The sequence below is a fragment of the Labrus mixtus genome, chromosome 21 (assembly GCF_963584025.1).
Source record: "Labrus mixtus chromosome 21, fLabMix1.1, whole genome shotgun sequence".
NCBI lineage: Eukaryota > Metazoa > Chordata > Actinopteri > Labriformes > Labridae > Labrus > Labrus mixtus.
The window spans coordinates 20,914,195-20,985,519 of NC_083632.1; the positions used below are offsets into that span (position 1 = coordinate 20,914,195).

The 71,325-nt window shown below is 40.3% G+C and overlaps 5 protein-coding genes across 8 annotated transcripts; 1 reads left to right on the top strand and 4 right to left on the bottom strand.

Annotated features, from left to right (window-relative positions):
* Positions 1-7,368: 7,368 nt before the first annotated feature.
* Positions 7,369-10,234, bottom strand: msrb1b (methionine sulfoxide reductase B1b). Its single transcript, XM_061028750.1, has 4 exons — positions 10,062-10,234; positions 9,281-9,423; positions 9,010-9,127; positions 7,369-8,180 (listed from the first exon to the last, which is right to left on the bottom strand). The coding sequence occupies exons 1-4, from the start codon at positions 10,114-10,116 to the stop codon at positions 8,164-8,166; spliced, it is 333 nt and encodes a 110-aa protein (XP_060884733.1). The 5' UTR covers positions 10,117-10,234; the 3' UTR covers positions 7,369-8,163.
* Positions 10,235-11,269: 1,035 nt separating this feature from the next.
* neurl2 (neuralized E3 ubiquitin protein ligase 2) lies at positions 11,270-14,021 on the bottom strand. The gene is made up of 2 exons (XM_061028937.1): positions 12,967-14,021; positions 11,270-11,587 (listed from the first exon to the last, which is right to left on the bottom strand). The coding sequence occupies exons 1-2, from the start codon at positions 13,754-13,756 to the stop codon at positions 11,472-11,474; spliced, it is 906 nt and encodes a 301-aa protein (XP_060884920.1). The 5' UTR covers positions 13,757-14,021; the 3' UTR covers positions 11,270-11,471.
* Positions 14,022-17,612: 3,591 nt separating this feature from the next.
* tex2l (testis expressed 2, like) lies at positions 17,613-37,611 on the top strand. 2 transcript variants are annotated; one of them, XM_061028762.1, is made up of 12 exons: positions 17,613-17,764; positions 25,285-26,704; positions 30,101-30,301; positions 31,330-31,660; positions 32,136-32,413; positions 32,601-32,750; positions 32,841-32,940; positions 33,521-33,653; positions 36,302-36,439; positions 36,797-37,006; positions 37,158-37,278; positions 37,368-37,611. In XM_061028762.1, exons 2-12 carry the CDS (start codon positions 25,316-25,318, stop codon positions 37,539-37,541), a joined length of 3,225 nt encoding a protein of 1,074 aa, XP_060884745.1. In that variant the 5' UTR covers positions 17,613-17,764; positions 25,285-25,315; the 3' UTR covers positions 37,542-37,611. The 2 variants fall into 2 exon arrangements, with proteins under 2 accessions (XP_060884745.1, XP_060884746.1); XM_061028763.1 differs by having other exon boundaries at positions 32,136-32,374.
* Positions 37,612-54,526: 16,915 nt separating this feature from the next.
* LOC132955409 (NADPH oxidase organizer 1-like) lies at positions 54,527-58,468 on the bottom strand. Of its 2 annotated transcripts, XR_009665927.1 has the most exons (9): positions 58,295-58,468; positions 58,102-58,182; positions 57,921-57,993; positions 57,402-57,582; positions 57,122-57,312; positions 56,904-57,011; positions 56,362-56,479; positions 55,305-56,019; positions 54,527-55,271 (listed from the first exon to the last, which is right to left on the bottom strand). XR_009665927.1 is itself a non-coding variant. In XM_061028259.1 (8 exons), exons 1-8 carry the CDS (start codon positions 58,367-58,369, stop codon positions 55,386-55,388), a joined length of 1,461 nt encoding a protein of 486 aa, XP_060884242.1. In that variant the 5' UTR covers positions 58,370-58,468; the 3' UTR covers positions 54,527-55,385. The 2 variants fall into 2 exon arrangements, 1 of the variants encoding a protein (XP_060884242.1); XM_061028259.1 differs by having other exon boundaries at positions 54,527-56,019.
* Positions 58,469-65,259: 6,791 nt separating this feature from the next.
* Positions 65,260-69,093, bottom strand: LOC132955404 (NADPH oxidase organizer 1-like). Of its 2 annotated transcripts, XR_009665926.1 has the most exons (9): positions 68,919-69,093; positions 68,726-68,806; positions 68,545-68,617; positions 68,026-68,206; positions 67,745-67,935; positions 67,527-67,634; positions 66,987-67,104; positions 65,945-66,659; positions 65,260-65,911 (listed from the first exon to the last, which is right to left on the bottom strand). XR_009665926.1 is itself a non-coding variant. In XM_061028255.1 (8 exons), the coding sequence occupies exons 1-8, from the start codon at positions 68,991-68,993 to the stop codon at positions 66,026-66,028; spliced, it is 1,461 nt and encodes a 486-aa protein (XP_060884238.1). In that variant the 5' UTR covers positions 68,994-69,093; the 3' UTR covers positions 65,260-66,025. The 2 variants fall into 2 exon arrangements, 1 of the variants encoding a protein (XP_060884238.1); XM_061028255.1 differs by having other exon boundaries at positions 65,260-66,659.
* Between the last annotated feature and the right edge of the window lie 2,232 nt (positions 69,094-71,325).

Consider the following 71,325-nt stretch of genomic DNA (forward strand, 5'->3'; position numbering starts at 1 on the left):
TTGAACGTTTTAACTCCATCAACATGCCTGAGAATCAACTATTTGATTATTTGACAATTTAAACGTCAGAACTTAATGGACTGCAGCACAGGGGGGGGGGGGGGGGGGGGCTCAGGAAAACTTTGAAAACTAGTCAGATCCTCAGAAGCCTTACCACAAAATTATACCCCTATGAGCTCTAGGCTGACCCGCTGAGAGAGACAGGCAGCCTAAACAAACATGACCCCCTTAACCACTTCAACCACACACACACACACACACACACACACACACGCGCGCACACACACACACACACACACACACACACAGAGTCACGTCGAGCTGCTTTCAGTGTGTATCACAGTTCCAGGTCTGCAGCAGAGGCCAAGAGAAAAGCTCCTGATTAAATAGTTTCAGAGCGTGCCTTGCTCCGGCGCAAGGAGCTTAGAGGCTTTGAAGGCAGAGTTGCGGCGTTATCTGCTCTCGGGACTGAAGATAACAAAGTAAGACAGCGCTCAGAGACCGTGTTTACAAACAGTCCGCCCTGCTGTCAGGAGGAATTTATCCTGAAACAGAAATGTGCCGAATGAGACGGTGATAATTGTGCAAATGTAGCTTGAAACCTGGATGGGCTTCTATACCTACTGCTGCTATAGACATGCCAGAAAGCTCCGAGTGTAAACTATGAAACAGCTTGTAGCTGTGGTCTAATTTTCCATTTTTAAGGGTTTGATGAGGTCAGGTCATCAAAATAACAAAGCAACACCCTCTCTTTTTTACGGTTTCTCTGGAATAATATGATATAAAGAATGTTTTTTATTTTTTCAGTAAACTGTTTAAAAATCTTTATATTGAGCATTTGAATGAACATTTAATGTATCTGTATTTTAATTCTGCTATTCTGCAAAGTCAGAATAGTAAATAAAAAGCTGCCATGGGTCAGGGATTCAACATAAAACAGTTAAATATGAGGGGATCAGTCTGTTTAAATGAAGTCCATTTCCATTCTGCCAGTTCAAGGTGGGATATTTAAGCCCCTGTTGCACCTCATCTGCATTGTATAACACGGAGGCCAAGTGGCGGGGCCAAGTTGTTCAGCTCCTGATCTGTTGAGGTAGTAACAGAGGCGTAATGGAGCATAAGGTGTGACGCACAGCAGGACGGAACAGCGCTGTGTGTGTGTGTGTGCATGCCTCAGTGTATGTGTATGTGAAGCTCCTGCTGTGTGTTTACATGCAATATATCTCACACTCACACATCACCATAATGCATTTTGAAGTCACTCACTGGGACAGCAATAATACATTGTTGCGGATCAAATGTGTATTTACGACGCTGTTGTAGAATCGGAATGTGTAAAGGGCTTCTGTCTGCATTGAGACCCCTCCCCCTGATTGGAGGGTTTAGTCAAATTATTTTTATAACTTTGCTGTAATTTAACATTTGTGTGTTCTTACACGTCAGTCTATTACAACAAGTTAAGCAATTTATAAATATGTGCAGAACAAATCTATAAATTGTATTAGGTCACAAACTCAAATGACTTCAAGTAGTGACCTCATAAGCCCTTTTCATGGGTGATTTCTGGACACTTTCCAGATAGCCAGGTCTCAACATTCTCCAGACTTGCCCTTTAGCACAAAGTTGGAGATTTTCTCTAATTTACTGGGCTCTTAACTACTGGAGACCCTGGGCCCTATGTAGGCTACTTGTATGCAAAAATACAAAAGGTAAATACATTTTCTGGGCAACACAGCTTGACATTAAATTCAAATAGACACATTTATGACAAAACCACATTCGTACCAACACTGATTCACAGCCTTTGTGAGACATTTATGAAGAAAGACAATAAGTCAGTCAGGTCCCAAGTTGATTTCTGACTCAAATCCCTCCTGAGCCCCAAAGGTGTCGATACCTCTGTGTCCGCGCTGCCTGTTTCCTGACTTATTGAGCAGCGGCTCAATGCTCTGGCTCTTCCAGTATGATGCATGGCGTTACATTTGGGGGTCTGCAGGGACCTGAGCGATGACATTGGCGTCACACGCGGGGACTCGGGGAGCTGGTGGCAGGCACCACATGTCAAGACATCAAGATGGATGGTGGAGATTCTCTCTGTGTCCAGGGGATGGAGAGTAATCCAGCCCAGATGCTGAATGTCGCTTGTCCCACTGATGGACTGGTTAACTGCCTGTACTGGGTAATGGTTGCAGCCAGTTTACTATTGAACTTTGACAACATACCCTGCTCACAGTAAAAGGGTCAGTATTACATTTCAGGTAAATTTAGAGCTTTTCAGTTACATATGTTTCTGAACTAAAGACCTGAGCATTGAAAATACATAGATATTATTGAGTGGCGTTACAAGTTACTTTATTGGGTAGTTGTTAGAAGTATCAGGGATCATCAGAGATTGCAGAGGGTTGTTATTTGTCAAAAACATCACAAGTTTTGTCATCAGAATTCATATTCCAAATCAACACTGGATTTGGTGGTCAGTTTTCTTGCAAGTCAGCACGAGAAAAAAGCTGCAAAGTCATAAGGACCATCGCTGAGTTGGCATGATTTTCCTTTCTGAATATCCTGGGTAACTGACTTAAGGTGAGGAGCCAACAGGACATGGACGTTTAGGTATAAACATAAAGAAAAGTGCCATTACGTTACATAAAGGTAACAGAGCTTCGTCAGTGCTCTGCACCATTACTACCCTACCATGTCACATTGAGGTCGGTCGTGCAGCCACAGTTTTACATTTCATCACTTTGATTGGCAACAATGTTCAACTTTCATACAAGTTGAACATCACTGACATCACAGACGCACGTCAAAGTTTAACGACTGGTTGACTGCCAGCAGCAATAGAGCGGAACACAATTACTTTTATGCAAAATGACATCACACAGCTTTGATAACAGAGCAAGCTGAGTCCTGATCTCTGGAGCATTTAGCAAAATATGATCGAGAAGAAGAACTTTGAGAGGCAGAGGATGTAACACTCTTGTTCTTCTTTTTATGCATGTGTCTGTGTGTCTGATTGGAGGAGAACGGCATTTTGCTCCCATGTATGCTGAGAGTATTTTATGGAAGTGACAAACTGAATCTTGAAGTCATTGTGTAGTAGCTGCTCTTATGAGTCAAAGGCATTTTAAAAAATGTTTAATAGTTGAGTCTTACTCTTATCTGCATCTCGACAATAATGCTTTTTGCTGGGTGTGCACGTTTTGCTGTTGTGTGTGTTTTGGCACGACGGGCTGCTCTAATATGCGCCCCAATAACTGTGATGTCATCCACCTGTTTTTTTGGCCTGGGGTAAGCGATGACTGATGGGGTAATTTTGAATAATCATCTTATCTGATCTGGAGCTCATGAGCTGAAACCCAAATATATTGAAAGACGTCTATTAGGACACACTTATCCACTTTTTTTCACCTTCGTTTCTCTAAGATAATGTTTATGAAGTCTGAATAAGAATAGTCTTTGTAGAAGAAAACATTTTTGCTTTATTAAATAAACTCATTGGGTTTCATTTACCCTTTCAATCATTGTGTGGTAGGGGACTTCTACCTAAGCTGTTTATATTTAATGGAAGATTCAACAGTAGAGCCCAGCGAACACCCGAGAGGGTCTTTGAATGCAATTGAACTGCTCTAAAAATGACCTCATTGCAGATGCAGCTGTCCTCTTAATCCACTCATCTTTTATCATATTAATTAGGTTTCTTTTCATTCCTACACAAGTCCATTTTCTCCCAGTGCAATAAACATTTACTCCAAGTCTTTTAAAGTTCACAGGGCAGCAGGTTAATTCAGTGTAAGGGCCCTTTAAGGGAAGTCACCATTAACTTCAAGTTTATGATAAAAATAACAATGGAATAGACTTTTATAGCTTTTCTGAGTACTCAAAGATGCTAAACACAGAATAACAACCAAACGAGACAGTGACTTAGGCTAAGTTGAGCATGTGAAAAAGGGTTTCCTGAGTTCAAACTGCTTCCCTTATTAAGATTTATTCACTTCTCATGCTCAAAAAATGAGAAAACCAGAATACAGCATGGATCTGAAGATAAATATGACTCACAGGTGCTGGGTAACATCAGTCATAGGAGGATAATGTATTGCTGATTTATCTGTCTCATAGTTTTGCACAAAATGCTAAATTTGTAAACCGCATTGCTGTTCAAACCAGTTTGGTACTTAACGTATTTGCGGGCCAGACACATACCTTTCATCCGTGCCAAAACACTCCTTTGAATGCTGGTTTTCCAGAGAATTGGAAGTGTAAAGCACTGACTGCATGCTTACTATCATTTCTCTGATCCACCCTGAAGGCAAACAACCAGCTAAAAACAACAATAAAGCACTGTGTGGCATGGTGTCTTTTCATTTTCCAAAAGATAATGTTGCGTCATTAGAAATGTTGTTATCGTCTAAACAGACAAAGAAAATAGGGAACATTTTAAACGTTGGGTTGTAGGACAGAGAGGTAAAGTTACTTTGAAAAACTATAGAAATCATAAACTGAAGTACATTGACAACATTAATTTAAGCTCTAACAACGTGGAGTTGATGAATAAACTTCATAAAATAACAGAGTTAAAAGAAAGATTAGAGAGAAAAGACTGAAAAACAAAAACAAACAAACTTTAAAGCGAACACATCCAGTGTCAACACACTGCTAGCAAGCTTACTAGCTAACTTCACTCTGCACACTCAGTGCTTGTTACGTTGGCTGTCTGGGACAAATAAGCTAACTTTACAGCAGTTAAGTTTTATTCTTGTGGTTTTATATTCACTGTCACGCTCTTTACATTTCAACAGAATCATATCTATCTTTGACTGACTGTAAGATATCCTAGCATCAGCTCATTTGTGTGTACTCAACCTCAACATCCAATGTCTATAAGCTGAAACTTCCACATGCTTAAGCTAGCTAGCTAGTAACACATAAATTCCAGAGAAATCTAGCTTTGAACAAAAGCCCTTTTTTAGGGTTACTCTGTGTGTCTGTACTCTTTGCAGTTTCTCTAAAATTGCTAACCATAGCATACATTTGAACAAAACTGTGGTAATTCTAATCAGTGGGCGAGGTTACGCTAACGTCAGCTCAGTAGCATCCTTTGAGAAAGAACGTCCCGAACAGTAAGCAAACACAGACAGGTGATCATTCAGGCATGAGCTTTCTGTCAAGCATAAGGACAGTATTTTCACCTGCTTGAGTAAAACGACGAGAACATAGCTAGTTGTAGTCTGAGGGCAGGAAGGGGAGAAAGAGTAACTTGTAAATGTAACCGCTAATATGGTCCCACATTTCTAGGACATTTTCAAAATTAGGTCTTGTGTTCCTACATTTCCCTTCAATTTAAGCCCTATCCTCCCACAAGATTTTTTGGAAGCACTTTATAGTAAATGAATGAATGAGTAATTTTATTTCGATCAGCAGCAGCAGAAATCGTCACAATCACAATCATTACAAGAATCGAAAAGGGTTTCGGCTGAAGCAGAGCTTATAGATGCCGAACCCTTGTTTTCATTTCCTTAAGTCAGACAAACAAAACCAGATAAGTACAAATATACATACGGTATACAAGTAATACAATCACATGCTACACATATGCATATACATACCTACATACACATACATACATATGTGGGAACATGCTCCCACATAAAGAGCAGGTCTAGTATATCACAAGGCACATTAATGACCATAATGCACAAACTGTTTCAAACAAAAAGAATAATATGGTTTGTTTGATTTTCTAGAAGAGTTAGCATCAGCTATCAAATGTAACAATTGCATTCTCCCTTCTTCTCCCTGATTTTGCTTTATGTTAATCTGTCAAAGCCACTGGTTTCAGACTTTGGCGGGCGGAGCCAAACGCACGTCCTGCCAAGGTTGTGGGTTCCATTACCAGTGGACCACCTTTGCTAAAAATGCACACTCTCTCACACACTGTTAAAAAGAATAAGCTGCTGAACGTTTGCCTGCCAGGACGACACAAGAGGACATTTACTCAGCCATGACAACCTCAACGCAAGGTCAGGCCTCTCTGCCACTCTGAAGGGCTCAGACTCATTTCAACACTTTTGGCAGCGTGTGGAAGTAAAGTTGGACGGATGCTGAGCGGCGCTCCAGAATATTGAAATTTTGATGCTGCTGAGAGTTCAACAACTTCTATGAATGTTATGATGACCTCCTGTAATTGCATGCTACAAGACGTGATGTTTTCAAAGAAAATATGATTCAAACTTAACTTGTCTGTGGTCGGACCAATAAAATGGAGTACAGTGTGGGTGTTTTTGTGTGTATTTTGGCTTAATGGTGTAAGACATTAATGCATGTGCTAAGATCATTTGAAGATAGATGTGAGAGATACTTTATATGCGACATTCAATAGGAGTATGGCAGTGTGTTGATTAGAAGATGTTTTCCTGGGGTGGTGTGTGTGTATGTGTGTGTGCGTGAGTGCACTTCCTTTGTAATGATAGCCCACGGTCTCTTTCCAGGCGGCCCGGCTACTCATGTAAACCTCAGGGTCTCTGCCAACCCTCGGAGCCCAGAGAATATGGCCTGCAGCTGGGCCACAGAGGGAGCTGGAGACCCTGTACTTCAGAAACCACCAGCATCCATAATTAACCAGATGCAAGACAACAAACATATACACAAAAAAATGTGTTCATGGAGGGCAGACTTGCTAGTAAAGTGGGATCTGAAGCAGGCGCTACACTCCCCCTGAAAAAACAAAAAGTATCACATACTGTCTGCATCAAACGTTCCAATAAAAATGGTAAAGCTGTTGACCCTGTACTTCTATGGAGGAGTGGATGTCTTGGAAAGGGATAAGGTTGCCATCTACAGGTCAGTTTTGGAAGTGTCCGTTTAGAAGTTTGACACAAATGAAAGTACTCAGCAGAGGTGGGCATAGTTCTTTGAATAAAATTCACATCTTTAACAGTTAATCTGGGATCCATTTAACCTTATAATTGGACATTTACGGAAAGGGCAATTTACTAAAAGTTCAAGGTTTCAATCATCACAAATTGATGTCTATGTTAAATATTAATAAAAACAATTACTGTCCACAATTTCCGATATATGAACGTGTGCCCAGCTTCGGTTCTCAGACGCTTTACTTATGTCACACTGAATATTCATTTAATTTCTAAATGCTACATTGATTTTAGTATTTTTAAGAATATTTTACTGCAGCATTGATGTTAATTAATGTTTGTATTAGTACAGTAGCTAAAATAGGATTTTAACTGTTTAAGATGCTGATGTGTTACATTGCATCACATTTCACATGTTCTGAGTGTGAGGTCTTTAAAGTGTCATATCCCTCCACAGTGTATTGATGTATGAATGTAAAATTGTACAACAGGAAAACCAAAAATCTACTAAACTATTTGTTTTATTTGTTTTGTCTTCTAAAGTTGTATCTGTACAGTTACAATGGACAATAAATCAAAATCCTTTTTTTTTTTTTTTTTACCACAATAAGCTCTACACTCAGAAATGACAAATACACAAAAGTCCTCAGAGACACAGTCAAAAAGCATCCATTCAAGTAATTTGGCTAACAGTACATGACATACAGGAAGTTAAATAAACACTTTTTTTGTGTTATTGCATACTCATGAATATACATTTGTATAAATCCAAAAATAGCAGGCAGTCCTATTCAGTGCATAGATAACATGGTTACAATAACTCTTAGGAATTTGATGGGAGTGAAAGATACTGACAAGTCAATGTAATTATTGTAATCATTAGGAAAAAGACAGCAGCAATAAATGGTAAGTGAACACTGAAAGAAAACGTTGATGCATCTTTTAAGATCTAATAAATGTACTGATATTCTTTGTTGAGAGAAATTTTGCAGGAGAAGTTCATATAAATCTAAATATGAGGTATTTAGGAATGTAACTTGTTTCTGGTGAAGGATTTGCAGAGAGAGAGAGAGAGAGAGAGAAAGAGATAGAGAGAGAGCGAGAGAGAGAGAGAGAGAGAGAGTGTGGTGTGGTCCTTTCACTGTGTCACAGGCTGGTCAAAGATCCTTCAGCAGACAGGATATCCCTCTCAGGCCTTTTCTCCTGTCCACGTCACACACTGACCTGACCTGTGCACTCATCCTGGACCGAGCAGCAGATACTGGAGCAGCAGAAAAACTCAAGACCTCGCTCTTTACTGCTTGTCCTTGCCTGAGACGAAGACACAAAACAAACACATTTACTGCGACTGCATCTCTGCATCTCTGCATGACGCATGGAAACATGGTGATCTAATCAAGTCATCATGTTTGAAGAAAATGGCAGTGGTGGAAAGTTAAAAAAAACAACAACAAAAACTAGAATTGTAAGTAACCTCTCTTCAATATTTTTCTGTCTATCTTACAGCTTACAATTTAAGAGAATAATATAATTGAAGGAACAGGAGGGAAATCTAATAAAGGAGGAATATTTCAAAAACATCAATTTGATGCAATCCCCTATTCCAATAACTTAAAACTTTTCTTTAAAAAAACTGGGAAACTGTACATGTTGCTCACACTTGACAAACTGCAAGATGAATATTGATCTCACATTAGAGCTTTAGTGCTCCAGTGTATAACACAAGGGGATGTTATGCATAATGAGAGTGTTTACTTCTGTAACTCAAGGCACATTATGATCCTGATTCTTTGATGACAGGATATAAATACTTTTGTCCATCTCTCACACAAAAATCCACTTTTCCACAACCTCTCAGCTTTATTTAGCCACATCCATAATCCATTTTAGGACTTGTTTTTAAGCTATTTAAGCCTCGGCTGCTTTGTTGTTGCAACTTGAAAACAATGGGGATGAATGCGATTTTTTTGGTGCACACTGGATCATAAAAAGAAATACATCCTCACAGCGTCCTACTAAGTCCTACTTACTTTCTTTTTCTTCCCTCACTAAGTCAGAGCAGAGGTTTGGGGAAGGTTGGTTGGTATTGTTTTTTACATTTGAGGCTTATATCTGTGGCTTATATCTGTGGTCATCTTACCTTTGGTGGGGACAAACTTGAGCGAGTTGCTGAATATTCAAAAGCGCGACACTCCTTCCTCCGGGCCGTCGTTTACAAACTCATGTCCCAGCCCGTTGCCACATTTCCCACACAGAACCTGCACACATGAAGCACAGACACATTCATCTCCTTTTGTCTCATCCTGATGGGGAAATATTATGTATCTATGTAAATGATGCTGCAGCAGTAATGCTTCAGACGATTTACAGAAAGAGACAAAAAACTGCAGAAATCGAGTTGAGACAGTGACCTTGAATGCAGTGAGCGTCTCCATCATCTTGGTGACGCTGTCCTCTCTGATGGTGTCAGTGAAAGCCGGCCAGGGAGACGAGTGGGCGAACTTTGATCGACTGGAGAACAGGGGATGGTTACACTTGGAGCACACATACATACCTGAGGGGGAACAATTATTTTATAAACATGGTCCAGATGGTACAATTCTTCCCTTAGATTCATTAGAATATTCAAGACACCGAGTGTATATTGATCTGTTTTGAATAAGCATCATGTCTGTTGGTGTTTTGAACATGGGTCCTAGGACAATCTGAGTTATTTTCAACCTACAGTATATCTTTAATTTATACTTTCTTCACACACGTGACACCTTTAATACGACAAATTAAATGACAGGCTGTGGAGAAAGTCAAAATCTGAAAACTTAAGTGACTTTATTCACAGGGGTGACTTGGCAAAAAAATAAAAAATCGTTGACAATACCATAACAAGTTCTATTGGTTTATTTATACCATAACTTCATGGCTTAACGTATGAATTAAATCTACATTAAAGCGATATTTTACCAATTTAAGTGAACATTTTTTCATTATTGTTATTTATTCATATTAGAAAACTACAAGTCATTCTAATTTGAAGAGCTCACAGTAACGGAATACTAGTCGTTTTCAATCAAAACATTAAAACAACACAAAGAAGATGAAAAAAGGTGATGCTGTCCTTTATAATCCAGACTACATGGAGGTGAGGTTACATCACATCACCGCTATCTGAAACAACAGCCACAGTCCGCTCACCTGGTTTGAAATGATCCTTGTAGACCTCTCCGCCGAAAAACTGACAGAAAGACATGCTGTGGTTTGTGTTCAGATAACGTGAAGGCAGTATGGACCTTATTCTGCTTTAATTCTTTCCTTCAAACGGCGCTGACAGATGACCGTGTCTCCCTCCTCTCGTGTGGATTTAACGCAAGCTCCGCCCAGGTGCTGTTCCCTGTTTTACCGCTGGATGTCGCTGTTTGACAACAGGAGGAAAGGAGGACGTGAGCTCTACATCAAGAAATCACTGCCTGATAGAAGCACTGAATTTATGTTGTTTATCCGAAACACGAATGAGCTAAATCAGGGATGGGAAACTTTGGTCACAGCAAGGGCCGAAGGCATTCATTTAATTCTCACTGCCAGAGGGCCAAATAGTAGTAAACAAAAACGATTACAGTCAATTATGTCTCAAATTAACTCAACATGTTGGCCTACCAGTGATCGAATATTATCATGGACATATTTCTGATTTTCAGTATTTCATGGCATATTTGTCATGTTTTCTTCATGTTTCCAATTAATTGATATGTAAAACTTGACCTGAGGGCCACGTTGGGGGTGGATGGGGGCCACCAGTTGCCCACCCCTGAGCTAAATGATACTCCTTTGATTTTTAAACAAATACCAGAGCATCTTTTATTCACATAGCACCATGTCATGACAAACACTTATGGTCCATTACATAGAGTTGAGTGTAGACTTGACTCTTTGTTATATTATTCAAAGGAACCAATCATTAATCCACTCTAAGCAGGTATACCTAATTGGTACCAGCAGAAACCTCAATCAGAACCAGACTCATTGGTGAACAGATGCCTGCTGCAACATGCTGGTGAAATGATATCATTTTATTTGGATATGTTCAATTTTAAGATAAGGATTACAAAGTCATGGATTATGTCAAACACAAAAAGATTAAACTGATGCATTATTTGATATGAGACAATATCCAATAACCTATACAACTTTATTTAAAAAATAAAACACATTACCAAAAATCCAACAAGACCATGAATGCTCAATGTTTTTGTTGTTGTTGGATTTTTGGGTTTATTACATGAAAATAAACATAATCCGTCACCTAAAGTGAGCTATGTTTACCCTTGAAGATTCAAGAAAAAGATAAAATAATCTATCTGCATACATTGTGAGTAGAAAGCAGAATCACACAGACACCAAAAATAACTGTGAATTTATTTTATTTGGCAAATGTCACCTCAAAATAATGGTGTCAGTGTTATCACAGTCTGGCAAGTTTCAAGAGCATTTGTCTTCTAGCTTTACTCTATAAATAAATAAATAAATAGAGTTCCATCATAAAAATAAATGTATTTTTCTTGAGACAAATCAGAGATCATATTTCTGTCCATGGAAGGGCTGCGTCCATCATTCATATTTGCAGTAGTGCTTCAGAGCCTCCGGCAGCTCAAGCCAGTCAATGGCCATCCTGTGGACGATGTGCTTCTGGATCGCCTTCCTGCACAATGTCTGCAAGGACGAGACTGGACCAGAAAGAGAGAGAGAGGGGGGGACAGTGGGTTAGCAGAATAAAGGAATGGAGAGAAACTCTGAAGAAGTAATGAGGAAAAAAGTATTACAGTAAAAGTGTTGATTGATAACTGAACGGATCTACAGCCTATCATTTGTATGTCTTGTTTTAAAAGTCAATCACCCAAAACAACAACACACAAAGTTACTGAAAACAAAATGTAAAATGACAATAAGGGGCCCACAAGGGTGGAAAATACCTACAAAGGGACGCAACACAACTACAAAGAGACACAAAGTGACAAAAAAGACATGCCAAATGACAAAAAGAAGAAGAATGCAAGATGACCCCGCCCCCCTAATGGCTACAAAAACAGCCAAAATGACGACAAGGTTCCACAAAGAGATGAAAGATGACCACAAAGACTTACAATGACAACAAAGAGAAGCTTCATTTTCTACTTTTCTACAACGAGCAGACACATAGATAAAAACAACAAACTTACCCCGAAGAGATGCAAAACGACCACACAGACACATCTATACAGAGATGGAAGCTGAGTTCACAAAGACTCCATAAGTCTATGTCATTTATCTGCACTTAGTTACACAACACGTCAACAAAGAGACACACAAAGGGAACAGGAATAAATGTAAAATTACCACATGGACCCAAAACAACCACAAGATAAGTCAAAGATGCTAATTTACAATAAAGAGATGAAAAACAACCATAAAGTAATACATTAGAACTACAAAGAGACACAAAGCAACTACAAACAACATGTCTGACAGGTTGTTGTGTCTCTGACAGTCGACAACATTTATATGTTTTCAGCAAAACATATAAACTGTCAGTGCAAAGGCAGCTATTCTTTGAAAATTAATCAATGATTAAAGGGGACATATTATGAAAAATCCTCTTCTACAGTGAATTAAACCCATCCAGTCTTTTTTTTTTGGTCTGCATAAGTCTTACAACACAGAGAAAAATGCTCCGTTTCAAATCTGCTCTCCTTGTGATGTCACAGTGGGATTCTGGTGAAAAAAAAATCCCCCCCCCTCCCCTGATATCTCCACCCATAGACTCCACCCCCAGCCTAGAGCAAAACTTTTGCACAGGTCCGCCATTTTTATTCTCGCTACTGAGGAGTTATGTCTACCAGGAAAACTCAGGGGTCTCATTGCATTTAAAGAGACACACACACCAAAACGGAGCGTTCTGAGAGAGCTGGTTTATACAGGGTCACAAACCTCCTCTGGTGCTTGATTCATGTTATATTTTGACCAAAGCACAGCTCAGATGTTTCATTTAGACCCCTGGGGACTGTTTGATGGAGAAGGGGGATCATATGTCCTCTTTAAAAAAAAAAAGCACCATGGTGAAACTCACATCCATACTCCACCTGGACGATTCGGACACACTTAGTAGCAGCAAAGACGTCCACCACAGCATAGAGAGGTTGGACGGCTGGGATCCCCTTTGCAGAAGCTCCCATGTCCTCTCCATTGATGACTATGTGCATATCAGCCAGGTCTCTCCCCTTTTGAACGTACAGAACTCCTATCCTGCTGCGTCTGGCTGTGGGAGGCAAAGCGTTGGTTTTATACAAGTCGTCCAAAATGTGACTGAAGCGTCCGGGCCTGCTCCGTCCGACCAGCTTGTCTCTGGGGATCCGAATATTCTCAATGTACAAGTGAGAGTCAGTGAAGAAGGTCTTTGGTTTGCTGTTGTTGCCCCCTCGTTGATTAACATCTCCTTCAACTCCAAGTAAACCTTCCACCTCCCCTCGTCCGAGCCTGTGTCCTCCAGCCAGTCCTCCCTCTCCAGCTTCCTCACCCTCTGCTCCTGGGTCCTCTATGACCTTGTTGTGGTTGCGAGTAATGGCGAAAACCCAGCTGTCCCCTACATCCGTCAGGTCCGGGATGGAGTATTCAGGTACCACATCTAGGCCCCCCGGGTCCCTGGCTGTCAGGCCGACCCGGAGGTGTCCGCACCAGCCCAGCTCCTTATCCTCGATCTCGATGAGAAAAATCTCCCCAGGCTTCAGGGGGTGTTTGCTGAAACACACTCCGTTAGCAAAGCTCTCCACGCGGGTGGCCTGGGTTCCTGAGCGGTCCAGTATGACGTTGGTGCCATGGATTGGGTGGAATTCCGTGAATTGGTCGGGAAAAGGCTCCATTTTTTGAGTTGTGTTTGCACCGATTCAAGCAGCCTCTCTGGTTCGGGGACAAGAATTGTACATCGACAAAAATTTGCTGCTGGAGAGCCAAAAAAATGTAACAAACAAAGCCCAACTTAGGAAAAAGTTTCCGTTCAAATTGACTTGAAGTGGCTTCCAAAGGCTGCTGGCCAACACATGGTGGATTGAGGAAACGCGACAACTTGCAAAGACACACAACAAGATCCCTGTTCTGCTTATCTGCAGCCAACTCTGGGAAGGTTCTGGTAGGGGGCTATTTTTGAACAGTTGCACATGTCAACAGATGGCAAGGTATGTGTGTGTGTGTGTGTGTGTGTGTGTGTGTGTGTGAGTGAGAGAGTGAGCTGATGGGGGGTGGCCAACATGCACATGCCCACAGTCACTCTTGTGCACCAGACATGCAAAGATATTGAGGTAGGGTGAGCAGGAGCAACAAAGCCCCCCCTGGGCTCTGAGGCTCATTCAATTTGCATGTACAGAAGTAACAGCAGCGTAATAATCACAATGCACCATATGCCAGAGAGATATGTTAAACAGCAGGCCTTTCAGAGCAGCACTCTATATATAGTCATGCCACCACCACAATACAGTCTGGATTGTATTATTATGTAAAGCAGCAATTAAAGTAATTCACCAGGATAGAGAGGTCTGTAGAGATTTGCTATGATAATAATGAAGAGGTATTAGGTTTAAAAGGGGGAGATATTTCTTGTATTAATTTTATGTGCTTCACACGGTGTCCCTTAAATTTCACTATATCAAAAAGGGGGAAAAGGTATTTTCACTCTATGTAGGCCTATATTAATAAAACGTGTAAAATGTATAAAGTGGGATTAACCATAAACATACTCAAAATTATTTGTTTGAAATTGTACAAAAAAAACATAACATCATTTTGTCTGAATCTTTTTTTTTTTGTAACTTAAGTTTTTATTAACTTTTAACAGTTTTTAAAACAATGCAGCACATCTTATACCAAAAAAAAGTACAGAGCACTTAGGCAGAGCATGCAAGTCATCTCCTAGCATGAGATAACAAAAATAACAAAATAATGCCACAGACATAAAACAGGTACAGCAAATTTTGTCTGAATGTTATCACTGGGGGAGGTTGAGTGGAGGGGTTGTTGCATTTTCTTAACAATACCTTCTCTTCTCTGTTTGTAATATGTCACTCAGATGATCAAAATCTGGGCCTAATTTATCTCCTATTTTGAGTATAGGGGTGTGGATGCAGAGTAACTCACAACACAATACAACAGGAAACCTGGCCATCAATAAAGACAATATCATAAATAAAATCATTGGGATCCGTTTCACCTATTACCTTGAAACCCTTGAATCTTCTCAAACCTTTCTATTCCCTGATGTACAGTAGTGTCCCGCTTGTTTCATTCAAGTTACCCCTCATACAGTGTTGACCTGGTGAGTCAGGGGCAATCTGTTTCCATATTTGGAACCAGTGATTCAATAAGGGTTTGGCAGTGCCCAGTTTCTATACAAAACAAATGTAGTTCAGTGTGTTTAGTGTGTACAGTGTATTCAGCTGGGTTGAAATGGTTCGACCTATCGGACACCGCCGCCCTCTTCAATGTCACTTCTCCCTCACTGACCAATCAAAACAAAGGAGAGGCAGGACTCGTCATACCAGCTTTATCAGAATCGATGGTGGTTGAGAAACTAATCTGACTCGTCTTTTCGAGGTTAAAGTTTCCACTTCTAGAGCTGCTGCTAATGCTAGGACAGGAGTCCTTAGTTTTATTGGGGATATTTTTGAGTGTAAACGCAAATACTAAGTACATGGAGCTGTTTCACAGACTTAATGGTCACTACATGGGGATTAGATGTGCTGCAATCCAGTTTTTGTAACCTTACAATTGTAGCCAAAGCACCAGTGAAAATCGCTCTGATATTAACGTTGTCAGTGTTACCTGACACAGGACGTAATTGTATCATGCAAGACAGGACTACAGTATATTGGTGTATTTTGTCCCACCCCTAATCCTGAGTTAAAAACCTGTATCCAAACTGCTCTAGGGCTCAAATTCTCCAGGGCTCTAGGCTGTTTTGCTGTCTGCGGTATTAATAATCTGTACCATTTACATGGTTTCCGCACAAAGTCTGCAGTCTGGCCCTGATTATGATGATGATGCACTCTACGTCATAGTCCAATCTCTCTGTGGTAGAGTGGGTACACCCAGCAGCCAGCTCTGCAGCAACCAGGTCAAGAGACGTAAGAAAGAAATTGCCTCATTAAATGAAATATGTAGCAGGATTTGTGATGCCCTGCACCAGATGGTCTGCCAAAGACACCAGGGTGAACATATAAAACAATGGACATGCCGGCCCAAATGTAGTAATCCTCACTTTGAGTGGCTTCTGCTGGCAGTCCGTGAGCACTGAGATTGTAAAGGTTGGAGGTCTGCATGTGCATTTGCCATGGACATCATGTGGGAGTGGGCCGTGGCCAATTGATGCTTAGTTGGTCACAGCTCTATCATGGGATGGCCCTGTTTGTTTTTTTGTCATTTATAGCATACATACTCTTTTCAAAAGTAGAAGACAAATGTGCTCCTTATTGGAGAGAGATCAATTCAATCTCCCAGTATTACAAATATCTGTATTTAGACATTGTAGCTACATCAGGATGGCAAACCTCTTGTCCCAGTCAAACCATTTCAGCATTGGAGACCTTATACAACAAAACACAATTTTAAACATCTGAAATTACCCTTACTGAGAAATGCCTTCTCCTTTTGACACCTGCCATGTTCCTGAGGAAGATCTTGTAGATCAACACACTGTGCTGTTCAAAACAAGACACACAGGGAGGCATAATCATGTTTACAGCATCATTAACAAAAATGTAAATGTAGTCCTTTTGTGTTTCCCTGGATGTGTATCCTAAAATATTATAGATTCTATAACAATTCAATGTAGAAGTTCAATCAAATAGCTGCATGGTTATGTCTCTAAGACTATTAGAATGTTTCTGTACTATGAAACAGAAGAAGTCATAGATATTATTTAAAACATGGGAATTTGGAACATTATTTCAGTTTTAATTGTATTTTATGTTGTTATATTAATCTGCAAAAAATTAATCTACAACTAATCTCAATCAGAGCATAAAACAGGCTAATAAAAAAGAATGAGAGGATGTTAGACTAAAATGGACATGGAACATAATGTGGTGTTTAGCGAGTGTTAGCAGCCCGGCTGTGCAAACACCTCCTCCAGCCAATGATGGATGGGAGGTTTTGTCTCTCACCCCAGCTGCAGCTTGCTCACTATACTCTGCCCCGTTCTTCACATTGTCATTTCTGGGGCTTTCACTGTGTTTTATTTAGGCCAAGATGGAGGAAGGGAAGGAGAAAGGGTCTGATGGGAGGTTGATTCTGTCTTTTATCCTCCTTTTTTTCTTCTTCTCTATTTTCATGAATACATCTCAAATTCAAAGCGTCAAAAAACCTCTTGGATACTTCTGCAAGATTACAATTTTACGTGTTGCATGGATGATCTCTGCAATAGAAAAACAGTGCTATCATACCCGCAGGCTGGACTTTAGCTGTCACCATGTTTTGCACAATCAGCCAGCAGTTACTCCCTTGCATTCATACTCGTGTGGGTGAGTTTGCATGTGCGTCTGATGGGGCTGTAGGACTCTTAATCTGGATTATCATGCAGCCATGCTTTTCATAATCAGTTGGGTGAGCTGTGATTCTCGGCAGCGCATGACACATCTGGATGAAGGCAGTCGGTTACGGGGAGGTGAGTGTGACTGCGTGAGAGAGAGAGAGGAGAGACAGAGAGAGAGAGAGGGGGAGAGAGAGAGAGAGAGAGAGGGAGAGAGAGAGAGAGAGAGAGAGAGAGAGAGCGCGCTGATACTTCTCGCGCCGCGGTCTTTACGCACACATATGGATCTAGCAGCAGAGATCACAGACCGGCGGGTTTAGAGAATATTTCCATGCACAGAATAATTTTTCGGGTAAGCATTCATTCTTCGTCTACACATGTTGCAATCCTCTTTGGAGAAGATCAGCAGCGCTGCAGTAATTTTACTTGTAGCTAGACTTCAAGGGTATTTATGGGTTGCCAAGTGGGCATATTGCATACATATAACATTTTCAACATGTTCTTTAAGCTTCTACTGAGGGTCTGCCTGTCATACTTTTCTACCGCATTCTGTAACATCGATGGTGAAAAGGCAATCGCACAAGTTTGGAAGCATGTGCCTCCATGCATGACTTTATTCTTATTATTTGACACTGTTTTTTATGGACTTATTTTTGTCCTTGCAAAAATGTATTTTCAGGTAGCGTGGAGATATGTCAATAGATCCATTGTTTACCAATTTTGGTGAAACTAATGCTGTAACTAACATTATTTGTTGATTTCAAGCAAGTAGTTTTGCCTCAAAGTAGCCTATGAAAATGTATCTTACATCTTCAGACCTCAAATACAAAGCTGCTTCTTTTGTAAACCAAAATTCAAATAGGTTAAAATCATCTTAGGAGACAAAATAAGAGGGAATCCTAACATCTGATTTTCTGCAACCAGCAAAATGTTCAACACTTCAGGTCTAAAAATGACTGAACAGATCTGAGCGATCGTTGATGTTTCAGATTTTTCTTGTGATTAACTTATTGAGAGAATGTCTTCATCATTTCAGCTCAGTGTGCCACAATGTGTTGATAAGTTTGTTCAAACAAAACGGTATTAGTTCTTTAATAAATCAATCCAAATGGCAGACTGCAAAGATACCAGTCAAATGTAAGGGGGTTATAGGGCACTAACAGAGAGCAACAAGCTTTCCTGTGTCCTTTTCCACATTTCCAATCATTCAAGTAGTAAGAAAATTAACTATAACTGTTGCATAAATGTTTTTGGTATGTCTTTATGTAGAGACTTTCCAGTGAACACAGCCAAAAATGAAAAACTATACAACTTATCACAAATCACGAATATTATTATTAATAAAAAATATTATAATAATAAAGATAAATTCTTGAATTGATATAGGCCTAGTGTCTGTCTTTCAATGAACCCAGAGATGCTTTATATGAGGGCACAAATGAAATGAATATATTTTCCTTCTATTTCTCTTTGTAGATGAATAAAGATGATTTTACTTTAGACAAAGTAACAATAACAGTGTAGAAATTCTCTGTACCAAGTAAAAATCACGAATTCTAAAGTATAGGAAAATACCAGCAGAAAAAAGCAGAAACAGTATATTTCAAAATTGTATATTCAGTCGTTTGAATCTGTGAAACAATTACACTTTTGAAATAAATGTAGTGCACTAAAAAGTACAACTTTATTAAGTTTTGTACTTTATAGAAGTGTAACGTCGTAGAAAGTAAAATATATTTAAAACAAATTATCAATGAAGCAAACCCTGGACTCAATAAGTACCTTTAAGAAGGTGTGATTTTTGTTAGTTTAGTGCCAGCAGTCTTTTCTTTTGAACACTTTTCAATGTTACCATCTGTGTCCTCTACATAATCATCTGCTAATATTTTGTATTTGTTCACATTTCCCATTCATCCATACAGCATGGGAGGAAATATATTTAAGTGTATATGACCTTAAGTCTAAAAGTTATTTTAACAAGAAGCCCTGAGGGATTGTGTTGTCTCTAATAACTCAAATCAACACGGGGTCACAGAGATGAGCTAGCTTGGAAACACAACCCACCAAATGTTGGTTTAGCCCATAATCCGGCTCTGTGATTTGTCAGATTTCACAGTAAAACCCTGCATTAATGTTAATCTGAGAGTGTTACGGTTCATGCCTGATCGGAGAGTTGCACACAAACCCCCATATAGACACACACATACCGGCATGTTGTTAGGCTGATAACGTCACTGATTAAGATGGTTTGATCAAACACTCACAGAGCACTCAGAGAAGATGTGTCGTGCCACAGTTGTCACACTACAGCTCGATATGTCACACACAGCTCTCTTTTTCAAACTTTTGTAAATGAGCTCATCATTAAATATGAAATGCAGCTGGTTACCTTAAATGATCACCACTGGAGCCCTCCTGCAGATGTTGGATGATAGAAGTTTTTGTATGTAGTGCATTTACAGTACCATGAATTTACCCAATTAATTGTTTAAGTCCACTAGTTTTATGCCTTATTTGGCGTCAGGGCTTCACACAGTTGAATAGTTTAAAAATACACTTAAACCCCAAACCCAAAAGACAGCAGTGGAGAAGTCACCAGAGATCACTAAAGCCTTTTTACAACATATTAGGGAAATCTAATCCTATTGGCGCTGTTGATCCCCTGCCTTTGACTTCAGTGTGACATTTGTGGTATTTGTTGTAATTTCTCAAATACTATTGCATGGACTAGTATCACATTATGCCAACACTTTTCTTTCCCCTACAGGATTAATGCTAATACCTAATTTTTCATAAAGCTTCACCAATTTCTGAAAGCTATGTCCACTGTTTACAATTGTCTGTGAGGGTTCACAGTCATCCAGGTCATGGTAATTTGGATCTTGATCCAATCGGCAACTGCAATGGTGAATGTGTGTGGTGTTGTGGAGGCAAAAAAAGGACCATAATTCAAAGTTAGTGTTGACGAGAGACAGATAGAGACTGAGAAGCCAGCTTGAATACCCAAACCAAGCCTGCCCAGGTGCATGACATCAAATCAAGTGGCTCTGCTCCTTTCTACCTGAAGGTAACCTGAGTGCGGAGTTTAAAGCAACAGGAGGAGCACTGACTGACTCGGGTCGGATTTCCCGCGAAAGCACCACGGAAGTGACGTTCTCTGTGCGGTCTCAACTTCCTCCTCACGCCGCTCCGCTTGCAGAGTTCAACAGCAGTTAACAGTAGTTTAGCATGGAGTTGTATGTTCATCCTCTTTAAGAGTTTGTATAAACATTTTTTGTATATGTTAAATAAAAAATAAAGAAATAAAAAAAATTAAAAAAGTAGTTTAGCATGGAGTCCGAGGAGTTAGAGGGAACGACACTCCCCCGAATTGGCTTTCTTTCTATTGAAAAGGTAAGACATAACTTATTTACCTTATGCTAAATAACGATAGCACTCTTGCTAACGCGGATGCTAGCATCATTTAGTCATAGCTAGCCGTCAAACATTTGTCTGCTAAACATCAGGTTATCTGAGGTTATCTGAGTAGTACTTTATATCTGTTGGCTGACATTATAATTTACATTGTAGGTCCTGAATATATATTTTACAGGTGACATTATAGTAAACAAATGATTACCTGAGTCTCTGTTTACTTGCTAGTTTACCATGTTCCTTATATATTATATATATATATTTTAAATATATATTTTATTATTTATTATTAATATAAATTTATTATTAATTATATTTTTTATTTTTATTTTTTAAACATTGCTGTACATATATAAACAACACAACTTCAGAAGGTCAACACTTTCTTATTTTTATTTTTAATATTCAGGTCTAATTACAGATTCTTTCCTCAACTGTTTAAAGGTTCTTGTTTAAATTACACATATAATTTTATCCCTGCACAGGTTATGTCCATTTCTTGTATAAGTCTAATTTTTTTAACTGCACAGTTTAAGTTTGATTCATCTAGAGGTATTCTTTAAATCTTTTTTTCAGGTTAATATGTATATATGGGAGGGAGGGGGGGGGGGTCGGTTTTGTGGTTTAATTTGTAACAAATGTTTCATGTCATGTACGTCTTTCTAACCTGCTACTGGATGCTTTGATTTTTTCTTCTTTAAACATTCTCACATCACTTCACATCTTACATCTACAATTTAAAGATGTATAAACAATGTATGTGCAAACTGTTTAGCTTTTGTGTCATATTGCTGGACAGTATTTGTTCCTTTCTACTTCTCCTGCACACCTGACTATTTCTTGAAAACACTGTTCTACAGGCTAATACTTTCTTTCTCTCTCTCTCTCTCTCTCTCTCTAGGACAAGACTTCAGCCACATAAACAATTGGGAGCAAGACACCAAGGGACAGTGTGCTTCAGAGTTCCATCTGTTTATTATAAATATTTTCAGATATAAACTTTATGTGTATAAATCTGTATATAAAAACAATATAAACCTGTAAACAAACAAAACAATAAAACATTTTAAGAGTAAAAGACTTTACATAACAGTAACTCTGTTGAGGTGGTGAACTGTATCTTGTGGCAGCACGCATACATTTAAAGTAAATACATAAAGTACACTAAGGGCTCGACAGAAATGAGTGAAAATACAAAAACAAATTCCACATAGTGGATAATGTTCCTGTGAATATTTACATATGTGACGTGTTGGACTCATCCCCTTCTTCAGACAACGTGTCACATGTGGAGGAAATACACACTCATAGAAGCATTATTTACTAAGTTTGTTTTTTATCTTTTTGAAGTAGTGATGAGTTTTTAATCAAATCTTAAAGGGGCTTCTTTGTGCCCAACATGGTTTCTGAGAGGGTCAGGGTATTTATCGCTCATTTGCAACACAAAAGCTTGGCATCTGCAGTTGTGCACCACGCAGACTGACCCGTTTGGTACAGAGGATCCTGGTGTCACTCACCCGTATTTCGTTTTTGTCCCTGCCTGTAAACGTGTTTATGTATGCTATGTGTCTTCTGGTGTTCCTGGAGCGAGCCTCAAGCGGACACTCGACGAACTGCAGGATTTTGCACTTCATGGCAATGACTCATCATTGGCTTCATGTTTCAAGACCGGATGTTGCCGCTTGGTATCAAAATGTCGTTTTAGTGTTCAGTGTCAGCACTTGAGAGTCAAACATAGTTCAGTCTCCAATGTAGATTTTGTCAAACTCTAAACTTACAAAAGTGTAACTTCACTTACCTTCTCTGTAAACATGACACTGTTAGATCATCAGTCACAGTGTGTTGCTGTTGATGGTCAGGATGCTCTGTAACAGGTTATTGTCGGTGGTGAAGTGCAGGGTATACGCAGGTATATGGAGTATACCCACTTCTAAATCACCTCTGATTCACATCACACATAGTATCCTGCCATGGGTGGTTATAGGCAGGGGCCAACACTGATATTGGACCCCCCTGTGGCCACCCCTCCAAAAGGAAGAGCCCCCCTAATAACACACTGGTATTTGACTCAACAACCGGACTCACAATCTAATTTTACTATTAAATACTGTTACTGAAACAAATATTAATCATGGTATTTAATTTTTTTTTTTTTGGCATAATATATATATTTATTAAAGTGATCATCTTTGTCTATTTTTCACCTGGGTTTAATGTTCCTCTCTGACAAAACAACTGGCCCCAGTTTGGGGGCCCCCCTCAGTAAAATTAGTCTAGAACCGCCACTTCCTGCAAGTTTTCCTTGGATGGTGAAGGGATGACCCTCCTTATACTCTGTCTCATTGGCTAGTACGCACTCACTGAATATGCAAGAGGAGTCTTACCTGTCACTGTTTACAACAGAGGCCGTTCATACTCTGCTGGATGAGCCACTTAAAAAAAACAATTTGGTGAATAATTAAGAGTATACTCACTACATTAGGCACCACTACACTACTGGTTATTGTGGTGTCCTTAACAATGCGGTATTTCTGAAAGTTACATAGTCCCTTTAATATCCCTAAGCAAACAGTTACAGGCATTAGCGCCATCCAGATTGGCGTGTAAAACTGCCATGTGTGATTGTCCTTTTTCTCCACTGAGACATTTTTATCATATGACTGCATGCAGCGAACAGTGATGTTTTGGTACAAATACTAATACCTTTACAGGCTTACTTTCAATATGATAAAAGAAGTACTACATGTTCAGTTGCCCTCAATTCAAAGTTCACGAGTAGCCGTAGGGATATATAAGTGCATATGGATTAGTGAAAAATTTTCCTAAATCTAAAATTGTAAATCTTTAATCTTTAATTAAAGAGTTTACAATCAGGACATACATATTGTAATGTAACGGTTTTCACATTCATTTAATCGTTGACCACTCCCACTAATTAGTGCCATGAAATATCGCACCTGTTACCAAAACCAGCTGATTAATTGGAGCCTATTTAAGGGGCATGCAGGGAACATACACGGTTGTGATTCACGTCCAAGAGAGTGTAAAGATTGTGCCTTGCTGAAAGAAGTTGCAGCCTGTGCCTTCAGAAGAGAGTGCATCAGACAGTCAAAACATGTTTGAAGAGGCCCAATGTCTTGTCTGATTCTTGTTCTATGATTAGCTTGACAAACCATTGTTAGCTGAACAGACTTTTAGCCTTCCTAGTGTGTGTGTGTGTGTGTGTGTTATTATATCATGAGTATGTGTCAGGTCCTGGTCTCTATCTGCCCCCCATACTGAAGGTCTAATGTCGCCTGGCTGCATGTGTGCCATGAGGTTTATCTCCCCCACCGTCCATTTTTGGTGCGAGCAGATTAGTCAGAATCCACCAGCTGCTGTGGAATTGGTTGAAAATGTGCCACACATTGCTGTAATGCAGTTACGTAAATCAGACCAGTCACAGGAGGTAGGTTTAACGTGCATATAGAGCAGGGCACTTGACCAAGAGACGGAAAAAAAAAACAATTGAAAAGGTCCCCACTGGGCCTTGGTGCCGTTTCCCTGCTTCTATCCAGTGATCCAGAACTGCTCTTTTCTCCCTGACAGCTTGTGATACACACACTGCATCTCTGTTCTGTGGTGTGGTTTTTTCTTCTTCATTTTGACAACTCAGTAGGTGGTGGCTGTCTAATGTGTTTTGTAGAAACACGGCATGCTGATGACACACAAAAGCCACATGGGGGGGAACAACACAGAGAGCATCTTTGAACGTCCCTCAATATTCAGCTCAGGGTTACATAAGTATCTCTTTAAAAAAAGGCTCGAAAAGACATCAGCTAATGGCCGACAGTTAGCTCTCAGGGGGGGTGAGACTGTTCACGCTAGTTTTTTTTTTCCTTGGGGAGATGACATGCAGAATATTCCTTCAGACAGCGAGTTAGGTAATGCCTTTTTTTAACCAAAAACTTTTGAGTGTTTGGACAAAGAGATTTTGAAAAGTGGATAATGTATCTGGTTGTACACGTGCACAGAGAGTTTTGGCATGTGATTAAATAAACTCTAAAAGAGCTTTTCGATCAGCCCCATTAGAATGAAGAGCCAAGCCTGAGTTGCCCTAGTTTTTGCAACATTTGGGGGAGACGGTCCGTCTATTTTTGCATGCCTCTGAAACTCATTCAGTATGTGGAACGACAGCTATGGGAGAGGTGCTCACTTGGAACCGATTCATGCTCACTAGTTTTAGGATTAATTTAGATTTCCACGTCTCTTCACAGCTACACTGCGTAACATTCACACTCTTAATACGCAGTGTGCACTGGTAGGCAGTTCCTGTGAAAATGAGGCAAGAGCTTTGAAAAACATGCCCTTCCTCCCACTCTGAATCTTTCTCTGACTGCTTTTATTTGTTCTGCCCCCCTGAGGCTTAATAATGTCGCTGACCATGTTCTTTATTTATTCCCGTTCACTGACACTTAGGTGCCTTGGCTGTGCAATGTGAAGTCAAGAAATGGCAGAGAGTGGAACATATGGGGGAAAAGAAAGCCGGGACAAAGGACGAGGAGCTGGAAGAACTCTCCAGGATCCTCACGTCCCCGCTCTTGGCCTCCCCCCGGTCAGTGCCTCCTCCCTTGGCAACAAGAGACATCTCCCTCGAGGGATCGTTATCCAGCTGACCGGCACAGAAGGAGAATGGCACAGTCTGGATGAAAGCGAGCTCATCTTCTCCCTTGATCGTGATGACGACTCCCCCTCGATATCCCTCTCCAAGGAGAGGGCGCTTACTGACGAGGATGATCGAGGCTTGCAGTCCCAAGCGTTCCACGTACCTCTTTCTCCTTCGTCGCCCGGCTCTCTGGGTAACTGCTCGACCACTGGCCCAAGCTTCCTCTCTCCAGGCCCGCCGTCGCCCACCCGTCGACCCCTCGCGAGTCTGGTCAAGTCCCTCTCCACGGAATTGGAACTCAAAGAAAGTTCCACCCTAAGACCGAGGCCCCTTCTCAGTCTTGTGAAGTCCATTTCGACGGAGATCTCCCGCTCGGAACCCGAGGTGTCCCAGTCCAAGTCTGACTCCCGCCTCAACCTCCACCTGTGGAAGCAGCTGACCCAACCGAAAATCCGCAGCAATGGGGACTCTCGCACCGCGCCCCCTTCGCCTTGCTCGCTATCCCCGAGCGCAGAGGGATCGAAAGGTGGGTTCTTCAAAATGGAGCTCGAGGACACGAAGAGGAAGCTGTCGGAGGCCGTGCATGAGCCTTTGAGCAGCATGTTTAGTAAGATCAGGCGAGAGGAGAGCACAGGAAGCCCCAAACACCAGGGCAAGACCCAGGGCGCCCATCAGGGTAGCTCCAGGTGCTTGGGAAGAGAAAGTAGCACGGACACAGTTCTTTCAGACTCTCCAGTTAGGAATACAAGAAAACCCGATGGTGAGGTTTTGCCTGTGTTCGACTGGCCTTCAGTGAAATCTCCTGGAAAAAGATATGGTGGCCCATGTCCCTTGCATACCAACAGAATAAGTCAGCAAGACGAGGAGCTGGAGATTTGTACGGACGGTGACACGATTCAAGTGCTAGCTTTTGAGACTCGCAGGAAGGCAAAGAGGTTACCGACGCCACTGATTAGGACTGCCACACTTCCCCAACCCCCTCATCCTCTGCCACGCACAAGTTTATTCTGTGTGGCGGTGCTGTCCTATGGTTATTTCATCTTACCTCTCAGTCCATACTTTTCTGGCCTCGCCCTTGGGTTGGCATTGGGCTTCTTGTTGGGATTGATGCTCATCAGAATGGGTTCCTCCAGGTCCTGCAGCTCAAACCCGTCACACAGACCGGCGCAGACTCTTTTGGAAGAGGAGATTCTGACTGGAGGTCCTGTCATCAGTGAGCCTGACACCCTCAAGGTAAATAGATAAATCATATTTGAAAGAAAATGTAATTTTGGTTCTCACTTTATCTGCCCCCCTTCAGCCTCACTCCAACACTTGCACATTTTTCACACTTTCCAAAAATAGCATCCGAGAAAAGCATTAAGAGGTGTCATAAAGATTGTCATTCTTTTAATGTCTTTAATCCTGAGCTTTTAATTCTGATAAATGAAAAAAGGTTGCAATGACAAAATCTTCATGTCTGCAATGTCTGTCTATTTAAAAATGAAGGTACAGCCAGCAACCTATTTATTCTTAGTTTAGCTTTATTTTACCAGGGAGGTATCTCTTGTCAAATCTGGCCAAGATAGCAGCCAAACACAATCACAAAAACATTGAAAGTAAACACACCACAGCATGGAAAAATCACAACAATACAGAAAACAACACAACATGGGAAGCATAGAAAAAAAAGACTGGAAACATTGGAGAATTAGCTAGCCTGGGTGTTTCTTCATTGAACAAAGATTGCTGACAAGTTTCAAGTTTTCCTGGAGATGTGAAGGGAAGGGATTTTAATCAACTCTCTATTTTGCGGTTTGCATTGATCTGTTTGCTTCAATTCATTCTGGAGGGGAATTTTGTCCTTCAAACAGATTTTGAACATCTAAGAAAGAGGAGACGTGGTAACAGAGAAAGAGTTTTCACAAGAGTTCACTACTACATGGTCATAATGAAGTGGCCAGTGTCGTATTTTTTGCGATGGCAACTTCAATATTAATACATCTTACCAACCACTCTTTCTCCTATTCATGATGCTCCGACGCTGCAACAATGACACACATGAGGAGAACCCTTTTTAGAAATTGCCTTTTGATTGAAAAAGTGTCAAAACAAACTGAAATGTAATATCTTCCTGACTGTGTCATAATAAAAAAGAAACAAGAAAACAACTATAAAATTCCATCAGTTGCCTACTTGGTGAAAGTGATTGACTTCTGCACGCCAAGGCATTGAAAAAGGCGGTTCAAGTTCTGTAACAAGTCTTGTAATTGGTTTTCAATCGCACTAATTTGCTCTTAAAAGGAACAGTCAACGAGTCACTGCAGCAGCCCTTGTGACTCTTTCCTTCACAGATTAGAGCTTCTGAAAGTGGCATGCTACTTCATAAGGTGCCAGAAATAATGAAAAAATAAAATAATAAAGTGCCTTAGCTGCAGAGGTAATTAATGTTCTCCTCCTGGCTGAGCTTGACTCAGAGCAACTGGAGAGGACAGCCACCATCCAGACACAGTCAGTTCCAGAGGCAATTAGTGAGAATACAGACAGGAGGAAGCTGCAGTTTGTCAGGACGGAAAGATAGGGTGATGGCTGGATTTACCGTCATTTGAGATAATTCCCTTGTTTGGTCATTAGCAGTTAAATTTCAAGTCTGAGCGCTGTTTAAACACAAGTTAGAACCGCATTGTTTATAAGGAAGGTTGATGTGTTATTGTAAGAGTGCTCCTAATGAGGACGTAACTCTCATTAATGAATGTATAAGAGTTCTGTATGCGTTTTTGAATTGTTAACTGGAGCACTAAGAAGAATCTTTTCAAAGGAAGATGATAGGATGGTAGGACAGATTTTCAGATTTTCCTCTAAATATGATGTCATGTCTGTCAAAGAACAGGTAGTTGTTCCCTAAAAGCTTCAGCGCCTGTGCTGTAAAACTTATCTGCAGATATTTATTAAGTACTTTCATATTTGTAAAGTTAGCTTTCTTGCAGAGAGAAAGTCGGTTCCTCTTTGACCTGGCTTTTCCCAAATAACAAAATAACAGAACCTTACATGAACATTATTAGTAGATGTACTCATTTGTACCCAAAGCTTGATGCAAATATCCTAAATTTGTAATCTTTGGGAGTGTTCAAGGCTGTTACTGGTCCAAGAAATCGTTACTTCCTAATGTTTTGCAAGGGTCATAACCAGGAACAGCTGATGGGTACAGATGGGAACATTATTCTTCTTATAACTTACAACAGATTGTTTTAAAGACAAGTGGCAACTGAACCTAACAAGAAAAGCATGCATTATCCCTAAATGGGCTCATGTTTTACACTCCATTACTGGGGCATCCTCTTTCATTCACTTCAGTAGTGTGAATGATTGACAGGTGTCATGACACGCCCCCTTGATTTGCTGGTAATTTGAACTAATTTCATTTAGTCACAGACTTTTGACTGATGACACGTCACAGGCTGTGGAAATGCTCGGAAACTAACTTAGCATCTCTTCATTAAGGAATGATTAATTTGACTTAAATGAGATGGTTTCCTCAGTTAAAATTACTAGAATTGTGATGCTAATTCTCTTAGCCCTTTAATTGCATTTTCCATAATGTGTTAGCATCAAGCTATCAAACTAAGGTGTACATCCTAACCATATGTGAAGAAATTGTGCCCAGCCACCACTTGTCATAATGTCAGTCAAATTCAGCATTTGAACCTTATTTTGATGACACTTCTATCAAAGTCAACAGAGTGGACATGGCATGTAAGCTACCAGTATAACCCAACATATCTGGGGTTTCAATTTTGGCAGAAAAAAATATTAAAAACTCTACTTATAACTGGCTTGACTTAGTATATTTAGTAAGTAGAGACCAGCCACACACACATTGGGATTTAAAAAACAAAAGCACAGGTAAATAAAGGACCCAACACAGCATGTTTTTTTTTTGTGCACAGACAAGACATCAATATAATTCTTGCCGAAGATTTTCATTTTCATTCATATAAGAATTCTAGCAACCAGCTGAGACTCAACGAGTTGTGTGATAGTCCTATCAATTTTTTAATTCACACACCTTAGTCAAATAAAAAATACAAGATATGCATTGGCTACATTGTGTGTACTGTAAATATGAGGAAGATCAGGGGATTTATTTGCTTTCATATCTGTTTACATGGATTGGTTTACCCCTAACCCATGACCCTGCTTCTAATCCTGTCCTTCACATCTGTAGCCTAAGCTTCTGATTGGTCGAGTTGATGACAGTATGAAGTCAAGAAGCATGTGTTCTCCTGCAAAGTCAAATCCAAAACAAAAAATATATTTTTGTTATACTCCATGCATATTCTCTGGTAATGATATTATTCTGGATGAGTACTCCTCTAAATCCTCAGCTCACCTCCTGCACTGCGTTTATTACGCTAGAATACCTTTTATAAAAGCGTAATGAATTGAAACTTCCATGTTTTTTTCTTAACAACCGCTTAAGATCTGTCACTAAAAGTGTCACTTAAAATATAAATATACCCCTTCTTCACACCAACATATCAGAAAATGTGTTTTGTTGGAGGTAGAAACAATCCCACATTAATTGTTGATTACTCACTTGCCACTGTGTAGGGTGATGATTTAATTAACACCTACTCTCTGCACCCTCAGGGCTGGATGAACGAGATACACGATTACGACCCAGAAACCTACCACCCGGCGATGACTCACTCCGTGTTTGCCGCCCTGGAGGGCTCCTGTCTCCGTCTGGACTCCCCGCGTAACAACATCAGCCGCAGGGCCGCGTACGATGAGCGAGTCCAGGAGGCCACCTTCATCAGGTCCCGCTCCTTTCAGCTTGCAAAATGCAAAGTATGATCACAGCTTCATTACCTGGGTTAAGGGAGTGTTCGTTCAATACGTCTAGATTGTTATTTAAGGATGTGGTAGTTTTCTTTTTTTTTTTTTTACAAGGAAATGTTAAAGACATCATTTATGGAGGCTGTAGTCCTTGTTGGTCCGACCTCGGTCCTTTGCTGCATCTCGTCCCCCGCTCTCTCCTCCCAGCATTTCCTGTCTTTCTTCGGTTGTCCTATCCAGTAAGGGGAAAAATGTCCTAAAAAACAAATTTAAGAAAAAAGTCCCCATGAAATGAAATCCCAGGTCCCGGTTGTAATACAGTGTTCCTGTGTTAAATGTTAATTTATCTCAGCATTGTATATTCAATAACTGTATTTTTCCTTCCTGTAAAACGTTTCAAATGTCTGAGTCATTGTCAACTCATCCAGCACTTACACTTTACTAATTGTTCAACAAATTAAAAAGCTTAGTTGTAGCTAACGATCCAATCAAATTATTTCCAATGTTATGTCTTACCTTCTGTCTTGTGATGGGTTTGATCATGTTTCAGTTGGAAATACGTGACAACAGCAGTTAGAATTTTCAAAATTCAGTTGAGTGGCGACATGGCGCCCCATGTATGGAGGCCTTGGTCCTCCAAGCGGGCGTCCCAGGTTCAAATCCCGGCTATGTCATTCCTCACTCTCTCTCTCTCTCCCTGATTTACTGTCCTATCTCTACATTAAAGGCACAAAAAAGCCCAAAAAATAAATCTTAAAAAAAAAAAGATGTGACAGATATAGAAAAACTTGACTGTATTAAAAGATGGATGAGAAAGTGACATTTACGAGTACTACACTAATTCTAAGGAGAGAAAAAAGTTGGGAATAACACAGAAGTAATGAAGCTTTAATAGAAAAGGAACGGTTAGAAACTGTTCTTATATCGGTGAAACTTTTCTGCATTAATCAATAATTCATAATCGGGACATCTGACTACATTACCCATTTAACAGTTGTTGTGTGCTATGACACAACAAATCTCTGCCCTGTTCCCCAAAGGTATTCCTGCTGCCATCTGTGCTGGCTCGAAAGAGGGTGTGGAACCCCAAATATCCCATCTGCATCCAACTGGCGAGGGGAGAGGTCTCCCAGGAGGCCGAGGGAGGAAGATCAGAGGAGAGTCAGGGGGAAGAGCCTGGAGCTGAACCGTCGAGTCCAAAACAAAGTCCTTTAAAAGTGGACCATGAACTCCCCACCACTCTTTACCTCTTTGGCCGCACAGGACGAGAGAAGGAAGAGTGGTTTCATCACTTTCTGCGTGCGTCCTTGGATACAGAGAGAGAGCATGAGAGGGACGGACAGAGGCCTGGCAGATGTGCGTCCAGATCGGGTATGACAAACGTGAATAGAGCATTAGAGCAGAGACAGCTTGGACATAAGGCATCCAGCTATAACTGCTATATATCTGTGGATTATGGATTATATGCTCCAATTCTTTACATTTCTAAACCAATCCCTGTGAAGGGTACAAACAGATCTCGCACAGTCGTTTGGTGACCTGACGGGGAAAAAGGGATCAGAATAAACATCTATGTCAGGAATAAGATTTGTTTTAAAGAAAATGTCTGAGTTGCCAGATTAATCATCACAACGTGTTACTATTCTCTCTGCAAATGCAAATCTTTTATTTGGTGGAGTATAGCCGTCCTAGCAAGAGGATCAATACTCCGTACTTGTTTTCTTATAACACCCACAAAATGCACTTGCACTTAGAAATCATAGTAGTTACTTAAGAATTGACTAAATGAAATGAAATTATTCTTTATAAATCAGAGAAATGTTTTCTGTCCCCCCCCCCCCCCCAGGGGACCCAGCTCCAGTACAGAGCACTAGCACCTCAGCTAACGTCGCAAGCAGCAGAAGCCCCAGCAGAGTGGGCAGCAATGACGACGATGCCCCTTCCTCTCCTCCAGTCTCTTCCATCCCCGCAGCTCAAGTTAGCCACAGCTCCAGCTGCACCAGGGGCCTTTCACTGCTCGACTACCCCAGCTACATGGCTCGTCTCCTGGCTGCAGAGGACTTGACCCCCCTCTCCAGTGCTGGAGTTAGCAGTACAGAGACAAGCCCCACTTTTAAAGGAAATGTGAGTCATACTACAGAGTAAGCTAAACAAAAAAAAACATACTGTTGTCCATTTATTTCCATAAAAAATTGGGCATTTTCAGCATTTTAAAAGATATTTTTTCCACAGTTTTAAGATCTAAATTAAACTAAACCAATACTTTTCTTGTCCTTGCCTCACCCTAAGTCTTTTTTTTTTTTTTTAACAGTGTACCTGTGATCTAGCAGAGTACCCTGGGACGAGCCAGACTGCTTGGGTGACCGCTTTAATTGGTCGAATCTTCTGGGACTTTCTGCGAGAGAAGCACTGGGCCGACGTGGTTTCCCATAAGATCCAGAAGAAGCTGAGCAAAATCAGAGTGAGAACACAAAGACTAATCGTTCATTCAAATGGAAAGTTCATTTTTTTAATGAAATGTATAAATCAAACTGTGATATGTTCTTTACAGCTGCCTTACTTTATGAATGAGCTGAAGTTGACTGAGTTGGATATGGGCCACTCGATGCCACAAGTAATGTCTACCTCCAGACCAGAGGTCAACCACAGAGGTGAGTACAGATTGGAGATGAAATACCGAAAAAAATCGTACAAATAATCAATAAACAAACATTTACACACATGCACGCACACACACACACACACACACACATACAAAATTACACAAAGTGATGTGTGAAAAGTTTTTGAGAGTAAATCTTAGAGCTGCAGAGCATCAGATCAGACGTTGTTATCCTCTTGTAATCTCAAACTGCCTTCAACATTTAGAGCATGATGGCGTGCGTGTGAGTGTGTGTGTGTTTAAATCAGGCAATCTGGCAGACCCCATTGGTAACGACGAGGAGAATATAAGTGTGTCAGCATGTTTTTCCCCACCCACTTTGCTGTTACACAACCGCCCATCAACAAATTATCCTGTTTTCAGCTTCTCTGCGTTTGCTCCTGAAGGGGATTTACAATCCGCCTGAATTTTTTTTATAAATTTAATTTCAAGGCTCGATAATCACATGGAAAGCTGTTTAATCTACCCACTAAGCGGCGTGCATCCAGATCAGTGCTATGAGGCTTCACAAGCTTTGTCTTAATTTTTTGGTTGGTCCGGTGTTGACCTCTGTGTGCTGCCCCCTGCAGGCCTTTGGCTGGAGCTGCAGCTGGTCTACACCGGAGCCCTGCAGATGACCCTGCAGACCAAGTTCAACCTGTCCAAGCTGGGGAAAGATGGCGGGCAGGAAGCAGACTGTACCACTGAGACTGGTAGCCCACGGTCAGTACTACACACACAATGCGGCTGCCCCCCGGCCAAAGTGGGTCCCAAGCGGAAGGTCCCCCTCCCCCCCGGCCTGGCTCATAAAACACAAATGAGTGTGCATAACAAAAAGACACCTTATTTCATCAAAATATGCCAACCCAAAAAATAACTTCAACCTAAAACAAAATGTAATACTATTAGCAACTAGACCCTTTGTCTTTACATTTTTTTTAAATAAACAACATTATTGTATTTCAATTCATTCATAAATGAAGTATGGCTTGATGTATTCCTTTTTGCAGCAGGCAAAGGAAATATTTTGGATTGCTTCATATACCTAATTATTGCAGTATCACACTTTATTCTGAAGTTATATTTACAACATAAGTCCCAATTATTTACTTTATGTTTGGCTTCTTCCAAAATTCAATCTGCTCACCCTGCTCCATCTCTTTCTCTCTGTCTCTCTCTCTACCCACACACACCTCCTCTCTTCATACACAGATCCTCTCTTTTACCGTTTCTTTTTCACTGTCGTTCTGTCTCACTAAATCACCCTAAAGCACTTACACACTTGTTACGTTCAGTTTGAATTTGTTTTCACCTGTAATCTGTTCATAAAGCAGCTGAGTCACGTGAGGAGAACGAGGATGCTTTATGTTCATGAAGTAGTCGTGTATCAAAACTATTAAAAACAAGTTGGTGACTGTACAGAATTACATCGGCTAGAAACATCTTATCTTACTGTATCAGACAGAGTAATTAAAAAAACCTTTGCGGATATATACGGCCTTTAAGACTTGCAACTTGATCTGTATAAGCTAATACAGAAGGGGTCACAGTTTTTTATACCCCCCTCCCTCCCCCTTTCAGCAAATACCCCCTGATTAGCACTTAATATGTTCAGAAGAAGAAAAAACCTATGTTGATACAATCCAGTGCTGTATGGTAGGATGTGCTGACTTCATGCTTTATGAAAAACCTGATGACGGGGCATGGGTGGGCTGGTGGTTACTTTGTGCGCCTGTGGCTTCTTTCCAGTGTGTTTTTCCAGACTCTCTCTCTCTGGTTTCTAACTCTTTTCACTATCCAGTCTCTCAAAAAAAGGCATACATACCCCCCCCCCCGAAAAGCCCCCCCAAACACAGAAAATGGTTCGCACTGACATATACAACTTATTCAACATACACAAACTTTGCTACAATGATGAAAGTTTAAAGCAGTTTACAATAGCATTACATATAGGAATATAAGACATAAATGGGGTTAATTCATGTCAGTATTAAAAATATTTTTTTTAATATCGTGACTGATATGGTATAAGTTACATCTCAATACTCCCTACAGCATTTCTCGCAGAACCCCACTGGCACCCAGAATGAGAATTACACTGACTTAACACACCCAAACTAATGAAACGGATCTCCAGTGAATATCCAATATTGCTTTCTATCAAGCTGTGTGTGATTTAATAAAAAAATTGAGATAATGTTATTAACATGGTGAAAATAGAAGCATCACAGTCAGATAGTACATCTTTACCTTATGCAGCCTGCAGAACGCTGGAGCCTCAAACATGTATAATGACGCTCACCATCAGTTTCTATGATGACATCATTAGAGGTAATTTCTCTACAAAAAAAAAAAAGAAGCCAAGGAGCAGCAGTTTAAATGACGGCCTCCTGGTGACGATGAGTAATCTTTTGGGTGTGAGATCTGTGGATGTGCCCCTTTAAGAATATCAAGCATCAGTATTTCTGTCATCTTAAGATAAGACCGATCATATTTCCCCGGCTAAGTAGCAGAAGTGAAAGCCCACATAACAGTAAAGCCTGTATTTTCATTCTCATCATAACACACACCTACACAACTCTCTGTCTGTCCCCTGATCCCTGCAGACTCTGATCTGCAGAGCAAAGCTTCACATTACATTGATCAGCGTTACATCGCCTGTCATAGACCCACTCTGCTTCGGGATTACAGTCCAGGCGGAGCTTTACATGAGCCGTCTGTGATGTATTTGAGGCTTTACACTGAGATGGGAACTCGTGTTTATGGATCTTTTTAATCTTTTCAAGTCACTGGGAAAATTTCCCTTTTAATAGGAAGATTTCTCCTTTGACGAGCACCTGTGCATAAGACCATGTAGGTATCTGTTAGGGTTTTAAGTCTGCGTGGTTTAATTTATTTCTATAATAAAATTCAGTCAGGAACACTCTCGTCATAAATGTAACCATTTTATTGCAAAATGCATAGTTTTTGCTTGGAGTTGGAAGGCTCTGCCCAAAGGATGCTCCCTGGGTTAGCTGAGCTGAGCAGCATGTCACAGGTTTCCAGGGAGTGCAGTGCTAAATCCCCTCAAAAGGGGGAGCCAAAAGCTTAAGGCAGTAGAGTGGTAGAGGCAAAGCTTTGCGAGCAGCAGCAGCAGCGTGTGTAGCAGAGGTCAGTGAGACAGAAGTTGTGTTTGAATGGACCGCCTTGATGTGACAATGAGCTGTGCGATCACGATCAGCTGGCTGTCGGCTGATTACAGCCGGGACGTACAGTATGTCTTCGGTGTCCCGCATGAACTAACGCAAAACTCCATAAAATTGTAAAATGTCTAGTAGAAAAAAAGGTTCATCTTATCTTAATGTTATTATTTACCTTCTCTGTCCTCCCAGCTGCAGGCCCATCTTCAGTGTGTTGGCCGACAGCGATGAGGAGTCCTCCAGTGCTGGTTCATCTGATGAGGAAGAGCTGCTCCTCTCTGAGCCTCAGGGTCCAATGGGAGAGAAGGGATCTTCACCTGCCACTGACGGGTAAATGTTACTCATTTAAAAAGGTTTAAACTCTTTTTCATTCAATTTCAAAAGGGGATTTAAGGTAATTTAGGAAAAATGACCACTGAATAAACAGATACAAAGAGGGAAGGTGTAACTTCTAGTAAATAACACTATGAAGTGTTACATCCGCCTTTCTGTGTTGTGAATTTTCATTGTTCTTGGATTATAAATAGTGTTGGTTGTGCTCCAAATGGATTCTACTTTCACTTTAATCCTCTTCTCTCCTCTCCTCTCCTCTCCTCTCCTCTCGTCTCCTCTCCTCTCCCCTCCCCTCCCCTCCCCTCCCCTCCTCCCCTCTCCTCTCCTCTCCTCTCCTCTCCTTCTCTTTAACAGCACAGGGGGTGGAAAGACAGGGAGGAAGATTTTGAAATTTGTGGACAAAATTGCCAAATCCAAGTATTTCCAGAAGGCGGCAGAGAACGAGTTTATTAAGAAGAAGTTTGAGGAGATGTCCAACACGCCCCTGCTGCTCACCGTTGAGGTCCAGGAGCTGTCAGGGACTCTGGTCATCAACATCCCACCACCGCCTACAGACAGAATATGGCAAGTACTGAGGCATTAGGGTAACTACGTGGATGAGATAAAGGACTCCTGTCTTAGCATGTCTTTGAAATAACATGGGGTGGCTAACTAACAGAAATAAAATGCTCAATACATAGTAATAGATCTGATGGAGTTGTGATCTCCTCTATAGGTACAGCTTCTGTGTGCCCCCCAAGCTGGATCTGCATGTCCGTCCCAAACTGGGTGAGAGAGAGGTGACTTTTTGTCATGTGACCGAGTGGATTGAAAAGAAACTGCAGGACGAGTTTCAGGTGAACAAGCTAAAACAAAACAACATGCTATCATTGACTCTGCTTTTTTTTTTTTTAACTTTCTGACATGCATGATTTTTGTCCTACAGAAAGTGTTTGTTCTTCCAAACATGGATGACATCTACTTTCCCCTGATGCATGCTGGGACGGACAGTCCTCAGGCATCACAGAATGTGTCCTCTCAGTCTCAGCGGTCCCAGAGCTCGTCCACTGAATCCATCGAGAGGATCCCACCTGAGGTCTCTGGGGCGGAGTCTGACTAGTGCCTCGCTGATTCAACACACACACACTCACACACACACACACACACACACACACACACACACTCACACACACACACACACACACACACACACACACACACACACACACACACACACACACACACACACACACACAGACACACACACACACACATATTCACAGTAAGAAAAGGGAAAGAAAGACTCTAGACAATAATCCTCGAGATTATTGTCAAAACCACTAAACAAAAGTTTCTAAAGTTTTTTTTTAAGCGCCGTGGGCGTAATACAGAGTGTTTTTTTATACTAACTTAAAGAGAATAACTTACAGTCAGAATGAGCTCTAACAGATAAACAAATAACTACTAGTGAACCCTTTTTGCAAATGTTTACATGTGAATGATCCCTGTGAGAATATCAAGCTGCTCTGATGTTTACAGCTCTGTGTCACTTTAGTCATAGGATGATGGACTTTAATGAATAAAGCTTGAAAAAAGAAAAAACATACACACTTGTTTTATTTTTACTGTATGGCACTCACAAAGTGAATGTTAAACTTTGATAAGTAACCAAAACATGTTCACTGTACAGTTATTGATAAAAAAAAAAACAAGGATAACATGTTTGTAAATATATTTATATATAATTAAAAAATATTAATCTGCAGGGTTTTCATTGATTTTCATCTCAATTTTAAATAATTAAAAAAATCTTAGGAATTACTTTAATTGGTATCAAAAGGCTACTCTGTCTAACCTTCATCCTCACACATCCGTTAGTTACCCAGTGATATCTTTGTTGATTTCAAAATAATGGCAACTCATTGTAATATCGCTTACATAGACCGAACATTAATCCACCAGCCTGCGGGAGCTTGAGGGCTCAAGAAATTCAAGGAAGATACAATATATGGTAAGCAATTTTAAATGAATATTTTTAATTAGTGACATGCAGTGATAGATGTAAGAGAGAGAAGGAAAGACAAGAACACTTTATAATAACCATCATCTAAAAAGGGTAACTTGATAGTTAATAAACTTTAGTTAATAGTTATTTTACTGTTAACAAACAATAAAATGAAAGTTAAAGGGGCTATATGTAACTTTTTACATGTATAAATGTTTTTTTTATCGCCCATTAATAAGCAAACGGTTAACTGATGTGAAAAATGTCTATCTGTGTTGCCTGTATAAAATGTTTACCCGGGTTGATTTTTCCACAAAAGCTCCAGGAAGTGACGTTATATGTGCGTTCTCGACGTACTCCTCACTCTGCTCTGCTTAGGGCCCTGACACACCAAGCAGACGGCAGAGAACTAGTGGCGACGAAGGCCGCCTGTGGCATCGGCTTCGCCTTTTGTAAAAAAGTTGCACTAGAACACACCGCAAAGACTGCAGCCAAAGGCCAACCACCACGTATGTTCTGCGCATGTGTGAGAGACAATAACTCTCCATGCCAGCAGATGGTGGTAGTCTGTAATCGTCATTCCAAAAAGGGGATACCGGAAAAGGATGAGGAACAACGCGGATAAATAAACAGTTTTTGTGATTCGAAAAGACAATTGTTTTCACTGCTGAGTGCCATATGCCAGTCTGGTCCACTCATGTGCCACGGCATATGTCGCTTATGAGTGGCATATTCAGGTCAGTTCTGGCAGGCATATGCCGCAGCACATTAGTGGCATGAATGGCAAATGCCGCGGCATATGAGTGGCATATCCTGTTCTGGCTCACTCATATGCATATGCTGGTCTGGTCTACTCATGTGCCGAGGCATGTGCCGATTATGGGAGGTATATGCCGCGGCATATAAGTGGCATATGCCGTTCTGGTTCACTGATATGCTGCGGCATATGCCGTATGTCAGGCCGTGTTTCTCAACACTGGTAATATAGGTAATTCTAATTGAGAATAGGCCTAATGTCTGATAAAAAAGTTGAAAATGGCACTGCCGTTGTCAGCCCTTGGTCTTTTATTAGTGGAACAAAAATATAAGAGGCACTTCCGTATTTCTTCTCGTGCACTGGCTCTCCTGTTTTGCTTAGCTGAACAGCCAATCAGAGAGATTCCTAACCCCAACCGCAACAGCTCATGGCGATTCAACTTTTCTCGGCCAAGAAGGCACCAACTTCAAAATTTATTTCACATTTCTACTACAAATATGACCCAATGTCAATACAGATTCATGTTTCAACGGGTGAAGTATGCCTTTAACTATCAATTTACCCTTTATAGATGATGGTTATTATAAAGTGTTACCTATTGGTTTACTATTGAGTAGCTGGTCAATTTAAACATTTATCTGTCATTGATTATTAATTCACAATCACTTCTTTGGTCCAATGCAGTATTATGTAGAATTGAACATTATCTTTTTTTAAATACACAACATGATTACAATTACAAAATATAGAAACATTTGAAGGAGTTAAATATGTACATTTTAGATTTCTTTTATCTTTTAATTTATGATTGGAATAAAAAAAAAAAAAACATGTCCTGTTATTTCAACAGTCAGTTGATTCCCAAATACCAAAAACAGAGTCCTGGTGACTGGGCAACCTCAGGTTTTCAGTCCACAAGGTGGAGCTATAATGTTTAAAATGAAGAGTGAACAATTTAGAAGAACATATAGATATAGATAATATTCAGATTGTGCATCAGACTGGAAACACATTACAGACTGATTTGTAACTGTGAGATTTCTGGTTCAGGTTTACTTTGACTTAAAAGTCTGACCCACACTTTAGAGAGATATAACATCTTTATATCTCATTTATTTATGTTTCACTTTGTAAATGTTGATGCTGTCAAGTGAAAAAGTCTGCAACACATTAATATTATGTTTAAATGTTTCAAATTTGTACTGATCATAGACCAGTTTGAGACTCCAGGTAGGCAGTAGATGGCAGCACCTGCTCACTATTAAGAAGGCTTTAACCCGCCAACAGCATGATTCTGTCACCATCACTCTCAGCCTTAGACACGTTCACATTATTTTGAAGTCTATTATAATAAAATACTCACTTTCCTTTTTGAACACAAAATGAAAAGTGTGGTTTTGTTGTATTTGAACAAAAATAATCAACTAATAACATTATTTGTGACAATAACATGTTACTTATCACTACATATTGAAATCCGTGTACGTTCTTTTGATGCCAATCTTTTGGATTTAAAGGAATCAAACAGGACAGACTGACAGAGTTAGACAGGTTTGGCTGTTGGAAAATTCTGCACATTGTGGTTTGCAGTTAATAGAAAAAACATTATAGGAATAGAAGACAAAAAGAATACATGTTTAAATATAGGACAAATGATAACTAAAGAGCAACATTACATACTGATGTGAAGCGGACAAAGGGGACTGGATGTGGAGACAAAGAAGAATCAGGGTTGAAGGTATCCTTTTTTTTTAGCAATGGTTAATTATACTAAAATGAATGGTTTGAGGTGTCTGGAAATGGGTAATGAAGAACTGTTGCTAAGTGATTGGGCACATGTGAATGCTGAGGCTGAGGATCTGAGATAGCTTGCTCATGACCTTAGAAGTACTGTAATTGTTAGTTGCCAGAGGCTATTGCTCTGTGGGGGGTCCTTGGCATGGCAGAGTTTGGGAACTCCTGGTTTGAATAACATCAATCTGAGTCATGAACATTTCCTTTGCTGCCCGTAAGATCAGTCCATTTCAAAATAACCTCAACGCTGAATCCTGCACAAAGGCTCAAACTTAAATCCCCCTTCCTGCAACACAACTACTTTCCCACACTTCATAAAGAAAATAAGAAAGTGCTGCTATAAATAGATTTACCATATTCAGATACAAAGAGGGAACTTTCCTGTCAAAAGTGAGTTTAAATACTTGAAGTCGTTCCAGCTTAATGATCTCGTTATCAGCAAATAAATGATTAAACATCTTCTCAGCTTTAGGTTCCCTTTTTTATACAGAAAATGCCACTTTACTGTAAAAGGCACAAGTTAACTTCCCAGCAGAAAAAAATAAGAATGATCGTGTTACAAAGCATCAAGGGTAATTTCACGTAACTGGGATGGGATGGTTTGTGTTTAACAGAATGTGTCATCTACCTTCTTCAACATTACTCATGGTACTTCCTGCAGGCTCACATTTACCGTAAATATAACGGCTTGGTACAAAGGGTGCAACAATGGGTCTGCTTTGATGTCTGCAGATTAAAATATCACGTACACAGTTGTCATATTCTCATAAAACTGGGATTGTAAATAGTGTTTGGGCAGACCAAACAGAGGTTATCTATTCATATCATCAGCACGTTTCTCCTTATTCACCTGAGATTTCCTTGTTTTTTCTGTGAACACAATTAATCGGACAAAGTCCCTCCCAGAGTACACAGTTACTTTGTTTCTTGGAAGGAAAACGCCTCAATCCTATTTCCTTTACTGCCAATGGATGACAGCCGATCCATCACTTCTCTCACGCTAATCTTTCTCTGCTAACACTTTAGAAGGAGAACATAAAACTGATGAGGTTGCAGTCACATGTGATGTCGAGTCACAGGCTTTTCTGACAGTTTGAAAATGTAGCACATAGTGCCTGATATGACCTGCTAAAACCAACCCCTAATAATGCTAATTAACAACTAATTCGCCATAATCATCACAAACTTCAAATTCCTCATCAGGTCATATGGTCACAGGTATAATGTTTACCTATTCCTGACACACCAAGGAGATCATCAGCCGTCGGTCGTAGTTGGACCGTCAGTGAGCGGTCGTTGCCCTAGTTTTTGCGGTGTGTCCGGCATGTTGAATCAACGGTCGGTGAGAGGAATCTCTCTGATTGGCTGTTTGGAGGTTTCATTTAGCTCCAGCTCTCCACAAAGATTCCATTAAGTGTGCAGCTCCATGCTTTCAGCCATTAGTGTGGTTTCTCCCTATTTGTTGCCTCTGCCTCTTTTTTTTTTCACTAAAAGACCAAGGGCTGACAACGCTAGTGCCATTTTCAACTTTCTTTCAGACATTATTCTCGATTAGTAGGCTAACTAAGTGGTGACCGACAGCGGTGTGAAAATGGTCTTCTCGTATCACAACAACAGACTACCGCCGCCTTCTGGCATGGAGAGTTATTTCCTCTCTCGTATGAGCAGAACTTACGTGGTGGTTGGCCATCAGCTGTAGTCTTTGCGGTGTGTTCTAGTGCAACTTTTTGGCAAAGGCGTGAGGCGACGCCACAGGTGGCCTTCGTCACCACTAGTTCTTTGCTGCCTGTTTGATGTGTCAGGGCCTTTAGTTCAGTATATGAGCATGCTAGTATTTGCCCTGAACATATACTACAGTGGAGGAAGTAAGGGTATTAGTATTAAAAATCTTTTATGCACATACTGATTCAAGGCTATTCTTCTAATAGTTATGACAAACCTAAACTCTGAGTGAACCCAACACCAACACTGCTCGTGTGGCATAAAAGTAAAGGCTGTAAAATAGAGGGCCGAAAACTCAACTCATAAAACTTTAATGCAGGGTGAGAAGCAACGTTTAAAGGGTTCTCTGAATCATCCTGCTTCCAAACAGACTCAAATGTCCTCTTCTAAGTGGTTTTTCCAAAATTAGCATTGCGCACCGTCAAGATGAAATTACCCTGACTAGTTTGAATCAGAAACACAGTAAACCCCTGAAGCTATTATCATATTATTTACACCGAGTCTCACTTTTTGATGGCTGAAAAAAAACCACAATATTTTTCATTGTGTTGTCATATGCTGTAGTCTTTGCGGTGTGTTCTAGTGCAACTTTTTGGCAAAGGCGTGAGGCGACGCCACAGGTGGCCTTCGTCGCCACTAGTTCTTTGCCGCCTGTTTGATGTGTCAAGGCCTTTAGTTCAGTATATGAGCATGCTAGTATTTGCCCTGAACATATACTACAGTGGAGGAAGTAATGGTATTAGTTTCACTTATATTTTCTTGTAATGCCAAAAAAGGAATAAAACATAATTTTACCTGAGGATGATGCTTAAAGAAAAGTATGGATCAGAGAAGTTATTACATGTCATCCTGAGAGGTCAATGAATACACTATATTCAACACAGTTAGGTATTATATCAAATACTTCTGAAAATACAGAATATAACCCCAAAATCACAAATGTCAACCTCATGATGGTGCTATAAGAAAAAGGGATTCAAGTATTTTAGATGAATCATACAAATCTCTACAAAATTGCTAAAATTGTCTTGATTATATATAAAAAAGTATTAATTGACTTATTGGTCACACAACTAATAGATTCAGGTGAGGGTTCACCACAAAAAATCTTTTATGCACATACTGTATATTCAAGGCTATTCTTCTAATAGTTATGACAAACCTAAACTCTGAGTGAACCCAACACCAACACTGCTCGTGTGGCATAAAAGTAAAGGCTGTAAAATAGAGGGCCGAAAACTCAACTCATAAAACTTTAATGCAGGGCGAGAAGCAACGTTTAAAGGGTTCTCTGAATCATCCTGCTTCCAAACAGATTCAAATGTCCTCTTCTAAGTGGTTTTTCCAAAATTAGCATCGCGCACCATCAAGATGAAATTACCCTGACTAGTTTGAATCAGAAACACAGTAAACCCCTGAAGCTATTATCATATTATTTACACCGAGTCTCACTTTTTGATGGCTGAAAAAAACCCACAATATTTTTCATTGTGTTGTCATATGCTGCAAAGATATGCTTCCAAAAGCCTTTAACATGTTTTGACGGTAATTCCAAATGATGCAAAAGCCTTATGAGGACATGCAATCCCCCACTACCAGCCCATTGGCACTAATTGTTCTGAATGTTTTGTGAAAGTAGAGCACAGAGAAAGACAACCACACGCCTCCCAGCTACAGAGTGCAAGAGGGATTAAAGTCTTCTTGATCTGGGTTAACACTTAACTTGCTTCCTTCAGGGTCACTGAATGTCCATTCTCAGTAGGTCAAAGAAGGGATAAAGTCTTTGCTCATGCAGCAGAGTTGGGTAGGCTGTGTTACCACCTGGCTCATGGCAGGTAACAAAGGAGGGAGGCCAAACAGAGTTACTCATTCAAAGTTTAATTAACTAAAGTCCCACATATACATATGAACATCTTCCAAAAATAGACAAGAATGTACTGATGTTTTCAGCATGCCCAGCTGAGAGAGAGTGAGCACATCTCTTGGGCAGGCCTAAATAACTTTGTGAAGGCCCTACTCAGCTGAGCAGGCACCAGCTGACGACCCTCCTAGCTCCACCCACATCCCACCTCCAATCACCTGGAAATACAAGAAACACAAAAACAGACAGGCAGAGTGGGAGCAAAATGGGAGGGGTCGTCACAGCTGACAAAGACTTCTCTCAGAGGGAATTTCCAAAGTTCAGTGACGCATCAAGTATGTGTGACAGCTTGGAAAGGTCCTGGTGTCAGCCACGGCAGTGAGGCATTTCAAAAACGTGACCTTACTTTTCCTTTCTCAAAAATTAAACTGTATTTGTTTTGATTTATGATCGAGTCAGGCCCCTCCCAGCGTCATCAATGTTTTTTTTGGACTCTCACTTTAACGCTGTCATCCAACGTCTCATCTTTGTGAACAGAACTGAGCTGCTACAATTTGTTGTTTTTAAAAATCACTGTGTGTATGGTCACGAGTGACAACACGAGCATATTCTTAAGGTGCTTGATGAATGCACAATCCTTAAAAATTATATCTTGTTGTAAAGGTGACTAATCAGGCTTTCCAACGACATAAAATACAACACCAATTAGTATTATTAAAGGTGCAATATAAGTGACCGAAATAATGTTTCTAAAGTTTTTTTTGAGGAATTTATATATTAACAATATAAACATTTGTTTTGATTTATGATCGAGTCAGGCCCCTCCCAATGTCATCAATGTTTTTTTTGGACTCTCACTTTAACGCTGGCATCCAACGTCTCATCTTTGTGAACAGAATTGGGCTGCTACAATTTGTTGTCTTTAAAAAAACACTGCGTGTATGGTCAGGAGTGACAACACGAGCATATTGTTAATATCTAAACTCTTCTAAAAGTTTAGAAACGTTATTTCGGTCACTTATATTGCACCTTTAACAATACTAATTATACTAATGTATTTTATATCGTTGGAAAGCCTGATTAGTCACCTTTACAACAAGCTATAATTTTTAAGGATCGTGCATTCATGGAAAGAGCAACACAGATAAACGTGTGGGTAGCAACCCAAAAAAAAGTGCCAAAGTCCCCTGCAATATTCTTCTGTCGGTGTTCACTCCTGTTTTGAGTTGCTTGGTGGAATGGATGATTACACTGTCACACAGTAATAAGGAAAAAACAAAACATATTGACCATTTTTACACATTATTCATTATACACTGTTCGGGACCTCAGTAGCGTGTGGAAGATCCATACACAGCCACAACAGCTTGGCCACTCTTCCTCATGCTGGTCACCAGTCTGGCCACTCCTCCTCATGCTGGTCACCAGTCTGGCCCCTCCTCCTCATGCTGGTCACCAGTCTGGCCCCTCCTCCTCATGCTGGTCACCAGTCTGGCCCCTCCTCCTCATGCTGGTCACCAGTCTGGTCACATTTTGCTGTCGGATGGCATCCCATTCCTCAACCAGGAGTTATTGAAGGTCAACCAGCGTGGCTTTGTTGGTAACTCATGAACAGCATGCCCAAGATGATCCTACATGTGCTGTCAGTTAGTTGCCAATCAGGTGTCAGTCATACACCTGTACCTGGAACACACCTGGCAGGACTTGAAGCTCAAAACAGGAGTGAATACCAACAGAAGAACATTCCTTACAAGTTATACCTCGTTGTAGAGGTGACTAATCAGGCTTTCCAACGATATAAAATACAACACCAATTGGTAATATTAAAGGGGCAAAAAATAAGTGACCGAAATAACGTTTCTAAACTTTTTTTGAGGAGTTTATATTAATATGTTAAAAAAAATCAGTCTGAGTTACATGATACGTTCATATGGTTTGACAGTGCCCGGAGGTTTAAAGGTTTTGGGAACATATATCAAGCACCTTAACAATATGCTCGTGTTGTCACTCGTGACCATACACACAGTGTTTTTTTAAAGACAACAAATTGTAGCAGCTCAGTTCTGTTCACAAAGATGAGACGTTGGATGCCAGCGTTAAAGTGAGAGTCCAAAAAAAACATTGATGACGCTGGGAGGGGCCTGATTCGATCATAAATCAAAACAAATGTTTAACAGGCCGGAAAATTCCATTAAAACAGTTTCACTTTTGAGAAAGGAAAAGTAAGCTCACGTTGTTTGAAGAGTTTATATTAATATTTTTATATTCATGTTAAAAAAAATCAGTCTGAGTTACATGATACGTTCATATGGTATGACAGTGCCCGGAGGTTTAAAGGTTTTGGGAACATATATCAAGCACCTTGTCCTGCATTTTTGAGAGAGGAGACCCTCACTCAGAATGTTTGCTGTTGCTTAATGACACCTTATCCATGGAGCTTACCATAAATGAAGAAAAGCTTAACATCAGAAACAACCACATGCTCTGTCGCTGAGGAAATGGTTCTCCACTGACAGAGAAGATTTGACAAGTTTTTCATGGGCGCAACCCACATACTCAGCTCTGCTGCTTATCCCACAAATGCATGTTCCTTACAAATGTGGCACCATTTAGAAGGGAAATAAACAGGCTTTCCGACGGCAAAAGAAGTATTGCCAAGAAGCATTGTTACAACAAAGAATTAATCTACCAAACACAAATTTCCTTACTTTTTGTGCAATGTTTATAAGCCCTTCTAATGACATCCATGCCTGCTCACTACTCAGGGCACTGAGGGCACGGTCACACTGGCCATCAGTCTGAATATTACGTATATACAGTATATAAGTAACTTCCCTTGTCCTCTCATATACATGTATGTTATGTGGCTATTTCTTGAATGATGGAGGAAATCAACATAATCCTATCAATTCGTGTTTGCTTGAATGGTCAAGATGTTTTATGGGATCCCTGGGTGGTGGAGTAATTGGGTTGGGAGGTCTAGTCTATCAACGTCTCTTCTTCTTTTTCTTCTTCTTTTCTTTTCTTAGAACCGCCTGCCTTCAAAACTTAGAAGGAGGACATACTGGCTGCTGAACTGTTGACAGAGAAACCAGCACTTCAACATAGTTTGTTCCCTTTTAATGTCTGATGTTATCGTAAGGTCATTTTATGATTTGAGTCTGTGGATATCTTACATATTGCTCCTTTAAAAAAATGTACCTTATTTAATGCAATGATTGATACTTTAGTCATGCGTTATTTGCCAGTCCTCATATTGCAATAATGATGAAATTGAAATGTATTCTACATTCATTTCTTATTGTGATCTATGGGGATTGACTCACTTTTGGAGCAAGCCTACAGTGGCCATTTGAGGTACTTCAGTTTTTGGTGCTTACTCATTGTTTTCTCTTGCTTAAAAAATTAGGTTACTTACAAAATGACTGTGGCTGTCATGAATGAAAAATAAAGAACACCCCCTGCCATGTCCTTTGACGTGTTTTGAGCGATCTTGGCACTCCTTGGTTATGTTTGTGGAACGTGTTTCCTCACGTGTGAAAGTTTTTCACCTTGATAAGGTGACCTGACAGATTTCATGTAAAGCCATATGAACACAATACCAGTCTCTCTCTTTGATTACCATTTTGTCTGCCTGTCTGACCCTATCTGTAATTATCAGGCTTTGTATTGTGTACTTCAACTTTATAATTAACTTGTTACAGGTGATTAATTGCATCGTGCAGCCTTATGCTGTGATTTACTATCATTATTTCTTATTTGCGTAGGTTACAGGTGTGCACGTTTCTGTGGGTGTACAGTCTATGTGTCATAGATAATAGGTCAAAATGGCTTTATGTTGATATGATACATTTGGGCATGCTGTTCATGGCAGAGTTACCAACAAAGCCACGCTGGTTGACCTTCAATGATTCCTGGTTGAGGAATGGGATGCCATCCGACAGCAAAATCTGACCAGACAGGTGACCAGCATGAGGAAGAGTGGCCAGGCTGTTGTGGCCTCGTATGGATCTTCCACACGCTACTGAGGTCCTGAACAGTGTATAATGAATAATGTGTAAAAATGGTCAATATGTTTTGTTTTTTCCTTATTACTGTGTGACAGTGTAATCATCCATTCCACCAAGCAACTCAAAACAGGAGTGAATACCAACAGAAGAATATTGCAGGGGACTTTGGCACTTTTTTTTGGGGGCGCTACCCACACGTTTAGCTGTGTTGCTCATTCCATGAATGCACAATCCTTAAAAAGTATATCTTGTTGTAAAGGTGACTAATCAGGCTTTCCAACGATATAAAATACAACACCAATTAGTATTATTAAAGGTGCAATATAAGTGACCGAAATAACGTTTCTAAACTTTTTTTTGAGGAGTTTATATATTAACAATATAAACATTTGTTTTGATTTATGATCGAGTCAGGCCCCTCCCAGCGTCATCAATGTTTTTTTTGGACTCTCACTTTAACGCTGGCATCCAACGTCTCATCTTTGTGAACAGAATTGGGCTGCTACAATTTGTTGTCTTTAAAAAAACACTGCGTGTATGGTCAGGAGTGACAACACGAGCATATTGTTAATATCTAAACTCCTCTAAAAGTTTAGAAACGTTATTTTGATCACTTATATTGCACCTTTAACAATACTAATTATACTAATGTATTTTATATCGTTGGAAAGCCTGATTAGTCACCTTTACAACAAGCTATAATTTTTAAGGATCGTGCATTCATGGAAAGAGCAACACAGATAAACGTGTGGGTAGCAACCCAAAGAAAAGTGCCAAAGTCCCCTGCAATATTCTTCTGTTGTTGTTCACTCCTGTTTTGAGTTGCTTGGTGGAATGGATGATTACACTGTCACACAGTAATAAGGAAAAAACAAAACATATTGACCATTTTTACACATTATTCATTATACACTGTTCGGGACCTCAGTAGCGTGTGGAAGATCCATACACAGCCACAACAGCTTGGCCACTCTTCCTCATGCTGGTCACCAGTCTGGCCCCTCCTCCTCATGCTGGTCACCAGTCTGGCCCCTCCTCCTCATGCTGGTCACCAGTCTGGCCCCTCCTCCTCATGCTGGTCACCAGTCTGGCCCCTCCTCCTCATGCTGGTCACCAGTCTGGCCCCTCCTCCTCATGCTGGTCACCAGTCTGGTCACATTTTGCTGTCGGATGGCATCCCATTCCTCAACCAGGAGTTATTGAAGGTCAACCAGCGTGGCTTTGTTGGTAACTCATGAACAGCATGCCCAAGATGATCCTACATGTGCTGTCAGTTAGTTGCCAATCAGGTGTCAGTCATACACCTGTACCTGGAACACACCTGGCAGGACTTGAAGCTCAAAACAGGAGTGAATACCAACAGAAGAACATTCCTTACAAGTTATACCTCGTTGTAGAGGTGACTAATCAGGCTTTCCAACGATATAAAATACAACACCAATTGGTAATATTAAAGGGGCAAAAAATAAGTGACCGAAATAACGTTTCTAAACTTTTTTTGAGGAGTTTATATTAATATTTTCATATTCATGTTAAAAAAAATCAGTTTGAGTTACATGATACGTTCATATGGTTTGACAGTGCCCGGAGGTTTAAAGGTTTTGGGAACATATATCAAGCACCTTAACAATATGCTCGTGTTGTCACTCGTGACCATACACACATTGTTTTTTTAAAGACAACAAATTGTAGCAGCTCAGTTCTGTTCACAAAGATGAGACGTTGGATGCCAGCGTTAAAGTGAGAGTCCAAAAAAAACATTGATGACGCTGGGAGGGGCCTGATTCGATCATAAATCAAAACAAATGTTTAACAGGCCGTAAAATTCCATTAAAACAGTTTCACTTTTGAGAAAGGAAAAGTAAGCTCACGTTGTTTGAAGAGTTTATATTAATATTTTTATATTCATGTTAAAAAAAATCAGTCTGAGTTACATGATACGTTCATATGGTATGACAGTGCCCGGAGGTTTAAAGGTTTTGGGAACATATATCAAGCACCTTGTCCTGCATTTTTGATAGAGGAGACCCTCACTCAGAATGTTTGCTGTTGCTTAATGACACCTTATCCATGGAGCTTACCATAAATGAAGAAAAGCTTAACATCAGAAACAACCACATGCTCTGTCGCTGAGGAAATGGTTCTCCACTGACAGAGAAGATTTGACAAGTTTTTCATGGGCGCAACCCACATACTCAGCTCTGCTGCTTATCCCACAAATGCATGTTCCTTACAAATGTGGCACCATTTAGAAGGGAAATAAACAGGCTTTCCGACGGCAAAAGAAGTATTGCCAAGAAGCATTGTTACAACAAAGAATTAATCTACCAAACACAAATTTCCTTACTTTTTGTGCCCATAAGCCCTTCTAATGACATCCATGCCTGCTCACTACTCAGGGCACTGAGGGCACGGTCACACTGGCCATCAGTCTGAATATTACGTATATACAGTATATAAGTAACTTCCCTTGTCCTCCCATATACATGTATGTTATGTGGCTATTTCTTGAATGATGGAGGAAATCAACATAATCCTATCAATTCGTGTTTGCTTGAATGGTCAAGATGTTTTATGGGATCCCTGGGAGGTGGGGTAATTGGGTTGGGAGGTCTAGTCTATCAACGTCTCTTCTTCTTTTTCTTCTTCTTTTCTTTTCTTAGAACCGCCTGCCTTCGAAACTTAGAAGGAGGACATACTGGCTGCTGAACTGTTGACAGAGAAACCAGCACTTCAACATAGTTTGTTCCCTTTTAATGTCTGATGTTATCGTAAGGTCATTTTATGATTTGAGTCTGTGGATATCTTACATATTGCTCCTTTAAAAGAAATGTACCTTATTTAATGCAATGATTGATACTTTAGTCATGCGTTATTTGCCAGTCCTCATATTGCAATAATGATGAAATTGAAATGTATTCTACATTCATTTCTTATTGTGATCTATGGGGATTGACTCACTTTTGGAGCAAGCCTACAGTGGCCATTTGAGGTACTTCAGTTTTTGGTGCTTACTCATTGTTTTCTCTTGCTTAAAAAATGAGGTTACTTACAAAATGACTGTGGCTGTCATGAATGAAAAATAAAGAACACCCCCTGCCATGTCCTTTGACGTGTTTTGAGCGATCTTGGCACTCCTTGGTTATGTTTGTGGAACGTGTTTCCTCACGTGTGAAAGTTTTTCACCTTGATAAGGTGACCTGACAGATTTCATGTAAAGCCATATGAACACAATACCAGTCTCTCTCTTTGATTACCATTTTGTCTGCCTGTCTGACCCTATCTGTAATTATCAGGCTTTGTATTGTGTACTTCAACTTTATAATTAACTTGTTACAGGTGATTAATTGCATCGTGCAGCCTTATGCTGTGATTTACTATCATTATTTCTTATTTGCGTAGGTTTCAGGTGTGCACGTTTCTGTGGGTGTGGACAGTCTATGTGTCATAGATAATAGGTCAAAATGGCTTTATGTTGATATGATACATGTGAAATGAAAAAAGTAGGTTAGAAAACATATTTCTCGCCATCCTGGTGGGCAGAGATTGAAATATAAGCCTCATCTTAGGTGTCTTTCAATACTTATGCTAGAGTCGAAGGGCTCTCATTCAATTTCCATCCTACAGTCAGTTTAGAATAGAAGAAGCTGGAGTGTCGATGGCTGGGTGGTTGGTTTAACGCGCCATATGTGCTGAGGCTGCAGTCCTTGGGGCGGGCAGCAAGGGTTCGAATCTGGCCTGTATGTCATTTACCCCCCTACCTCTCCCTGAAAGGCCCAGTAATCAAAATAAAAAATCTAGAATTGGTTGAGAATTGGATGAGAGGCAAAAAATCTTCAAGAACTTTAATCAAGTTAAACATTTTGGATTACACTTTGAACCTTTTACACAGAAAAAAATGGTGGATGGTATGGATGGCATGTCTTTCCTGTCCTGGTGTAACTTTGCAACTTAGAAAGATGGACAGTTTTCAATATACTGACAGAAACAAAAAAAGTCAGCCCCTGTCTTACACCCAGTGCAAAGCGGCGTTCCAAAGCAAAACCGTGTCTAAAGTCTATTAGCAGTATTTTCCTGCTATGTAAATGGCGCTTAAATATTTTAAAGTGTAAATATCAAGTTCAAATTTGAAAAGCTGGATTATTAAAATGGATAGCTTTGGATGAGAAATTCCCAAAATGTGCTGGAATCACTCAGACCAGACTTTCAGCAGACAAGTGAAAGAGATTGTAAAACCGTCTCATTTGCATAACTCCAAGAAGTAACCTGCGAGCACCTACCAATTACAATTCAATGTCGCCAAGTAAGTTCAGATTCTCGCGTGTTATATTAGTAACTTCTTGACTCTCAGGCTTTTTATCCCTCATTCAGCATCCTCAAACCTCAAACCTCCCAAAATCTGTGTGAAAGTAAGCTATACAAACTGTTATAAACTATTAGACAATTAAACTCTCTCAGGTGATGCTCAGTATGCTGGTAGCAAATAACTTGCGGCCTGCACCAATTGGCTGCAGCTCAACATAAACAACCATTGGCAACAATAAACACCTGTAGCATTTGTAACTTGGCCTGAGAACTAGGTTAATGCTGGGTGTAAGCATTGGGAAAAAAAACAACCCGGGGACTTTTCCCGTAAGCAAACAAACCACTAAGTCAATTTTTTTTATTAGTTACAGACATACAATTACCTGTATATAAAAACCTTAATGATGTAGTGTGAAGACATGTACATTTGGTTTTAAACACTTAATTATTGCCTTCTTGGTGCCTTACTTTTACTTTGTTTGTCAAGGCAAATTGTAATGTCAGCTTAAAGGTGCTACTTAATTTGTTATAATAACAATAATCATTACTTATGACTTGAATTTTGTCAAGGCTGTTGACTTGTTTTTTTTTTTTTTAAATCTTCTCTCATTTGAATTTTCTTTATGTATCAAGTGCATTTTTCACCCAAATCATCAACCAAATGATGGCCAATATGGCCAGGAGTAGCAAAGGAAAGAATATGAGACAATGAGAAAGAAGATGAAGCATTCCTTAACAAACAAAGTGACAAAATAGATCTGATGTGTACAGGTACAATACATTTGACTGGAATTCCTAGTGTGGTAGTTTGAAGTGAAAGGCGCAAAATATTGTTTTAAAAAAGGTGGAAAGTTGATGTGTAAACATATAAATAGAAGCTAGATCCCGTGCTGCTGTATTCTTGTAGTGAGTGAGTAGAGTAGTGAATTTAGTGCATCATATAATAAAAAATGTAGAGTAAAAAAAGAACAACTAAGGACAAATCTGCAGAGTGTATTATAAGCTGTGTTAAGCTGAGCAGGATCAGATTTAGATGCATTTTGGTAAATAGCCACCATAGTCAATAAATGGCAGTATAAGTTGAGAGGTAAGTCTCTTGTGAACATTGAAAGTAAAACAGCTGTATCATCTAAGAAATTGTATGGAGCTTTACCTCATAATATTACCCAGAGGAAGTATGTATTGGGTGAAGAGAATTGGTCCAAGCATTGAACCTTGTGGCACTCCATGGCTAACTATGGTGTTTTTTCAGAATTTAGTTTTGAAAAGTAAATTACAGAAAAACGTTAAAGGATGACATCTGGTTTTAGAGCTGTTCCTTCCAATTAACAAAGATGCCGACCACTACAGTAGGGCTGTCACAGCTGTGAAATGTATGCATGTGCCCGGCCATGCAGGATTCTGTGTATAACAGGTAGCCAGTGCAGTGAAATGTGAATTTGAGTAATGTGTGATCAACGGTTTTGTTCTGTTAATAGCTGCTGTGTTTTGGACGAAGTGAAGACGGGTTAAAAAGGATTGTGTGACACCAGAGAAGAGGGAGTTACAGTAATCTAACCGAGAGAAATGAAGAGCGTATACCAGTAAGTCTATGTTGTGTGTGGATAGGATAGGTTCTTCTTTTAAATCTTAAAATAATGGCAAAGAACAATTTGTGACTTCGGTGCAAATAAGATTGTATTGATCTGTTTTTGTGAAACTTACATACAAACTCATACATGTCAAAAGGTTAAACTACAGTGAACTAAAAAAAGGGAAATTAAAACACTCTTTAAATAAACAACAGTAGAAGGTTAGAATTAAATGAGATCACGTTCTGACAGGACACTCATAAGTCATCCCATTCTGTTTACTGACAGCTTGTTTACTGGATGTTTTAGTATGGTTTCTATTACTTATTATTATCAAGTACATTCAGTTAAGTTAAGTTAAGTTAAAGTGCTATATGCAAGACATTACAAATAAAAGACAACTAGCACTGACAAGCGCTTATTTCTGTTAAAACTGTGAAAAAGAAAACAGGAAGACACATTAAATACAGTTTAGTGTAAATATCTGCATCTTAAACTCCAACAATCCACTTTTCATGTTTTTCCTTAAGTTGACTAAGAGAAAATAAAGAATTCTTTACTATTGCGTGACCATGTCACATACCTTTTTTTTAAACTGACTTTCCTTAACGCTTCATTGAAGCTACATGATTCTAAAACTGAGTAAAAGTTTCAAACCTAAGATGTCAGGCTCCATTTGATCAAATGAAAAATGTTAAGACATCAATTTATGGATTTCAGGACACATTCATCTTGTCACCAATGCTTTCTCTTCAGTAATTGTGTGACAAGACAAAGAAACAAAGATAAAAAAAAGATGCTTCACAACACATTTGATTGACAGACCTATAGGTAGGTTGATGCAGCTAAATATTTAACAACAAATACTAAATAACACAAATCGATTTGAAATTGAGACTATGATTTACAGTATTTTCAGTATGTTGGATTTCTAACTCCTCAGCGGCTGTAGATGGACTCTGGCTGGATCTGAAGCCGGGTCTTGTTAGCCAGGGCTGCCTTTCGTGTCATGGTGGTGCAGCGGGTCAGGATCTCCTCGGTTTTCGGTCGGGGTGGCACCCTGGGAACATTTGAGGAAGTCTCGCTTCCACCTGAGGCGGCAGATCTGGAGCTTTTGGTGCTCTTGTTGGAGTTGCGACAATCAGAAAGGCTGAGATCAGGACTGCTTCGCTCGCTACCGCTTGAATGACCCAGCTGTGCTCCCTCTGTCAAACTGGAAGATGACTCGCTGTCTGTGGAGAAGCCAGAGAAGCTCAGCTCGGTGCTGGTTCTGCATGAATAATCCTCTAAGGAGGAGGTATCTCTGTCTGTCTGCGCCTGCGTCCAGGTCTCAGACAGAACATCCAGAGATCGGGCCTTGTGCAGACGCCCAGGCAGACTGGGTTCTTCTCTGGACCTCTCTCTGTTTTCTCCATTCCTACTTGGTGGAGAAGAAGCTCGGGACTCACTGCCGGTTACTGAAAGGTTCAGGGTGGAGCTGTGGAGCTTTCTCTGCATGCTGTAAAGGCCGGCCCTGGGGTTGTTGGATGGCTGCAGGTACATGGAGGGGATGTAACCACCCTTGCCATTGAATCTGAAGAGAGGATTGCAAGAAAAATTACAATTAATCAACCTGTAAACTATAGCTCAACTGCATGTAAACTATGATAGCACCCTAAAACAAGAATTAAGTTTGTATTTCATGTGCTAAAAAATGTCAATCTTGATACCTCTGTCCCCTGTTCCTGTGTCAGATGTGTTTACTTTCCTACAATTCTACAATTCTACAAATTCACTTAGCAGACGCTTTTATCCAAAGCGACGTACATCAGAGTTTTACAAACAATGAATGGGGCATTGATAAGTGCTTCACTACAGCCTGTGTTCCTTATTCCCTCTCTATTGTTCGCAGCACAGACAAATAAGACAGTCGTACCTGATAAGCCACCAGCCATCGTCAGACTTCCTCAGCACCTCAACCACAGAGCCAATGGGCACAGACACCTCGTCATCCTTCGTAGCCGAGAAACTCCTCACAGCACAGTACAGGGCACCTTAAGGTGACAAATGAGAGAACGGTCAGATCACAGAGAACACATCATAGTTCAGTTTTCTGACATTAGAACAAATGAAGGAAACAAAAAAGATATTGAAAACGTTTATACACACACATATATATATATATATATATATACACCTTTCAATCAAAGTGCTTTACATAGCTCAAAACACACTAAGACTCAAAGACACAACATTAAATGTTACGTTGTTAAAGAGCACTCCATTGTGTTTGCTATTTGTAACAGCAAGGTTTACAGCAATTTACAAATGAGAACCATTAATTGGAACAATTATTTACAAAAGTCTGGGTTACATAAGTAGTTATGTAAGTAAATTATTTCCGTGTGACAAATGTGTCCTCCATGTACTCTATGTTCTTGAAAAGAAACTGAATATGAGTAAAAGTACATGTCACACCTCCTAACTGGAATCCTGCATCATCATCTTCCTCTCCTTCCCATGATTCCAGGTAGGGAGCAGGAAACCAAGCCAAGTGCTTCTCCTCATTCTCCACCAGCCACCAACCTGCAGAGAGAATAAAGCACACATTAAGTAAACAGAAAGAAGTGAATAAAAGGAGGTCAGGGTTTAAAGATAAAGACATGTAAATGCTGAATGAAAGGCAAAGAGCTAACCTGCGGGGTCTTTGATCAGGACATCCAGTTTCTCATCAACAGCCACCTTAAATGGACGATTTTTAGCATCTTTTGTCTCATAAGCGGCCACACAGCGGTAAGTCTGGGTGACCAGAGGGTGGGTGACACTTCCTCCAGGCTGGTGGTCCCCTCCTCCTCCGTCTGAGCTGTCAGATAGCAGGATCATGATGCTGCAAGAGAGGAATGCCACATTAAAAAAAACAAACCTACTATCAACGTCTTGTTCATTTGAAACACAACTCAGACATGACAAATCTACCTGTTCTTGGTGAAGTCCGTCTGCAGGTCGTGGTCTTTGGGCAGGAAGAACTGAGTGAGCTCAGAGCTCTGAGTCACTATTTGGTCGCACTTCAGCAGCTCATCACAGTAGCTCTCCAGGAACTTCATACGACGGACCATTGTCTTGGATCCTTTCTGCTGGAGGCTCTTCCTCACCTTCCCTAAAGAGAGGAGAGAATACAGTTTCAATATTAGTGCTTCAAGATTCATCTATTTGTAAAGCATCTTTTTCCCTTTCTGACTGCTCACATGCATGCTATGCATTCTTTTACAGAGGAGATGACACTTTACACATGCAGCACTCACATGCAAAGTGAAAGTTTGCTTTAACTAATTCCTAGAATGCCAATCCTCACTCCACTAATGACATAATGCAAGTTAGATCAATGCAAAAAAAAAAGTTTTGTAACAGTTTTCGTATGCAGAATCTCAATTTGATTGATGCTTTTACAACATTTCTTACAGAGGACTTATGAAAACACAGTACAACTATTCTTACCATTAAATTTGGGGATCACTCTGTCATTTCTCCTGAAAGGGTTCACATGAGGGAACCTTTTCTTCAGCTGCTTCTGTATAAATGAAACATACACATTTTAATATTCTATAATAAATACAGTATACAAAACAGTTCAAGATGTGGGATGTTACAGTTCTGTTCTGTCTATTTTTTGACTCACATGAAATTTCTTAAACTCTTGGAAGGACCTGTAGATTATAACTTCCGTCTCATCAGACCACAACACAGATACCATGAACATCTGTGGATAGAGAATACAAAATAATGGTATCAGACACTCACAACATGCAAGGCAAATGCAGAACATTTGTTTAAAAAATGAACAAAGAAATAATGTCCGCGTATTATCTCACCTTGAGTTTTGGTGTGTCCTTGAGCACGGATCCAATGATCCTCAGACTAATCACAAAGCGCTGTTCATTGACCATCGTGTTCCTCTTTGTTTCGCTGCTAGCGGGATGATAGAGCTGCTTTATTGACCTTCAGTCTCCGGCTGAACTGTCTCTGCTTCTCTGAGAGGTCGAGGTGTCTGTTAATATACGATTGAGAAGACGTCGGGGGAGGAGCTACGAGATAATAACACCTTAGAAGGTGCAAAGTAGGCAGGTGCGGCTGTAAATCACACTGATGAGCATCACTGAGAAATTCCCAGCTGTAAGTACATTTGTCATAAAATGAATACTTACAAACATGTCCAGTAAAGGGATGGGCTAGTCAAATAGTTAATAGCAGTATAAAGTTTTAGTAGGCCACATCGTTTAAATGCTGTATGATCATTTATGAACTACTCACTAAAATAACGTCTTATGATGCAAAAATAATTATTTAGTTTTGAAAATTACATTTCATGTTAATATAGTCACTCATCAGTTGAATATATGGTTTCCATTATCGACTGATAATAACTTTAAAGTCTCCCATAATGTCTCAGATTGTCTATGTTATAGTCTTGGATTCTATTTTAGTGATTTCCAAACTTTGCAAATATGGCGTATATCCAAAGAGTTCACTGACCTCAGCGACTACAAGCAAAGACTTGCTTCATTCTCCTCAAGCCTTTAAACGGCTAAGACCAAATATTATCAGAACAAGATCCGCAATGCCACAAGTGCACTCACACCAGACTTGCTTGCTTTATATTTTACTGAAAAGGTTTCAACTGTCAGTAAACAGTTTTCTGAGCCTGACCAACTCAGCCCACAGGCACAAACCAATAGTGCCTCACTTACCTCGTTCTCCTCTCTGACTGAGGATGAAGTCTCTCAGCTTGTGCTAGACTCTTGGCCCATCACCTGTCCTCTAGACCAAATACCATTAATCCTCCTACAGGCTGTTTCCTCTACACTTGCTGGACTTATGGATGACATCAACTCCTCTCTGTCAACGGGTGTTCTCGACTGCATTCAAGGAAACTCGGGTCAGCCGTCTGCTTTTAGAACCCACACCCAACCCAGCCAAGGTTGAAAACTACAGACCGGTGTCACTTCTGCCCTTTCTGTCAAAAATACTCAAATGCACAGTCTTTAATCAAGTCTCTGAGTTCCTGTCCAGAAATGATCTGTTTGACCCAAATAGGTCAGGCTTTAAGCGGGGCCTCTCTACTGCGAGAGCACTACTGTCATAAACACTATGTTGGGCTAGAGCTGCGGGTCAGTCCTCAGTTCTATTGGTGCCAAACCTGTCGGCTGCCTTTGACACAGTTAACCATCAAATCCTAACTAACGCTCTCTGAACTTGGCATCTCAGGATCTGCCCTCTGCTGGCTGGTGTCCTACCTCTCAGGGAGATCTGTTATAGTGTCTTGGAAGTGAGAAGTGTCCCAGGCACACTATCTCTCCACAGGAGTGCCTCAAGGGTCAGTGTTCGGTCCCCTTCTCTTCTCCATATACATCAACTTACTTGGTGCAACTATCCAATCTCATGGCTTCTCATACCACTGCTATGCTGATGATAGCCCCCCCCCCCACCTTCTGTCATTCCAGCCAGATAACGCTATTTCATCAAGAATTTCGTCATGCCTTGCTGTTATCTCTAAATGAATGAATGAATGCCACCTTCAACTTAACCTTTCAAAGACTGAGCTCATTGTCAACCCAGCCAATCCGGAAGATCAGACCTTACCATGCTACACAGCTCCTGGTACGGGCTCTTGTGATATCAATCATTGACTATTGCAACTCCTTACTGGCAGGTTGTCCTCCATGCAAACAGATCCAAGGCCATCAACCATATCAAAATGTGTCCTACTTACTTTCAATAAACTAATGACTCACTGTCAAACTTTTCTTGGCAAAATGTTTGCTCTGCATGCTTTAAATTGCTTTGTGTGAAACCACCACAGAGATATTATAAATAATTGTATTTAAATGGTTGTCTTCTCGTCCATGGTCCTGTTTGGTTTTACAGGTTATAGAGAGGCACCAGCTTTAAATAAAGACTTTATTTATGGGTTTAAAACTCCTCATGGTTTAAGTCTGACATCAAATGTATTGAACTATTTACATGATACTCAGTCATTTCTGCATCTTAACCGTCTGATCAAGCATTCAAAGGTGAAGTCATGTTAAGTGATGTAAAGGTAGTCAAACTAATCTGGTCTGGGAGTCTTGGCTGATGTGCTATAAACAACATCAACATGACTCCACCTATGCTGCCTCTCTCAGACCAGACTGCACTGCAGACTGATATTATTGTCAATGGGAAATCATTTAATACTGAAACATAAACAATCAAATTAATATAATTTAAAAAATTATATTAATAATAGTAATGCAAAATAATCAGTCCATCTACTCCACAATCATCTTGAAATGTCTCTTCTGCTAAATCCAGATAAAATCATCAAAACATGTTCAAATGCATCAGAATGTAAATGACAGCTACTCTGTTAAAAGATTTTAAGGGGGAGGACTCCCAGACCCCCCTTAGATTGTTTCACACTTATTTTCATGTTTCTGACGTCCATGGGCTGTAGGAATGTACTTTTGGCTAAATGATGCTAGCACAACAACATTCTCCAAAATGACAATGCCACCATGCTTATGTTAAAGGTGAAATGTGCACTTGTGACCTTTGGGTTGGATTCAGTCCCATTTTTTAAACTATGTTTTAAAATGTTGAACATATTCATTTATTATTGTTAGCATGCTAACTTTTACTGAGCAAATAGCTAGCTAAAGCTGAGGGGAGAATAAATGCTTGCCCCACATGTTCTTATCTCCTTTTATATATTTTACTTTACTAAAAACAAATAAAGTCAATGTGTCAGAAAACATAAAAAATGTATCTTGGTGTCTCTGGGAATATACTCATACATGAAAGAAATCCATCTTCATAATGACGGCATTTAATTGACACTCATTAGCATTTCATCATCAACTCAGCCATACCTTCCACATTACAACACACTCCCTTTTTGTCAGTCTATTGTTAAGTATACTTCCCGCAAAGAAGCAGCTGGATCACAGCCAGAAGTAACCGTAGCCTAGTGTATTAGTTGGCAAGGCAGTGGTTGTGACAGATAGTTTTTATTTCCTAGTGGAAACAAGGGAGAATCGTCTGTCATGCAACCACAAAAGGAATGAATCGTACTCATTGACACATGTGATGTAAAGTTGAGCTAAAGATAACTGGCTTTCTTTAAAGGAACAACAACACTCCATCCTTCAGCAGCAACCACATTGTGAAGTTCGCGGACGACACAACAGTGGTTGGTCTCAGCTCCAACAACGATGAGACGCACTACAGGATGGAGGTCAGCCAACTGGCCACGTGGTGCAGAGACAACAACCTCTTCCTGAACGTCGACAAGACCAAGGAGGTTGTTGTCGACTTCCGGAGAGTCCCCACTCCTAAACCCCCACTGACCATCGACGGTGCTGCTGTGGAGAGAGTGAGCAGCACCAAGTTCCTGGGGGTTCACATCAGTGAGGATCTCTCCTGGACAACCAACACCACATCACTGGCCAAGAAGTCCCAGCAGCGCCTCTACTTCCTCCACAAGCTGAAGAGAGCACGAGCACCCCCATCCATCATGTGCTTCTTCTACAGAGGCACCATCGAGAGCATCCTGACCAGCTGCATCACTGTGTGGCTTGGGAGCTGCACTGCTGCCAACCGCAAGACCCTGCAGTGCACAGTGAAGGCTGCTGAACGGATTATCGGTGTCCCACTCCCCTCTCTTCTGGACCTCTACGGTACCCACCTCACCCGCAAAGCAACCAGCATTGTGCGTGACCCCACCCACCCCTCACACAGCCTCTTCAGCCTCCTGCCATCGGGGAGACGGTACCGCAGCCTGCGGGCCGGCTCCACCAGACTGGGAAACAGCTTCTTCCACCAAGCTGTCAGGAAGCTTAACTCTCTCCCCTCTCTTCCTTCCCTCCCCTCTGCCCCCACGAACACTGGACGTTGAAACCCCCTCCCGTTTGCCACCAAGAACTCTGGACTAATAACTCTGAAGCTAACTATTCAAAACTACACTCAGTTTACTGCACATTGCACATATTGCACAAGTTAACTTTTTCTTTAAATTTTCTTTTATTTTATTTACCATTTTGTACCTTTTGCACAATTTAGAATTTATTACGGTAAATATTATTTATCTTATTTTTACCTAATTTTATTTTATCTATTTTACCTTATCTTATTTTACCTTATGTTGGTTGTATTGTCGGAGACAAACGAAATTTCGATTCCACTGTATGTCTGGCATATTTTGAAATTGACAATAAAGTTGACTTTGACTTTGAAAAAAAAAAAAAAGCTATAATTCTTGTGATATAATAGTGCAGGTTTTGGCTGGTATACCTGCTGTCTCATCACTGTGGATTTAACTTTTTAAAGCTCGCAACTGACACACTTTCCTTTAGTGAAATGTAAGTGGGCATAAGCTGTAGTTACATCGTTTGAACATTTCTTAATATGGATCACCAATTATTGTCGATGCAATATGTAATAAACGAAGAAACAGATTCTGAAGTGCTCGATACATATAATGTTAGTTTATATGCAAAGAAAAAATCTGCTCTTGAAGAGCAAAGACTTTGGAGAAGAAAGTTCAAAAGCCTTGCTTGAGCCAGAAAGAATTGATGTTTCCAAAAAAATGTGCGTTGAAAATAAACGTTCGGCAGAGAGTCGTCTCTACGGCACAAACTTAAAAGAAGTGATTCGGACTGAAGTCCGAAGAGAAGTGAGCAAGAAGCTGAAGCTCTTGAAAACTTTGACAAACTAAAAAACTGGAGATCTGAGCTGAGTGTTGAACTTTTATCAGCTGAACGAGAGGAGGGGGGCCTGCAGGAGAAGGGTCACTCCCATTCTGACCGGAGGACAATTGTTTAAACTAAACCGAGTTTACTCAATAAGATTAAGAATAAGAATCTAAACATATATACGTCACCATACATTCATTTCGATATTATTTCTATCAGATCCACATTGATGTAGATTCACGTCATATATTTAGACAAGCATTTCTATCAGATTCATGTTGAGATGAAAATCACATCATCTGGGAACATCCTCAGTTAATCCCATCCTGTAGGTGAACAAAACCATGTTATACAGTCAACATTCTTAATAAGACATATTAATACAGTAGGAAAAGAAGTTGGTGTCTTTAAATAACACCTTCTATAGCTAATATCAAAGAGTATGCTTTATAACACGTCTAAATGTATAATTATGAAGGTTACGTATTCATGGATATTCTAACACTAGATGGCAATAGCGCTCCACGTCAAATTCCTATTAAAACTATATTAACTCTTATTTGTATTCTGAACATCAAATTTTGAGTTTAAAAATATTATTATAATACAGTCAATGTGACAATTACAAATATCTAGATGAAGAAAGACATAAATATTCATTTGATGCAGAAATGGTTTAATTCACCCCTTCAGCAGCATTTCCACAGATGGTAAATTTTACGACTTTGCAGAGACTGGTTTCGGTCATAGTTCATGTCTTTGGGGTCAATTTGTAGATAGCAGAGTGTTCTGTTTCCGCTTGGTTGTTTACTCCAGGCGTTGTAAATGTTTCTAATATCCTGTCCTTCAGAGCCTGTCTGAGAGGGAGACTTAAATCATTGATCAGTTCCTTTGTTTCTTTGGAAAAAGTAACCCAGATGTTAATCCTGCAGGAAGAGAGGTTGTAAAACATGGCTGCTAATATCGGCTACACTATCGTCCTCCAGTTAGCAGCCTATCAACTAGACCCCTGAGGGAAACACGAGGACCTCCCTCTCAGAACTCTCAGACAAGAGTTGTAGATTCTACATGGCACCATGGTCTCTATTACTGTTTCCCCCCGTAGCTGAACAACATGGTGTGATCTCAATCAGCCAAGCTTTTACTGCAAAACGCCTAGGGTTAGCTGAACACACACATCCAGTTGAGCATCTCTACTGCAGGAGAAGTACAGGTACCTGGGAGATCTGTCCCTGCAGCAGCCACTGCACCTTGTACAACCAGTTTTTGCTGAAACACTCTGATCATCTTCTCTTGATCACACCATTAGAGCCAATACAACTAGGGGCCCCCTGGTGGGCCCTGCAGCAGTGTAGACCCACCTTGGGTCTGTTCACATCTGTTCTGTTCCACTCACGTCAGGAACAAGGACGCCGTAGCACTTTTGGAGAGTGGAAATAGAAGGTGTCCATTCATATGCAACACATCTCCCCATGCATGATCAGTCACTTATTCTACATTTATTGACTGTGTTTAATGCTTTATATTTGTTTTCTCTTTGTTTATGTTCCTTCCCAGAAACCACAGACACACACACATATACACTCACACATTCAAGCAAAATGTGTGTGTACACCCTGTTGATAAGAAAGTTAAATAAACCATTATAACTCCTGCAAGATTTAACTAGTCACACCAGGGGCAGTTGGTGATTTCCAGAAACCAACTTTAAAGAGAAGCCTCTGTCAGCTGATCTTTCTTTTACCACCCAAAGCACTTTTAAACTAAAATGAACATTACCCCTTTACACCAGATTCATACAGTGAGAGGTGCTGTACGTAAACTGACCAACTACACATCAGTACGATTACATTCACTCTCCGCTTGTGTAAAATTAGGAGCAACTTTGGGTTCAATGTATAAGGACACTTTGACATTTGACCCCAGGAGCTGGGGATCAAACCACTAACATTCTGGCTGAATAACGAGACAACCAACTCTATGACTGAGCACAGCCGCACAGTCACAATTCCCTGTAAATATAAGAATTGCTTTTTCTGCTCAGAATTATATTTCCTAACCATCATGTATTTTAAATCTTAAAAGAATGAAAGAAACATTTTTTTCACTTTGGTGCAAATAAGATTTTATTGATCTGTTTTTGTGAAACTTACATACAAACTCATACATGTCAAAAGGTTAAACTACAGTGAACTACAAAAAGGGAAATGAAAACACTCTTTAAATAAACAACAGTAGAAGGTTATAATTAAATAAGAACACGTTCTGACAGGACACTCATAAGTCATCCCATTCTGTTTACTGACAGCTTGTTTACTGGATGTTTTAGTATGGTTTCTATTACTTATTATTATCAAGTAAGTTAAGTTTGTAAAATAAAATAAAATAAAGTTAAAGTGCTATGTCAGTAGTGTAAATATCTGCATCTTAAACTCCAACAATCCACTTTTCTTGTTTTTCCTTAAGTTGACTAAGAGAAAATAAAGAATTCTTTACTATTGCATGACCATGTCACATACCTTTTTTTAAAACTGACTTTCCTTAACGCTTCATTGAAGCTACATGATTCTAAAACTGAGTAAAAGTTTCAAACCTAAGATGTCAGGCTCCATTTGATCAAATGAAAAATGTTAAGACATCAATTTATGGATTTCAGGACACATTCATCTTGTCACCAATGCTTTCTCTTCAGTAATTGTGTGACAAGACAAAGAAACAAAGATAAAAAAAGATGCTTCACAACACATTTGATTGACAGACCTATAGGTAGGTTGATGCAGCTAAATATTTAACAACAAATACTAAATAACACAAATCGATTTGAAATTGAGACTATGATTTACAGTATTTTCAGTATGTTGGATTTCTAACTCCTCAGCGGCTGTAGATGGACTCTGGCTGGATCTGAAGCCGGGTCTTGTTAGCCAGGGCTGCCTTTCGTGTCATGGTGGTGCAGCGGGTCAGGATCTCCTCGGTTTTCGGTCGGGGTGGCACCCTGGGAACATTTGAGGAAGTCTCGCTTCCACCTGAGGCGGCAGATCTGGAGCTTTTGGTGCTCTTGTTGGAGTTGCGACGGTCAGAGAGGCTGAGATCAGGACTGCTTCGCTCGCTACCGCTTGAATGACCCAGCTGTGCTCCCTCTGTCAAACTGGAAGATGACTCACTGTCTGTGGAGAAGCCAGAGAAGCTCAGCTCGGTGCTGGTTCTGCATGAATAATCCTCTAAGGAGGAGGTATCTCTGTCTGTCTGCGCCTGCGTCCAGGTCTCAGACAGAACATCCAGAGATCGGGCCTTGTGCAGACGCCCAGGCAGACTGGGTTCTTCTCTGGACCTCTCTCTGTTTTCTCCATTCCTACTTGGTGGAGAAGAAGCTCGGGACTCACTGCCGGTTACTGAAAGGTTCAGGGTGGAGCTGTGGAGCTTTCTCTGCATGCTGTAAAGGCCGGCCCTGGGGTTGTTGGATGGCTGCAGGTACATGGAGGGGATGTAACCACCCTTGCCATTGAATCTGAAGAGAGGATTGCAAGAAAAATTATAATTAATCAACCTGTAAACTATAGCTCAACTGCATGTAAACTATGATAGCACCCTAAAACAAGAATTAAGTTTGTATTTCATGTGCTAAAAAATGTCAATCTTGATACCTGTGTCAGATGTGTTTACTTTCCTACAATTCTACAATTCTACAAATTCACTTAGCAGACACTTTTATCCAAAGCGACGTACATCAGAGTTTTACAAACAATGAATGGGGCATTGATAAGTGCTTCACTACAGCCTGTGTTCCTTATTCCCTCTCTATTGTTCGCAGCACAGACAAATAAGACAGTCGTACCTGATAAGCCACCAGCCAGCGTCAGACTTCCTCAGCACCTCAACCACAGAGCCAATGGGCACAGACACCTCGTCATCCTTCGTAGCCGAGAAACTCCTCACAGCACAGTACAGGGCACCTTAAGGTGACAAATGAGAGAACGGTCAGATCACAGAGAACACATCATAGTTCAGTTTTCTGACATTAGAACAAATGAAGGAAACAAAAAAGATATTGAAAACGTTTATACACATATATATATATATATATATATATACACCTTTCAATCAAAGTGCTTTACATAGCTCAAAACACACTAAGACTCAAAGACACAACATTAAATGTTACGTTGTTAAAGAGCACTCCATTGTGTTTGCTATTTGTAACAGCAAGGTTTACAGCAATTTACAAATGAGAACCATTAATTGGAACAATTATTTACAAAAGTCTGGGTTACATAAGTAGTTATGTAAGTAAATTATTTCCGTGTGACAAATGTGTCCTCCATGTACTCTATGTTCTTGAAAAGAAACTGAATATGAGTAAAAGTACATGTCACACCTCCTAACTGGAATCCTGCATCATCATCTTCCTCTCCTTCCCATGATTCCAGGTAGGGAGCAGGAAACCAAGCCAAGCGCTTCTCCTCATTCTCCACCAGCCACCAACCTGCAGAGAGAATAAAGCACACATTAAGTAAACAGAAAGAAGTGAATAAAAGGAGGTCAGGGTTTAAAGATAAAGACATGTAAATGCTGAATGAAAGGTAAAGAGCTAACCTGCGGGGTCTTTGATCAGGACATCCAGTTTCTCATCAACAGCCACCTTAAATGGACGATTTTTAGCATCTTTTGTCTCATAAGCGGCCACACAGCGGTAAGTCTGGGTGACCAGAGGGTGGGTGACACTTCCTCCAGGCTGGTGGTCCCCTCCTCCTCCGTCTGAGCTGTCAGATAGCAGGATCATGATGCTGCAAGAGAGGAATGCCACATTAAAAAAAAAAAAACCTACTATCAACGTCTTGTTCATTTGAAACACAACTCAGACATGACAAATCTACCTGTTCTTGGTGAAGTCCGTCTGTAGGTCGTGGTCTTTGGGCAGGAAGAACTGAGTGAGCTCAGAGCTCTGAGTCACTATTTGGTCGCACTTCAGCAGCTCATCACAGTAGCTCTCCAGGAACTTCATACGACGGACCATTGTCTTGGATCCTTTCTGCTGGAGGCTCTTCCTCACCTTCCCTAAAGAGAGGAGAGAATACAGTTTCAATATTAGTGCTTCAAGATTCATCTATTTGTAAAGCATCTTTTTCCCTTTCTGACTGCTCACATGCATGCTATGCATTCTTTTACAGAGGAGATGACACTTTACACATGCAGCACTCACATGCAAAGTGAAAGTTTGCTTTAACTAATTCCTAGAATGCCAATCCTCACTCCACTAATGACATAATGCAAGTTAGATCAATGCAAAAAAAAAAGTTTTGTAACAGTTTTCGTATGCAGAATCTCAATTTGATTGATGCTTTTTCAACATTTCTTACAGAGGACTTATGAAAACACAGTACAACTATTCTTACCATTAAATTTGGGGATCACTCTGTCATTTCTCCTGAAAGGGTTCACATGAGGGAACCTTTTCTTCAGCTGCTTCTGTATAAATGAAACATACACATTTTAATATTCTATAATAAATACAGTATACAAAACAGTTCAAGATGTGGGATGTTACAGTTCTGTTCTGTCTATTTTTTGACTCACATGAAATTTCTTAAACTCTTGGAAGGACCTGTAGATTATAACTTCCGTCTCATCAGACCACAACACAGATACCATGAACATCTGTGGATAGAGAATACAAAATAATGGTATCAGACACTCACAACATGCAAGGCAAATGCAGAACATTTGTTTAAAAAATGAACAAAGAAATAATGTCCGCGTATTATCTCACCTTGAGTTTTGGTGTGTCCTTGAGCACGGATCCAATGATCCTCAGACTAATCACAAAGCGCTGTTCATTGACCATCGTGTTCCTCTTTGTTTCGCTGCTAGCGGGATGATAGAGCTGCTTTATTGACCTTCAGTCTCCGGCTGAACTGTCTCTGCTTCTCTGAGAGGTCGAGGTGTCTGTTAATATACGATTGAGAAGACGTCGGGGGAGGAGCTACGAGATAATAACACCTTAGAAGGTGCAAAGTAGGCAGGTGCGGCTGTAAATCACACTGATGAGCATCACTGAGAAATTCCCAGCTGTAAGTACATTTGTCATAAAATGAATACTTACAAACATGTCCAGTAAAGGGATGGGCTAGTCAAATAGTTAATAGCAGTATAAAGTTTTAGTAGGCCACATCGTTTAAATGCTGTATGATCATTTATGAACTACTCACTAAAATAACGTCTTATGATGCAAAAATAATTATTTAGTTTTGAAAATTACATTTCATGTTAATATAGTCACTCATCAGTTGAATATATGGTTTCCATTATCGACTGATAATAACTTTAAAGTCTCCCATAATGTCTCAGATTGTCTATGTTATAGTCTTGGATTCTATTTTAGTGATTTCCAAACTTTGCAAATATGGCGTATATCCAAAGAGTTCACTGACCTCAGCGACTACAAGCAAAGACTTGCTTCATTCTCCTCAAGCCTTTAAACGGCTAAGACCAAATATTATCAGAACAAGATCCGCAATGCCACAAGTGCACTCACACCAGACTTGCTTGCTTTATATTTTACTGAAAAGGTTTCAACTGTCAGTAAACAGTTTTCTGAGCCTGACCAACTCAGCCCACAGGCACAAACCAATAGTGCCTCACTTACCTCGTTCTCCTCTCTGACTGAGGATGAAGTCTCTCAGCTTGTGCTAGACTCTTGGCCCATCACCTGTCCTCTAGACCAAATACCATTAATCCTCCTACAGGCTGTTTCCTCTACACTTGCTGGACTTATGGATGACATCAACTCCTCTCTGTCAACGGGTGTTCTCGACTGCATTCAAGGAAACTCGGGTCAGCCGTCTGCTTTTAGAACCCACACCCAACCCAGCCAAGGTTGAAAACTACAGACCGGTGTCACTTCTGCCCTTTCTGTCAAAAATACTCAAATGCACAGTCTTTAATCAAGTCTCTGAGTTCCTGTCCAGAAATGATCTGTTTGACCCAAATAGGTCAGGCTTTAAGCGGGGCCTCTCTACTGCCAAAGCACTACTGTCAGAAACACTATGTTGGGCTAGAGCTGCGGGTCAGTCCTCAGTTCTATTGGTGCCAAACCTGTTGGCTGCCTTTGACACAGTTAACCATCAAATCCTAACTAACGCTCTCTGAACTTGGCATCTCAGGATCTGCCCTCTGCTGGCTGGTGTCCTACCTCTCAGGGAGATCTGTTATAGTGTCTTGGAAGTGAGAAGTGTCCCAGGCACACTATCTCTCCACAGGAGTGCCTCAAGGGTCAGTGTTCGGTCCCCTTCTCTTCTCCATATACACCAACTTACTTGGTGCAACTATCCAATCTCATGGCTTCTCATACCACTGCTATGCTGATGATAGCCCCCCCACCCACTTTCTGTCATTCCAGCCAGATAACGCTATTTCATCAAGAATTTCATCATGCATTGCTGTTATCTCTAAATGAATGAATGCCACCTTCAACTTAACCTTTCAAAGACTGAGCTCATTGTCAACCCAGCCAATCCGGAAGATCAGACCTTACCATGCTACACAGCTCCTGGTACGGGTGATATCAATCATTGACTATTGCAACTCCTTACTGGCAGGTTGTCCTCCATGCAAACAGATCCAAGGCCATCAACTATATCAAAATGTGTCCTACTTACTTTCAATAAACTAATGACTCACTGTCAAACTTTTCTTGGCAAAATGTTTGCTCTGCATGCTTTAAATTGCTTTGTGTGAAACCACCACAGAGATATTATAAATAATTGTATTTAAATGGTTGTGTTCTCGTCCATGGTCCTGTTTGGTTTTACAGGTTATAGAGAGGCACCAGCTTTAAATAAAGACTTTATTTATGGGTTTAAAACTCCTCATGGTTTAAGTCTGACATCAAATGTATTTAACTATTTACATGATACTCAGTCATTTCTGCATCTTAACCGTCTGATCAAGCATTCAACGGTGAAGTCATGTTAAGTGATGTAAAGGTAGTCAAACAAGTCTGGTCTGGGAGTCTTGGCTGATGTGCTGTAAACAACATCAACATGACTCCACCTATGCTGCCTCTCTCAGACCAGACTGCACTGCAGACTGATATTATTGTCAATGGGAAATCATTTAATACTGAAACATAAACAATCAAATTAATATAATTAAAAAAATTATATTAATAATAATAA

What these genes read in the sequence shown, in the direction of transcription:
- neurl2 (XM_061028937.1), bottom strand. Translation starts at nt 13,756, where the DNA reads ATGGAGCCTTTTCCCGACCAATTCACGGAATTCCACCCAATCCATGGC. An exon ending in CGTCCAGGTGGAGTATGGAT is followed by an intron (nt 11,588 to 12,966) that starts GTGAGTTTCACC and finishes TTTCTGGTCCAG; the next exon opens with TCTCGTCCTTGCAGACATTG.
- tex2l (XM_061028762.1), top strand. Translation starts at nt 25,316, where the DNA reads ATGGCAGAGAGTGGAACATATGGGGGAAAAGAAAGCCGGGACAAAGGA. An exon ending in TCTTCACCTGCCACTGACGG is followed by an intron (nt 36,440 to 36,796) that starts GTAAATGTTACT and finishes TCTCTTTAACAG; the next exon opens with CACAGGGGGTGGAAAGACAG. An exon ending in AACTGCAGGACGAGTTTCAG is followed by an intron (nt 37,279 to 37,367) that starts GTGAACAAGCTA and finishes TTTGTCCTACAG; the next exon opens with AAAGTGTTTGTTCTTCCAAA.
- LOC132955409 (XM_061028259.1), bottom strand. Translation starts at nt 58,369, where the DNA reads ATGGTCAATGAACAGCGCTTTGTGATTAGTCTGAGGATCATTGGATCC. An exon ending in CCTGATCAAAGACCCCGCAG is followed by an intron (nt 57,012 to 57,121) that starts GTTAGCTCTTTG and finishes TTCTCTCTGCAG; the next exon opens with GTTGGTGGCTGGTGGAGAAT. An exon ending in TGCAGGATTCCAGTTAGGAG is followed by an intron (nt 56,480 to 56,903) that starts GTGTGACATGTA and finishes TGTCACCTTAAG; the next exon opens with GTGCCCTGTACTGTGCTGTG.
- LOC132955404 (XM_061028255.1), bottom strand. Translation starts at nt 68,993, where the DNA reads ATGGTCAATGAACAGCGCTTTGTGATTAGTCTGAGGATCATTGGATCC. An exon ending in AAGAGTTTAAGAAATTTCAT is followed by an intron (nt 68,618 to 68,725) that starts GTGAGTCAAAAA and finishes TCATTTATACAG; the next exon opens with AAGCAGCTGAAGAAAAGGTT. An exon ending in TGCAGGATTCCAGTTAGGAG is followed by an intron (nt 67,105 to 67,526) that starts GTGTGACATGTA and finishes TGTCACCTTAAG; the next exon opens with GTGCCCTGTACTGTGCTGTG.